Here is a 67912-nt window from a genome sequence, read left to right as displayed (position 1 = left end):
TACTAACCAACCAATCAGACGCTCCAAACGCCTACAAAATCTTTGTAAATAATATATTGTCACATTCTGACGAAGGCTCGAAGCACCGAGTTGAAAGCTTAATAAAAAAATTTTAAACAAATCCAGAGAATCCTCATCTTTATCATATCCAATTTTCAAAATATATATATATATATATATATAGTTTGAAAATTTGTAATCCAGGCATTGAATATATAAAGATAAAGTTTCTCCTTTTGAATGATTTTATTGAGCTAATATTTTCATTCTGATGAAGGCTCGAAGAAACGAGTCGAAAGCTCAATAAAAATCATTCAAAATCCGGAGAAACTTTTATCTTTTATATATATATATATATATATATATATATATATGTGTAGTGGTGTTGAGAAAAATACACAAAAACTACAATTTCATCCCGACAAGCCTGTTTCGTGATTGCTCACTCTTCAGGGGATTTAATGAATAAAATACTTAAATGCTTAAAATATATATACAAGATGATGACGGAAGTTAGTGTATTAATCAAGGTGTATGATTTCAAGTTAGATGACGGAAGTTAGAGTATTAATTACGGTGTATGGTTACAAATTACATAGGAGTGTACTAAAAACCCTCCACCGATCGACGACCTAAAAGATTTCGAGAAAGACATGACAAAAATGATACAATCGATAAAGTTTAAAGACGTGAACAGCACATTCCTTAACAAAATGAAAGACCACACCACTACCATGAAACACGAAACGAAGCTTCTAATCGCTGCCGACAAAACAACAAATTTCTACAAACTAGACAAGCCAACATACTACGACCTCCTTGAACAAAACATCACAAAATCATACAAGAAATCAAACGCCGACACAATAAAAGCCATCCACACCGAAGACAAAAATATCACATCACGACTTGGTATATCTGACAGAGTAGACGCCACCGCCCATAAAAACGCATTCATAACACTCAAAGACCATAAACCAAACTTTACGAATAAACCAACCTGCCGACTTATCAACCCAACAAAATCTGAAGTTGGTAAAATTAGCAAGAAAATATTGGACAGAATTAACAGCAACATCATAAAAACAACCTCATACAACCAATGGAAAAACTCATCATCTGTGATCCAGTGGTTCAAATCTATCAAACACAAAAAAAACGTCACCTTCATATCCTTCGACATCGTAGACTTTACCCATCCATTAATCAAGACCTACTAAACAAAGCACTGGATTTTGCCTCAACCTACGACAACATCACAAACGCCGAAAAACATCATTATACACGCTAAGAATTCATTCCTTATTCACAACAAACAACCCTGGCAAAGAAATATAACTCTACATTCGACGTCACAATGGGTAGCTTCGACGGAGCTGAGACATGCGAACTCGTAGGAAGCTACCTCCTTTCTCAACTACAAAACATCACAACAGACATAGGACTTTATCGAGACGACGGACTTGCCATTTCAAACACCACACCACGAGAAACAGAGAACATTAAAAAGGAAATATGCCGGATATTCAACAACAATGGACTACGCATAACTATTGAAGCAAACAAAAAAATCATCAACTTCCTTGACATCACCTTCAATCTTAACAATTTTTCATATCGCCCTTACACAAAACCCAACTCTTCTCAATACGTCCACAGCGAAAGCAACCATCCACCAACCATAACGAAGAACATACCCGACGCCATCAACAAACGTCTATCTTCACTATCATCCGACAAAGCATCATTTGACCAAATAACTGCACCATACCAAAAAGCACTCGACGAAAACGGATACCAATACACATTAAAATTCGACTCAGACGCTACTACCAAACGGAAAACAGACTTCGACAAAATATACTTTGGTACAACCTTCCATTCAGCAAAAACGTCTACACGAACATTGGCCACAAATTCCTTTCATTAATCGACAAACACTTCCCCATGGACCATAAACTCAGGAAAATATTCAACCGTAACACCATCAAACTCAGCTACAGCTGCATGAACAATATCGAACAAATAATCAACAACCATAACAAACATATATTGAGAACATCAGACAAAACTAACGACAACACCGCGAACAAAAAGACACTTACAAAAACATGCAACTGCCGACAAAAACAAAACTGCCCACTTAACGGAAATTGCCTGCAGTCATCCGTTGTTTACCAAGCTACTTTATCAAATTGTAGTTTTTGTGTATTTTCTTCTCCTTACCAATATTTACGCTCTGCTCTCGGGCATCGAGCACTGTTTTATACGGAAAATTATAAATTATAAACTTCCTATATATATATATATATATATATATTTTATTTCAAAATAAAATCCAGAGAATCCTTATCTTTATCATATATATATATATATATATAATATAGGTTTGAGCGCTCTGGTGACTCTACAATACAATCCATACAATGTGTAACCGTACATCCTGTGTCCCAAGTGCAGGAGTCACCATTTTACTATGGTGATAGCCGGAGGGCACATTGTTATACACTTTGTATATTACGCTCGCTGCGCTTGCGCAGTTTGAGCGCTCTCGGATTGCGTAGAGAGTCTCATAAAGAGACGTTCACCGCATTCGCTTTATGCATTGCTCACCTATATAGGTTTGAGCGCTCTGGTGACTCTACAATACAATCCATACAATGTGTAACCGTACATCCTGTGTCCCAAGTGCAGGAGTCACCATTTTACTATGGTGATAGCCGGGAGGGCACATTGTTATACACTTTGTATATATGTATATATATATACATTATATATATAGGAAGTTTATGTTTGATGATTTTCCGTATAAAACAGTGCTCGATGCCCGAGAGCAGAGCGTAAATATGTGTAGTGGTGTTGAGAAAAATCACAAAACTACAGATTCATCCCGACAAGCCTGTTTCGTGATTGCTCACTCTTCAGGGGATTTAATGAATAAAATACTTATATGCTTAAAATATATATACAACACTTCCTATATATAGGTATATATATATATATTATAGATATACATATAGATTTATATATAGATTTATATATATAGATATATATATAGGAAGTTTATAATTTATGATTTTCCGTATAAAACAGTGCTCGATGCCCAAGAGCAGAGCGTAAATATGTGTAGTGGTGTTGAGAAAAATCACAAAACTACAGATTTATCCCGACAAGCCTGTTTCGTGATTGCTCACTCTTCAGGAGATTTAATGAATAAAATACTTGCTTAAAATATATATACAAGATGATGACGGAAGTTAGTGTATTAATCAAGGTGTATAGTTTCAAGTTAGATGACGGAAGTTGGAGTATTAATTACGGTGTATGGTTACAAATTACATAGGAGTGTTTTGGATCTATGGCGACAAGAGGAAACAAGTTCGTTGCGTTTATTGAGGGATGATTTGGATGGTTGGTAGAGGATGAAGAATTTTTCTTGAGGCAAAGGTTGCATCTTTACTGGTGCTGTTGTATGGTTTGCTGTGTGTGATGATGTTCCATGAGATGTCGTGGTCGATATTGCTGTCTTTAAGGGTCCAAATGTGCTTACTGAGCTCGGTCGAGTTTCGTAGTTTTTTGTGGCGGAAAGAGGCAGTGTGATTTCTACGTCTAGTCTTAAATTCGTTTTCTGTAAGTCCAATGTACGTCTCAGTTGTGTTATTGTCTTTGCGTTTTACAATAGCTTGGTAAACAACGGATGACTGCAGGCAATTTCCGTTAAGTGGGCAGTTTTGTTTTTGTCGGCAGTTGCATGTTTTTGTAAGTGTCTTTTTGTTCGCGGTGTTGTCGTTAGTTTTGTCTGATGTTCTCAGTATATGTTTGTTATGGTTGTTGATTATTTGTTCGATATTGTTCATGCAGCTGTAGCTGAGTTTGATGGTGTTACGGTTGAATATTTTCCTGAGTTTATGGTCTATCGGGAAGTGTTTGTCGATTAATGAAAGGAATTTGTGGCCAATGTTCGTGTAGACGTTTTTGCTGAATGGAGGGTTGTACCAAAGTATATTTTGTCGAAGTCTGTTTTCCCGTTTGGTAGTAGCGTCTGAGTCGAATTTTAGTGTGTATCGGTATCCGTTTTCGTCGAGTGCTTTTGGTATGGTGCAGTTATTTGGTCAAATGATGCTTTGTCGGACGTTTTTTTTTGTGTTTGATAGATTTGAACCACTGGATCACAGATGATGAGTTTTTCCATTGGTTGAATGAGGTTGTTTTTATGATGTTGCTGTTAATTCTGTCCAGTATTTTCTTGCTAATTTTACCAATTTCACATTTTGTTGGGTTGATAAGTAGGCAGGTTGGTTTATTCGTAAAGTTTGGTTTATGGTGTTTGAGTGTTATGAATGCGTTTTTATGGGCAGTGGCTTCTACTCTGTCAGATATACCCTGTCGTGATGTGATATTTTTGTCTTCCATGTGGATGGCTTTTAGGAAATATGCCGCATCTTCAACAACAGTGGACTACGCATAACTATCGAAGCAAACAAAAAAATCATCGACTTCCTTGACATCACCTTCAATCTTAACAATTTTTCATATCGACCTTACACAAAACCCAACACTTCTCTGCAATACGTCCACAGCGAAAGCAACCATCCACCAACCATAACAAAGAACATACCCGCCGCCATCAACAAACGTCAATCATCCCTATCATCCGACAAAGCATCATTTGACCAAATAACTGCACCATACCAAAAAGCACTGGACGAAAACGGATACCGATACACACTAAAATTTGACTCAGACGCTACTACCAAAAGGAAAAACAGACTTCGACAAAATATACTTTGGTACAACCCTCCATTTAGCAAAAACGTCTACACGAACATTGGCCACAAATTCCTTTCATTAATCGACAAACACTTCCCCATAGACGATAAACTCAGGAAAATATTCAACCGTAACACCATGAAACTCAGCTACAGCTGCATGAACAATATCGAACAAATAATCAACAACCATAACAAACATATACTGAGAACATCAGACAAAACTAACGACAACACCACGAACAAAAAGACACATACAAAAACATGCAACTGCCGACAAAAACAAAACTGCCCACTTAACGGAAACTGCCTGCAGTCATCCGTTACTTACCAAGCTACTGTAAAACGCAAAGACAATTACACAACTGAGACGTACATTGGACTTACAGAAAACGAATTTAAGACTAGACATAGAAATCACACTGCCTCTTTCCGCCACAAAAAAATACGAAACTCAACCGAGCTCAGTAAGCACATTTGGACCCTTAAAGACAGCAATATTGACCACGACATCTCATGGAACATCATCACACACAGCAAACCATACAACAGCACCAGTAAAAGATGCAACCTTTGCCTCAAAGAAAAATTCTTCATCCTCTACCAGCCATCCAATTCATCCCTCAATAAACGCAACGAGCTTGTTTCCTCTTGCCGCCATACATCGAAAACACTCCTATGTAATTTGTAACCATACACCTTAATTAATACTCTAACTTCCGTCATCTAACTTGAAACTATACACCTTGATTAATACACTAACTTCTGTCATCTTGCATATATATTTTAAAGTGCTACTGAAATGAAATTTTGTGTATCGATTTTTTTCTATAATCAAATAGTTCTATCTTTCCTGATCACTTTGGTATAATTTTTATGCATATTGAAGCACGGGATCATCAATAAATTTTTGCTCAAAGTTGGGTTACGCGAGCGAATTTTTATAACTGAAATATTATACGGATGTGACGTAATTAAAAGGACGGAAGTCGAAGTATGAGCATTGATTTACTAGTATTTGGTTAGATTTTTAACACATATACACAATAAAATATGAGTTCTTCAAGCAGTGAAAGCGAACGCAGTTCGGATACTGAAAACTCAGATATGGCAAATGAAAATTTACTATTGAATTCCGGCGATGAGGATACAATTGTGGCTAATTCAGTTGTAAATCCTTACGAAAATGAACCTCTTGCGAACGCAGTCGGAGAGAATTTTGTGTCGGTCGAAGAAGACGCAAATGGCTTAGAACCTCGAACATTGGAAGCGAGGTTGTGCATACAAACTTGTGTAATTTAACTTGTATAATTTTGTACTTACAACTCTGCGGTCGCGATTGCTCTTATCACCTTGGATTGAAATGCCTTTTACAGAGTCTATGGTTGGAACAGCATCAGAGCACAATTGTCGTCTCATGTTTAGCGATTTTGCAACTGTTGCGTTCACGGTGAATGCAGAATCTGCGAAATGCATTGAACATAGCACAGAGTACTGCTGAGGAACGAATTTTGGCCTATGTCTCCTAACAAATTTTGTCCATTTACTCAGCCTCTCCTTGTCATTCATGGGGAAACGATGTACTGAGACACCCTCTGTGTGTTGACTGTTTGTACAACTTTTTCCGTTGGGCCAACCAGCAACAGAATATTGTCCTCCTCGACGGTTTTTTGCAGAATTTTGCCTACTCGCCATATTTTAACTTGCGGTGTATCGTTATGTTTGACTAACTTAATAAAAAATTATTCTCCTTATATTATGTGTGTTGTGATAATATTGCATGGGTTTTAAAACCACAGACTACGTCAAGGATGCGACACCCATATGATAAGAATGATAAGTCTAATCCAGAAGTTTATAAAAGTAGTATACATTGGATGATTGGAATTAAGCGCGTTACAGTTAGTTTCTGATAACATTGCGTGTGTGTTAAAACCGCAGACTTCGTCAAGGATGCGGCCCAGTTTATTGAGAAATATAAGTTAATTCAAGAAGTTTATAAAACTCTAATCGATTGTAAATGTTGCTTACCTATGCGTGTTGCTCATTTGTCACTAAATATACGCAATTTTTGCGAAGAGAAGTTATAAAATATGTAAAATTCCAGTTGGAAATATGCTTGTTCGTATATAATTTTTATATACTAAGAGCTTTAAAATTGAACTTCCGTCCTTTAAATGACGTCACGCACTCAAAGTCAAATTCGCATCAAAACTAGCAAATATGCCATGTTTGAACGCAAAGTTCGATGCGTTCCCATCGACTAAATTCAGTGGGCGATAGCTCAAAATGATCAGTAAAATACAGAGAAAACGTTTGTATCGAAAAACGAAATATGAAAATTTCACTTCAGTAGCACTTTAAGCATTTAAGTACTTTATTCATTAAATCCCCTGAAGAGTGAGCAATCACGAAACAGGCTTGTCGGGATGAATCTGCAGTTTTGTGATTTTTCTCAACACCACTACACATATTTACGCTCTGCTCTCGGGCATCGAGCACTGTTTTATACGGAAAATCATCAAACATAAACTTCCGATATATATATGAGACTCTTACGTAATATATGAGACTCTCTCTATATGAGACTCTCTACACCACCCGACAGTGCTCAAACTACGTACGCGCAGTGAGCGTAATATACAAAGTGTATATACAATGTGCCCTCCCAGCTATCACCATGTTAAAAAGGTGACTCCTGCACTTGGGACACAGGACGTACGGTTACACATTGTATGGATTGTATTGTTGAGTCACCACAGTGCTCAAACCTATAAAGGTGAGCTTTGCATATTGCGAACGCGGTGAACGTCTCCATATGAGACTCTACACAATCCGACAGTACTCAAACTACGCATGCGCAGTAGAGTTATTCTTAAATAATACAATGAATTACATCATAAATATTGTTTTAATTGCCTCTTTTGTAGAAATCATCAAATTAATTTACTTTGTTTTGGTTATTCACCAATAACTAAAGCAGAATTCATCAACTATCATGCAAACGTTTGCTGTTAAGAAAAAGAACAATTGAAGAAAAAATTGGAGAAGTAATTAAATTTATCCAAGAAGAAAAAGAAAAAAGGAAAAAGAATAAAAAATAAACAAGAAAGAACTTAAAGAAATAGAAATTTAAAAAAACACTTTATTTTATTGAAAAACTATATAAAAAATTATTTTATCGTCAATTTGATTTGTTTTGGTTATTCACGAGAATGAATGAAAATAAAAATGCTGTTGCATATGAAAAATATAGAAAATTATTTTATAAATATTGTTTTACATGTATAAAAGTCAAAATCATCAAATGAAATTTGTTTTTTCACCAGATTTATTACGAAGAACTTCATCAGAATGTGTTCATTTTCATGCCAACTTTTGTTGTATAGAAAACAAGGAAATACAGAGAGAAATAAAAGAAGAAATCAAATTCATTGAAGGAGATGAGAAACAAATAGAAGAAATAATAAAAAATGAATGAAGATGGTGAAATAAGAACAAGATTACTCGAATTATCTACATTTACTTCAAAAAGAAATATAAGTAATAAGTGAAATGCTAATAAAAGTGGAAAAAGAAAATACTAAAATACACAAGAAATTACTTTACAAAATTATTATATTAGAAGAACCAAAACCATTTGGAAATTCTTTTAATAACAAGTTTTGAAATATAACATTTTAAATTTTAAAAACATGTAATTTATTTTCAATATGAACATAATAGCCCAACATAATACTTTTAAAAAAGCCATCACAATAATAAAATAGAGAAGGATTTATTAATTACGTTTCGTCTTTAACTTAAGACATCTTCAGATTAATGAGTTAATATATATACACGAGGTTTTAAATACAAGCATATAATATGGGGTGTTAAATTACATGTGAGAGGAGTAGGAAGTTTAGATGACGGAATAAGTGAGAATGGCGGTATATTAAAGAAGGTGAAGGGGGATTGAGTTGCCTTGGGTGTTAAGAGAGGGTTTAAGTTTGGATATAAGAAGGCTTTCATGAATCATAAGGTCATAATTGTCGGAGGAGGAAGAGAGAATTGAGAAATCATTAAAATCGGCAAGGTGAGATGTATTTCTTATATGAGAAAGAACTGCAGATGGTGGTGGACATAAGGAAGGCTTCCCTGTTAAGGGAGAGAGGTGGAGAACTGCAGATGGTGGTGGACATAAGGAAGGCTTCCCTGTTAACCTCGTGTATATATATTAACTCATTAATCTGAAGATGTCTTAAGTTAAAGACGAAACGTAATTAATAAATCCTTCTCTATTTTATTATTGTAATTTATTTGTTTTTCTTGATTTCAGACATTTTAAATGAACGACGAGTTTTTTTATCGTAAACATGTTTCGGCATGCTTATGCCATCTTCAGTACATAGAATGAAAGTGATTATGCTATTTACATGATATATAAATATGTGTATGTGACTATCGTTGCGTGTAACAAATTACAGAATTAGTGTTAGATATTATATTACAGGTTAAATACTGTATTAATGTGGTATATTTGTTTGTTGAGGTCTGGTTTGAGCTTTTTAATGTAGAGCGCTTCTTTCAGTTTAAGAGAAAAAGGAGAGTTGGCGGTGTCTAAGATGCGAAAACATGAATGGTTGTCATTTGATTTGCAATGTGGTGAAGTGTGAAGGTGTTTATAAATATGTGAGTTTTTGTCGGAATGTGTGTGTTCTTTGATGCGTGTGGAGAGATGGCGAGTTGTCTCACCAACGTAACGGGAATTACATCCCGCACATGAAAATTCATAAACCACGCAAGATTTGAGTAGAGATGGAATACTGTTTTTAAAACTAAAAAGATTTTTTATTTTGTAAGATGAGAAGACCAATTTGATTTTTAAGTCAACACAGAAGGGTTTTGTTAACTTCCAGCATAATAGCATAATATGATTATGCTCAAGGTGATTATGCATAAGGTGATTATGCTTAAATAGCATAATCACCTTCACTCGAGGTACTGAAGATGGAATAAGTATGCCGAAACATGTTTACGATAAAAAAAACTCGTCGTTCATTTAAAATGTCTGATATCCATCGTGCTTTTAAGAAATTATGGAAATATCATACACGACTTGGCACATAAATACAAAGGGAAGGTTTCCCTGTCCGACTTTCGATCACTTGAGAAGCTATCAACGAAGAAACGCAAAGCCGATCTCGATGTGAATTTCTTGAGGGATTGTCAGTCATTCGAAGTTTTTCCGAAATTTATTTTCTTCCTCTTCCAAATGTTAATGCCCAGGATGTCCATGCGATTCGTAAGCGATTGCTTCGCTCTGCTGTATTAAAACGGTCAAAAGAAAAGAGGAAACTTGAGAATGATATGGACAAGATATCATCGAAACTCAAAGCAATACTAAATACAGTCGACTGGCACATTCTAGAAAAGGCACTAGCTAAGACTATTACGAAAAAGATAAACACACTCTTATGTAACCACAGAAAGAAGTTAAAGAATCTCACACGTAACACAACGCTACCTTTCACGCGCAGAGAAACCGTCACAAATCTGTCTTCACATAAACTAAAACCTGATGAACTCGACCTACTCAAGAACGGACTATACTTCTCCATAAGACCAGGGGCGGATCTAGGCTGGTGCAACTGATGCGAGTGCATCAGTCATAAAATTGAATAGTTAATCTTTCACAACATATTATAACTTACAATCAATACGAGCAAAATGCAAGAAATATATCAGATTGGAACGTTTATAGTTTCTAAATGCTTTAAATACCTTAACACTGACAATATATTGACAATAAATGTACATTGATGATTGAGAAATATTGTTAAAAACCTTCGTCGATTGTTTACATGTGAGTATCATTTTGATTACAGCCGCATAATTAAAAAATGCGTCGCTAAATATGGCGTTTTTATGTGTCGAAATTTTTAGCGAAAATTTGTTTCATCATCCAGCTACACTGAGCTGAATTTCTATTACTACGTCACGGTGGCTAGATAGTGAATCACTCATTGAGTTCTATAATAACTGGAGGGGAAACGTCAACAAAATTAGTATAAATTATTAGCGCGCGGCCGCGTGGTCAAAAACATGGCGGATTTTGGTGGTCAAAGTCAGCGGAGAGACGCGGGCTCATGAAATAAAATTTTTGTCGCCCACCCTGATTTGACCACCACGATTGCGAGTATAGAAAATATCAAAACTATTTATTTTCCCAACATAAACACTTTTTTAAAACTTTATTTATTAAACTGCCAACTTTTGTGGTTTGCGAATGCTGAAATAGCGACAGAAAAGGGAACATTTCTTGACTCCGGTAAGTAGCACAGTATTAGTTTTACTATTTTGTTTTTAACACGATACTTGAAGAGTGTTTCTACAACTAAGTTTTAATTTAAAGTTATTTTGGAACTGGTCTTGTTTGTTCTTCACTTAATCGCTCGCCAGACGTGGCGAAGCTGTCAATTTTTATCGAGTTTTGCATCCATCTTGTATCATGATCAAGGCATCAAGCTAAACTCTCCTGATTTGAATTGAGTTTACCTCCCAAAAATGGGGCATAATTTGTTCATGTTTTTTTTTGAAAGATGAAGGGAAAGTTTACAACAGAGTTGTGTTGAAATTGAATGCAGTGCCATGCAAAATTAATGAGAACTATGGTATATGTTGTATAATAAAAATAACTATTAAACTGTTTGCCTGCTCAATTTGACTGACTGTATGGTGTAGACAATTATAATGAGATTGGAAAGTTGGATTTATGCAAACAATTTTAAAGTACTACTTAGCGTTTCTGTAAATGAAGTATTTATTGTTATAGTAAACAGGTTAATACTTCAAAACCAAGATGAAAGTAGTGTGTTGAACAATGTGCTAAAATTTGTTTCTACCTTGAAATTTTTGTTCAACAGTAGCTTATGATTATATCATTAATATGCATGAAAATTAAACATATTATTGTCTCATCTCATTAAATCCATACTTGGTATGATTCCAGGTGATCCACAAATTCACATCAGATGCATTGGTTACAATGAAGTTGAATGTAGAAGAAGCAAAAATAGATGGCAAAGAAATTCTTTGTGTCTTATGAAGAATTAGTAGAAGTCAATAAAAAGAATTCTCTAAACAAATTGTGAACAAATTTAAATTTGCTCATGGTCAAGCAACCTAGTCAAAGAAGCAAAGTCTGTCTTCAACATGTGACCTTTCCAATTATTTAGTTTCTTTGTACAAAATACTATTTTCGAGAAACTTGATTTGTAAGTCTTTCATTAATATTTTTTTACCAAGAGATAAAAGGAACTAATTCAAAGGCTTGATGTAAAATACAAAGATTTAACAAGTTGTTTATCATTTAATTCCCAAATGTTAGTTTGTACATATAAATAATTAGTATTGGTAGCTGTAAGTTGTTTAAGCAAAACAGAAGAGTAGTAGTGCTCGAAGGGGCTAGCATTTTTGAAAAATTATATCTTGTTCATGACATATATTACACAATTCCAAAAAAACTGTAAGTAATGCACAATAATATCTATAGAACTTGATAAATTTCTTCACCTACACTGTCAAATAACTATTTTGCCTTCATGCAGCAATAGACAGTGTTTTTGGCAGAGAAACCAATGCACTTTAGTTTCCAAGTTTGTAATTTCAATGGAAAATTAATGTAGTTCTGTTCAGTAATAGATCCAAGATTCTGCCAAGCTGTTTACAAAATAGAAATTACCAAGCAACAGTGTCATGGTGTTTTGAATTTTTTTCTTTTTTGTAGCTCTTCTAGTTCAACATACTTTCTTTATGAGTTTTCAGTGGATTTATCAGGTAATGACAATACACTTATGATACGTATCCATGGTAAACTTTCAGTTGACTTATGTCGTAGGACTGAAGCAAACATTTTCTCGCTTCCTTAGGAGCATTTTTACACAGATTTATCCATTTGAAGCAAGAAAAATAGGTGCACCAAACTGTTTACAAACAGTCAAACACACAAAAGCATGAAATAATGTATAAGTTTGACGAGATTGACAGGTCTAGTAAAGAATGCCGATTGATTTTTACTTTTAAAAGGCTAAAATGTCATAAAATAACTTAAATGTTACATCCAAAATATGCGTTTCTCTACCGTCGATCTTCTTTACTTTGATGTGTGTGTGTACTGTGTTTTTCACGCAATGCTGAAGCATTATTTTCACATGATATGCTGTCGGTATCGTAATTGTTTTTTTCTCACTTGTTTTCGTTCATACAAACAGTATTAGAAATCAGGAGGGAGTGAATATTGAAAAAAAATTTTAAAGTGGAAGTTTTGACCACCAAAATCCGCCATTACCGCCATGTTTTTGACCACGGGGTCCAGGCCCCTTTGCCCCTTCAGGTTTTATAGAGCTCAATGGAATCACTGCGTCACGGTGGGGAAAAAGTGCACCAGTGAACTCCATATATATATCTGGAATGATAACGACAATACATTTTATAGATATAAAATTGAAGCCAAAGTCCTAGTCTCTTGCGCGGTTTGTACGTCAGTTCCAGTCCTTCAAAGTCGAATGTTGACGCGGTTTGTACGTCAGTTTCATTCCCCTGAGTGCCAAACATAGACGGCCAATATAAAACCAATATAAATTTGAATACAAATTGCGAAAGCATAAACATATAAACAACATCACGACAAACAACACACGAGGCCAAATCTTCGCTAAAGGTTGTTTTTTACAGCTGAAACTTTACTACAGTGAGTTCGTTGTAACTTACAACTTATAACGACGAAAAGCCAACTGAAAATTACACTGTATGCTAAAAAGACAATACAATAGAAAATATGACGAGAAAATGTTCAAGCATAAATTTTTCTTTCGTCGGAAGGTAAATTTTCAAACGGTGTCAGACAGTGTTTGTCTTTTTTTGTCATTTCAGTGGATTTAAAGATCTGTTTTTCCGAAGAAAAAAGAAACTTGAATATCTAGTTTCATAAAAAATATTGAGTCCATAACTCGCATTTTTACTTTTTACAGAGCGATTGTATTTTTCGTCGATCTTGATAGTGCTTGAAATACTAAATGATTGTCATCTCGATATCAATAATTGAATATCCTTAAAGACATGTTTAAATAGATCGTCCAGGTTGAGTTTTGTTGTTGTTGACTGACGTTTCGACAACCTTAGCGGTCAAAAAAATGACTCTGAAGATGACTACCGCTAAGGTTGTCGAAACGTCAGTCAACAACAACAAAAACAGTCCTTCTCAGGACTATACCAACCTGGACGATCTACATTTACAAACATGTAACGATACTCCCGGATTCAAACTATTTACCTTAATGGCTTTGATATGTTTTAAAGGAAAACCGCAGCGTAAGAGCAGATCGACTAAGTTCACCTCACCTTGCTTCTCGATTTATCACTTTCATTCACTTTCCGTGAACCTTTTCATTCCAAAAATTTCGTTATTTTTACGCTCTGATCATGATCCGAACTCTACCATTACCAAGGGACAAATGATTAAAAAAAATTAAAATGAACACGCGAGAGACTAGAGCCTGACGTGTAATGACGAATGATGACGACAAATATTTTTTTGGCTTCAATTTTTGGCTTCGGTTATCATTCCAGTTATTCAAATGTCGAGTTCACTGAAGTGCACCAGTTGGTGCAACAGTCCCGAGTCTCTTTGGCCGAGTGAACCACCTAAATGTCACGAATTTCATTGTTTTTTAGCCTACGTCACGGTGGGAAATCGCTGCTGACTGTTGCACTTAAGCCCACGAACACCAATATTTCATTCTGACTGGTGCACTTGAGCCAGCGTTATAAATCTTCAAACCTTCAAAATTATAATTACATGACTATGGCATTTGGCTTATTTATATCTTGAAGTCATCATGGCTGAAAGTAGGCATATATACGATTTTTGCTCATTGATTCAAGAGAGTAAAACCAGCGAGATTTCTTCTGTAAGAAAGGATTATGAAGCAAAAGTCTCTGCTCCAATTCCGACTAAAACAGACCTGTTTCGAAAAGGAAAGCTGGCGAGAGATCTTAACGCAGAGTTGATTATCCCTAACCATATGGGAGATAATTGGCGGGCTTTAAAGTGGTTCTATGACGAAAACTTAACGTTAAAAAATCATCGATTTTAGCATTCAATAGTTTAAACACATATCAATTATTGCTTTCGTAAAATGTAAGCAAAAATAATAATATAACGAGGGAGTTATGAACATTTGAAATGTCTAATTTTCATGTCCGCCATTAAAAACGGCCATTTTGAATATATGTAATCAGAGCCCTCTATATTATAAGAGTTGGGACAAACGGTCTGGGGCGAGCGCGGAGCCGCCATTTTGGTTCCTACTTGCAAAGTGAAACTATAATAATACTATTGGAAATTGGGTTTATATGCAAAAGAAGAAAGCAATTTAAGCTTATTCCATGGTAGTATCAAATATATTAGGAATAATAGCAAGCTCTTTTTTTTAACGATTTGCGGCAGACCTGATTTAATTTCATTGGTTTGAGCTTCGTTTGCGGTTTACTAGTTCGTGCTTCAAATTGATCGTGACCCATTGTAAGAAGTATTTTTCGTACGTGAACGTGTTTTCTCGGCTTATGTTCCGACTCTGTAACAAGTTTTCAAGATCTTTAAGCTTGGTGGCAAGCGGCAATGTTATCCTGGCATCAGTGTTATCAAATACTTGGACAAGACTTTGTTCGAAACTTTGAATCATAGTAATCATGCAGATTTGGTCCGGAGAGATTTGTGTTCAAGATTTGTAACAATTTAATGGTAGTGAGTGATTTATGCCCCCCCAATTTAATCCAAGCATGATATTTTTTATTCTGAAAGATCACAAAATTTTCTTGCTCAGCAGAAAATGACAGACTTTTTTACTTTTTAGTTATTGAAATATGCAATGATTTGACCAAGATGAATTTGACCTTAAACGTTTTATTCCTGTATATGAAGTTATTTCGCCTTTATCACTTTATAAAGTATTAAAGTTTATTTCTAATAAAGTTTATTAGGGATTCTGCTGAAAATTTTGGTGAAGCATTTCTTTAAACCGTTTGTTCAAATTCGCTGGCAATACAAGGCATAGAATTTGAACCGTTTAAAGAACCGTTGAACTGTTTATTTTCATATTATGGGCATAGAATTTGAACCGTTTGTTCAAATTCTATGCCTTGTATTGCCAGTGAAATATATATATCAAAAGCTAGCAGCACCTAAATATATATCAGAAAGCCGGCAATATTTTAATATATATGAGAAAGGCAGCAACAGTTGTAATATACATTAAAAGCCCAAATAGCTGAAATTATGGAGATATGCCTCTGTGATCTTATAAACCAAAACCTACAATTAAAATATCATCAACAAGTCTAGAAGAGAAGTAATGTTCTACTTTGAGCTACAGAAGTAGGGTACATTTGTACAATTCAATAACAAAAATATATTGTACTCAGCTGTTTCATTGAATATCCTAATTATAATTACTTCATTTTTAAATGATGAACTAAAAATACAAAATACAACATGGAAAATCATAAGAGTTTCTGTGATTTGGTGTAGTTGTTTTAGTATGGAAGTGGCTGAGAATTGAGAGGTTTGTAGATTGACCAATTTCAGAACATAATGAGAAATCATCTTCGATTAAAAAACAAGCTTTGGAGTAAGAAAACTATTGAAACTGCATCAGCACGAACTTTGCAATGTTATTTGGCCCAAAAATGTTTCTCTACTTGAGTCAGTTCATTGAACCTTATATCAAAAGCAGTTCAGCACAACAATCACCATACGCAATCAAATTTCGTAAGTTCGACGTAAACGCATTTCTTTCATTTTTTTCGTAATCCTCGATTTATGCGATATGTAATGACATTTAGTAGCCTTCAACAATCAGTTATTACACACTTATCCATAAAAAAACGCAATATTATCTCAAAATACTGTATTACTAGCAGCAATTGTTATATAAACACAAGCTAAAATTTCAAAACTAGGAACCAAAATGGCGGAAATTGATCAGGTGATCAATATTGCCCAATCAACGTAAGCTAAACGGATAACAATAGATGTCCCAACTCTTATACTATAGAGGGCTCTGTATGTAATCACCAAAGTCAGTGACGTCATGGTCTTAACACGGCAAGACGCGCACATTGGAAAGTATACAAAGTAATACATAAATAGAGCAAAAAAATGTCAAATTCATTGAGATCTAGCTCGCTCTCAGAGTCTTCGATCGAGAAAAACGCATCGATTTCTTCATCGGAATTTGTGACGGCAAATTCGAACGAATCTAATTCAGAAATTTTGCCATTCGTCGATAATATTGAACCGCTTGCTTCGCCCGATGAAATTGCTGAGTACGAAGCTGCAGTCGCAAAAGAACGGCGGGTTGAAGGCATGCTGCAAGATCGTTTTGATGCCCGTGTTGATGTTACTTCATGGTAAGATGTCATTCTTAGAGTGTTACTTTGATCTGAATCGTCTGCCGTTAGCTATGATAACTTTATGGAAACATACAATTTGGCCAATATTAAAGGGGTGAATGTGGCCATTGTTCGTTGGATCTTGTTGTCAACCCTCAAGAGTGCCGATGCTGCATGGAAATAGAGCAAACCGTGGTAAAATGTATCAGTTCGAAATCGATGAAAGGAAATGCATTTTGGATCACCCTGGCTTTAACGAAGTTTGCCTGAACGAATTTGTTCTTGAAGCAGCTTCGTTAGGTTTAAAGACCAAAGGTCATCGCATGATACAGACACTTCATTTTGTATTTCCTTTAAAACCTTAGTATAAATGTATATTATATATTGAAAGTTTGTCTGGATGTATTATTGGTTCTCTCAAATTGTGAAAATTTATCATCTGCAATATGTGTAAGTATATAATAATTGCAACTTGTGCTAACCTGACGCCGCTCTCTTGACGTTGTTGGTGTTTGTGATTTCTTCCAAATAGTAGGTACGGCACAAGGTTTGAGCCGTCTAGTCATACCACCCAAATGGAATAAACGCTCAAAACAATCATCCGAGAAGTGATTCGAACAAATCATAAATCGAATTTCGCGCGAACTCGGATTAAAATTTGCGCGCTTCGTCTGAACAAATTTAACCCAAATTCTTCTCAAAGACTCGTCGTTTGGGCTTTTATGTAATAAAATGCCTGTAATTCTATCAGACTTATTACTGCAATCTTGCACGACACAGCGTGTTGAAGGCATGTTAAAAAAATTGAGTTATACAGCCTTTTAAATCTCTATTTGTACATAGTGTTATATTGTAAACAGCCGCAAGTTAAGACTATGACGTCACAAGCACCTTCCTACTTGAAAATTCAAATATGGCGCATTTTAATGGCGGCTCTTAAAGTTCAAGTTTTATTGCTACGTAACTCGAGCAGCATTAAATACATTGCGCTAAAATTTCGCCAGAAGACATTTTTTTACATACACTATTAATCTATGAAAAAAAACGAGAGGCAAAATTTTCGTCATAGTACCACTTTAAAGTAAGTAGCTTGAAGTGCTTACTGCTTACTATGCTTGACATTGTAATGCATAGCTATAGGTCTATACTTGTATTTATGTAATGCTTATGGCTTACTCTCTTTAATGTTAGGAATATGATGGGAAGGGGCACATGGGGTGTTTATTCCCTGTTGAATTTATTTAAATTTCAAAGCATCCTGACCTGCATTAACCTATTAAATCGAAATTTACTGTATTCTATTTTACAATGTCAATTTTCAAACTCCATGTCCAATATTGTTGGCTCAATGAAATTTAGCCAGTAGTATAATGCAATGCTTTGGATTTATGCCATAACTAGTGTGCACATAATTATGCATGTTGTTGTGCCAAGTTTATAAAGTGTCATGTAACATAAGATCACAAAACATTTTATTCACAACTATATGTTTGAATTTGGGTAATCCTGCATATTTATACTGGAGATTTCTTCGGATTGAAGTCACTGGTAGAAGTCGCTACGTCCTTCCTGGAGAAATCTCCACTCTAATTCTGCTCACAGATTGTGATTTCAAAGTTACTTAATATACATAAAAAAATAAGAGCTAATTATTTAATATTACATTACTTCAGGATATTTCATAGATATTTAAATATTCCATGTAATATGTTGTAATATGTGCTCAATGTGACAGACAGAGAGGGCACATTTTTCATACATTTTGCTTGTTTATAAATACTAACTTTCTGAGCTATGCAATGTGTTGAATGTAAGAGCTATGCTGGACCAACCATGTTATTCATTAGAGTTTTTCATTTTCAAATTGCATGCCTAATATTGTCAATTCCCTGAAATTTAGCAAAGAAAACTGTAATTACATATTATTTCAGCCACAACAATTCCTTATTATTTCTTCCACACCTAGCTTGATAATGACTTTCATATGAAGTTGAAATATTGCTTTGAATCTTCTCTGTTGCTGTTATAACTGAGTTTACAAGATGATGTTTTTTTGAGTGTATGCTCTCATTTACAATCATGCACAGTGTGCCAAATTTCTAAATTTACCATAAAACATTATGATCACAAAAGGGTGGGTACACAGCAAAGCATTTCATTTACATAGATTTGATGTTACTGTATTGTCTTTACATGATTATTATTATCTCAAAATTACCCACTATACAAAAAGATATTAGAGCAACAGTTGTATATTGTAATTCTTTAACATATTTCATTGTATATTACATCACCATATTTTATTTTTGCATATGTGCATATGTGTATCCTGATCCTTATGTTTAGGAGTCATCACCCTTTGCACTTTGATTAAAGCTAGGAGGGCACATAGTATTAGCTATTAGGTACGTACTTATACTCCCCTTGAAAGCTGGTCTCATGAATTTGGTTGGGAAAGTATAGCACTGGCATTACCATGCTTAGATTCAATTATCTAAAAAAATATTTATGGATTGTTAAAGGCAACCCAAGGCTTGATGAATGTTCCCCTAAAGGCTTTTCTTTATCAACATAGAGTCAATAGTGATTTTATTCAATAGACTTTCTAATTTTTATTGCTTGTGTAGAACTAGAGGTGATGGTAACTGCGTGAACATTTCTTTGTTATATCTACGTATCTTTCTCTGCTGTTGGAGGAGTGATATTATCAACGAAAGAAGAAGAATAACATTTATTATTACTTGTTGCCTGCCTTTGGTACGATGATTACATCTTGAACATTTCTTTGTTATATCTACGTGTCTTTTTCTGCTGTTGTTGGACGAGTGGTATCAAGTGTGATTAATGGTCAAAAACTTGTGCTTCATTTGTGAGATATAAAAGGTTTCTTTGCGTTTCACGACAAAAAATGTGCCAAGCTTCTACCTTTTCAAAATCACTCATGGATTGGAATGATACCTTCCTGATTGTAAGTTTTGGCGAAGGTATGAAACTTGATAAATCTGATAATAGTAACGAAAATGTTTAAAGGTTATTGAAATTTTAGATTTTATATCATTGAAATTTGCGAAAAGTTTACAAACTAAGTAAAGCCAAGTTTTTTTTAAATTCTGTTGTCAAAACGCAGGAAATCGCATTTCCGACGGTCTAAAATATAAAATTTTCCGGGGGGCATGCTCCCAGACCCCCCCTACAGAGCTAGCGCCTTTGGCGCTAGGAGTGGTGCATCAGTCACGAAAATTGCTGGATCCGCCCCTGCATAAGACCTCCAAGACTCAACGATGCTGAAATCCTCGCAACATTTGAACGGATCCATTACACTATACAAAACAAGCTCCAAAACCAAGAAGATTACATCCACGTAAAGAATGAACTCATCCACATTGCTCAAAGCTACATTTCCTCATATACTCCGTCACCATCAGATCTCAAGAAACATCGCATACTAAAGGACATTAGGAATAATAAGAACATTATATTGTTAAAACCAGACAAAGGCAACGGAGTAGTCATCATGGACAGAGAAGTATACAATAGCTCATGTTTAAAAATTATTAGCGATAAATCCAAGTTTAAATTACTAAACAAAGACCTCACACTCTCTCGAGAAGCTAAACTACAGCGCTTTCTTAGGAAACTCAAAAAACAGGGCTCTATTGACAACAACACCTATTCCAAGATCTTTCCTTCAGGCTCACAACCAGCAAGGTTCTATGGCCTCCCTAAACTCCATAAACACGTAGACCACAGCACACCACCTCCACTAAGACCAATAGTCTCTTCCATAAACTCTTACAACTACAAACTATCGAAATACCTATACTTAGCCCTTTAGTTCCCAACGATTACACAACTAAAGACTCTTTCACTTTCGTCGACGAACTAAACAAACAAGACATGAACAGCAAATATATCGTCTCCTTTGATGTTAAGACCCTCTTTATTAACATTCCACTAACTGAAACAATAGACATCGCACTCGACTTATTACTTACACAACAACCTAACTTTCACGTCAACAGATACGACTTAAAACTTTTGTTCAACATCGCTACATCACAAACCCACTTTCTCTTTAACGACCACTTTTATGACCAGACCGACGGGGTGGCAATGGGTTCCCCACTGGCACCAGTACTTGCCAATCTCTTCAGGGGCTATCATGAAAAGAATTGGTTAACTAACTACGACGGACCAAACGTACTTTTTTACAGACGTTACGTAGATGATATTTTTTGTATATTTAACAACGAAAACGACGCTTCATTCTTCCTTAATTATTTAAACCCACAACACACAAACATTACCTTTACAGTAGAAAAAGAACAGGGCAATAAACTGCCTTTCTTAGACATACTTATCACTAAAGACACAAATTCAGACAAATGCATAACTTCCGTCTTTCACAAGAAAACATAAACCAGACTCTTAATGAACTTTTTTTGTTTTACACCACGTAATTATAAAACAGGACTTATAAAAACTCTCCTTGAACGCATTCACAGAATCAACAATACAACAAACGGCTGCGAAATTGACAAATATTAAAAATGCGCGTTATTATCGATAAAAAACATTTGATTCAAGGAAAAATAACGAGGTTCAACATGCAAACATAACTATTCAAGCATTTACAGAGTATTGGCAAACATAAATACTCTACCATTGGCAGAACATTGATAATTGGGAGAGGGGGGAAGTCATATATTCATATGTTATAATTCCTAAAACTAATTAATTTCAATGTAAAGTAGAACGGGCACAAATGAATAATAGCACACCCCAATTTTCAATACTCCGCCGCCCTTGAGTACTCCCCTCAATAATTGAGCTAGCTACGCCAACAAAAAACATGCGTACACCGTAACAGAAAAAATGGTCTAATTGTCCAGTGTAATGGTTTAAATGTCCACTTAATGCTTACTTTAAACTGGCAAGAGCCTTAATAAATTTTTGCAAGCTAATTCTATTGGTAGCAGTGTGCTGCAACCCAACAAAAACGGAATCAATAAAAAGAAATACATCCTTATGATCTTGTGGATAAGCTATAGAAAATACATAGTATGTTGCATAGAGCGTAAAAAGGACTGTTTCTAAAGAAAATGAAGTTGCGTCAACGAGTTGTCGTCCTTCGACGTCCAACAGTAGCCGGTCAGGCTTCAGTATGTTTTCACCAATAACCAAAACTCGTGGACAGGTGGTGCGGTTATTTTAATCGGCAAATCATCATCTTCCTAAAACATACACAAAAAAGAAAATGCTTCAGTGTTTGAAAGTTGCCTCGATGAATGCACTGTATGGAAAACGTTCCTAGTAAATTAAAGAAAAACATTGACACAAGCGTTGCATGCAATTCACTAAGAAGTCTTTATCATTGCTTACCAACACCATTTCCATCAGGCTGTTTTCAGACGTTTTCTTGGTTAGCAAATGGACTAACAGCATCATTTAACTTGCTGTTTCAAAGTCTGCTTAAAAGTTAACAAAACTTAGCATTTATAAAATATTATATTTTCCTTAAATATTGTGATAATAGATTAACCACGCGGAAAACATATAGGGATGACAGAGTCATCGCTACACGTTGTAATTTATAACACTCTGTAACTAATGGCGAGAGACTTTCCAGGTGGGAAACTGATACGTATTAAAGAAACAATTGCCCAACATAAAATTCGAAAAAAAGGCTTTATTTCTAATTTTAGGTTGAGGAATTGTTTTGTTATATTTAGTATATACGTTTTTTAACTTCCTAAATGTATGTATCACCTGTCTTTACTCCACACAAAACCAAAACACTGATATCCGCTTCATTTCATATAAAACAGTCATTCAACTAGATAGAGAAAGTTTGGAAATCAAAGCGATATTTGACATTATAATATATGCAAGATGCACTTCACTTACTTTTTGATTTTGCAATATAGAAACTGTTGCTTCTTCTACGCCGGAATTAACGAGTTTCTCCCTCAAATTTTTGTCCATCCTGCTCAAAAACAACACAGCAAGCAGTTTCATTTACAGAAAACAATGCTATAAATGTCTTTCCAAGCTACCTAAGGTTTTCAATCAAACAAAGCAAAAAAAAATAATTACAGTCGTATTTTTGAAAAACCAATGAGCAAAACCATCATTGAAATTCCTGAGAAGACAATAAATTGTGTTGATGGATTTAATATAACAAAAAAGGTGCTACAGCAAAAGATAAGAGATTCATGTAAGAGATAAGAGATAAAGATAAGAGATAAGCTGTAAGAGTAAAAGATAAGAGATAAGCTGCTACAGCAAAAGATAAGAGATTAATGTTGTTGATGAAACTAATTCAGTCGGGTACGTTGTCCTCGGACGAATTAAAAACGTCATTTCATTCGATGCGTGACGAATTATCTGTTTATGAGGGCATGATTTAGAGGGGAAATCGTATATTGATACCAGAATCATTCGTAAGACGTGTTTTGAAATTAGCTTATGGGAGTGTCATGTTAGTATCATCGGGAAAAAACAATATCTTAGAGAAAAATATTTTTGGTTGGGTATGGATAAAGATATTGAAAAGTTAATTCAACATTGTGAAGCATGTGCCATTCCTCGTTCGTTGAATTTCATTACACCATTGTAGCCAGTTTCATTTCCTAAGAAATCATGCATAAAAGGCGGGGTAGACATTGTAGGCCCAATTGAGGATAAATATTTAGTGACTTTCATCAATTATTACTCCTCTTTTCCCGAGGTAATATTAACAAGGGACATTGGTGCGAAAAACATAGTAATAATCCGTTTAGACATGTTTGTTTGCAAGACATGGATATCCAGAAGAAATAGTCTCTGATAATGGGCCGCAATTTATAGCAAATGAGTTTATAGCAATTTATGAATCAATATGATATAAAAAATGTGCGTAGTTCTCCATATTACCCAAGAAGTAATGGAAAAATTGAAAGGTCCCATAGATATTTAAAGAAAAATTTCAATGTTTCGAATTATGTTCTGATTTGATTTGTATGTCACCGGAATCGGAAATTCAAAAACTAAAAGCCATTTTTGCTGGGACATCAAAGTTTGTCCCACGTCAGTTGAAAGCGAAATTGCCCTAAAAATTGCCAGTGCACAAGTAATTTTTTGAAACATTCAATACAGCATAAATAATTTTTAAACTCAAACATTGTATAACCTAAAGACAAAATAAAAAGGTATAATTTCTTGAGTTTTTTAGATATTTTAAAGGGTATTCTTTCTCAAATACTAAACTTTTTTTAAGAAGGGCCATTTATTGATAACCGATCTGCTTCCTTGTCAATTTTCCAGTAAAATGCTTCGTCCTTAAAAGCAACACCTGTTACTACATGTGGTAGAGGAAATTAGAACAGTTTATGGCTGTACAAACAATTTGTCAGTCATAAGTTGCTTATTTTCTTCCTCAATATACTGTTTTATAGCACGCGAAAAATGTTTGAAGAAGTTGACTTATTTGCTCCCATCGAAAATCTTTTGCTGTTTTCAAACCATCGAGTAACTCAGTAACACTATCCAAGGAAACAGATCAGTTATCAATAAACAGACTATGAATTTTAATTAGCACGAATATATGTACTTAGCATTAATTTTTGAACTTAGCATAAATATATTTGCACATAGCATGAATGTTTGCACTTCGCATGAATATTTGCAGTATAGCAGTTTTGTCCGCTTCGGCGCCCCATACGTGCCCCATAAGCGACGATGCTGGTATCAAAAAACAGTGCTTATTAGCTAGTCAAATCGATATAGAATGTAATCCAAGCTGTCCACATCGTAATTTCCTCTTTCTCAACGCCTTTGAATATCAGCTACGTAACCATAGGCTCATGCTAAAGAAACTTTCTCCCCTCCTAATTTCAATCAACACTTAACTATAGTATTCATGCGACGATAAAAAATTTCAGAAGTATTTAATATTCAAAACGCGAAATCTTTTTAAAATTTTAACAATGAAACATGCTGAAAACGTGTGTCATATACGGTTACCGAAGAAGTGCAAGAAAAGGAAGCAAGGATTGGGACGAGTCAAATCTCTTAAAACTGCGTATGGGCGAGATGTTCTCGCCACGATAGCAGTTACTGGATGACACCGTGTTTCGACTTTATTCCAAAGCCATCATCAGAGAGATAGTACATAATATAAATCGTAACCCAATCCTTGTGGCCTTGGTACCTCAACAGGTAGAGCGGCGGACTAGTATCCCGAAGGTGCTAGTTCAAATCTCGTCCAAGTCCAATGTTTTTCATGTGCATGTAAAATAAACCGTGTTAGGATTTATGTTAAGTATAATCTCTCTGATGATGTCTACGCTTCATATTATGAGCTTTGATTTCTATTAAACTCACTAGATATACAAGGGGGCCTGGGACCTGTTGTCAAAAACATGGATGCCAAAAGAAAATTTTGGACGAAAAACTTCCACTTGAAAAGTTATTTTTATTTTTTACTCTCTCCTGATTTCTATGCAGCTCAATTCATAATACTATTACAATGAGCGAAAACAATCACCGAAACCTAAATCATGAAGATATGCCATAGCGTTTTACATAATGCACTCATTAATACAAAGACAATCTACGGCAACAATGGACGGCTTTTTTCTGTGTTGCTAGTGTTGCCCAAAGCCAAAAGCACTCGACCGAATCTGTCTCATGCCAGTGAGCCAAACGTAAACAAACTTGTTTACTTTTTTGCTCACTTGTTACTTGTTTACTTGTTTGCCAACATGTTTTTCATGTGCATGTAAAATAAACTGTGTTAGGATTTATATTATGTATGAAACGTAGCGATTTTTGTTTCAAGATGGCGGATTTCTCCTTAATGTGCAACTTTTAGATTTGACATACCCTCGGGAAAGGATAAATATAATATAAACTACCTATGCTGTAAAATTCAGATGGTCCCTACATGGACGAATGCCGATGTTATTTCTAGACGATTTATTGCGATTCGGCCCATGGCCTCGCGCCTCAACTTGCACGAAAAATTTAAATAAAACGAGACTTACCTGTAAGTTTAAGTTTAAGTATGGTTTTATGAATCACTGGTCGGAGTGCGGAGTCACACGCCTGCTCATATCAGAATTGAAACGCGGAAGAGATGGCCACCAATAATGTACCTGGGTGGGCCAAATAACCTTGTAATGGGTCGGGCATGTGGTTGCGCACTTCCACCAATGACTCATAAAACCACACTTAAAGTTACAGGTAAGTCTCAATTAATTTAAATTTTATTTCGTCACCAGTGACGTCATGACGAAGTCCACATGAGATTTAAAGGCTATGATTTAGTAAGCACATGGACAGCGAAATATCTAACACATTATATCAGCCTGTACGAGCACGGTATAAAACAAAATGCTATTAAAGCCCAACAGTTATAAGGTTTATGCAACTACAGTGTCACAATTATTTATGCGAACTGGGGCCGGTTGTATAAAGCTCTTAACTCCTTTTTAACGGCACTTTTGCATTTAAAAAGTAGTTAAATTTAACCACACGGTTAAGTCGGTTGTAAAAAAAAGTAGTTAGCGCTAACTGCAGTTAAAAGGTAGTTAAAGTTAACTATGCTATGGAGCATAAGTGAACTTTTCAAAACACAGTTTTTATTGAAAACTAATGACTAACAATGAATATCTCGTTGGTAACCAGATCAGTTGAATTTTAATCGACCTGGAATAACCGACTGATAAGCGGGGTGGCTTGACTTGTTCGACGGATAAAGGAGTCTATGAACGTCAAAAACGCTTATTTTATTGGTCAATGGCCAGATCAGTGGTCAATGGCGGCTTAGCTTCTCAAAGACAATTATGGGCGAGATGTTGTTGATCAACAAGGTTTTACCTCGAGTTTTTAATCACATATGTATCTTCCATGGCAAAGACTTAAGAATAAGAGCTTTATGGACGGTGTACCGTGTACTATATTGGTCAGTGCTGTAAAAATTTCAAGTTTTGCCGACGAAAAACAGCCAACTACTTATCCGCGTAACGAATCCCTTTTTACACAAGAGCAATTGCATTTTGCATTGTCTTTTTTTGCGTCCGGTAGCTCTTTCAATTCATAAAAGAGACTCTCGGTGGAGATAGAGCCATTTCTTTAAGATTAGTGCACATAACTCGCTGAAATTGTCTTACAAACACCTACAATTCGTTCAATGACAAAAAAATAATGCTTTTCGAGCAATGAATCCTATAGCCTTAAATGTATCAAATATTTATATTGCGGATTTTTCCCTATGCATTTTGCTTGATTGAAAATCCTATGCATCATATAAACTCATTGATCTATAGAAAATAAGTTAGATTATGTTAAAACAAAGAGGTACTACCGTACAAATGTTGTGCTAAGTATACCAATGATAAAACATATAGATACATGAGCTTTACAACAGTTTTTATTCATGACTAATCTTTTGTCTATCAGCTGCATGAGGTACAATGATGTTAGTTTTTTAAATACATAAAAGTTTCATCAACATGCATGCCCAGGGGCAGATCGAGGGTATGTCAAATCAGTCACTTGACTGATGTTTATAGTTCAAAAATTGTTCATCAAATTTAATGATTACAATTTTTTTTGATCATTAAATTTTCGCTCTGTAATCGTTTGGATTTCATCGTCAAAATTCTGTTTTATGTATGAAAACTTATACAAATACCACCTTAGTAAACAGATCAGTGGATAAAAACATATCTAGAATTATATTAACTGGCTGACTAATAAGCGGGGTGGCTCGACTGGTTCGACCGATAACGGAGTTCAAGAACACTTATTTAAGCCATTCCATTGGTCAATAGCCAGATCAATGGACGATCTGGAATAATCTCGACCGATAAGCGGGTTAGCCGGACCGATAGGGGAGTCCAATTGCTATCGTGTAATTGGTTCGTTTAAATTTTTGTCTTACTGTGATTGGTTTCACCGATTTCGACTGATAGCCAACTGAACTAACATAGTCAAGCTCACTGACTGAATTGAATGTTTGATCGTTTCATAGTAATTTTCTAAAGCATGATAGAAACTAAACTACAATCAGATGAAATTTATGGAAATCTTTTACAAATTCATATATTGACTTGAATGCTGCTGAGAAGCAGTACTTACAAATATAAACTGTGGACACAGTGTTATGTTGCTGTTAATAATTTAAAACTGCTTAAGGGACAAACCAAAACCAAGATGATTATATAGATTAAACAATGCAGCCAGCTTTTGCACTCTGAAAGAGCCTGCAAATACATACCTGGCTGGCTAAACTACCTTGATGTTTCATTTCGACTATACCATTTAAGAAAATCAACTACAGAAATGGAAACTAAAGATAAAGTGCGAAAGAAACTAAATAAACTTGTCTTCTTAAGCATCAGTAGTACTTTGCACATGAAAAATAAAGTTACAGCAAAAATAGAATGTCAACAATCTCTCAACACAAAGAAAGAATAAAGTAAATGGTTTGAACCGGGGAGTATCGTTACATGTTTGTAAATGTAGATCGTCAAGGTTGGTATACTCCTGAGGACTGTTTTTGTTGTTGTTGACTGACGTTTCGACAACCTTAGAGGTAGTCATCTTCAGAGTCAAATGAGGAGTGGACGTCAGGTTAGCCATATTTGTTATCTGGTTCTTACGTCATTGTATTGCGTGCACAGGAAATGTGTGGGTGTCAATCGTGTATTGTCATTGTGAATTAGTGTGAAGTGAAATGTTTTTAGTTGTGAAGTGTGATTTAGGTGTGATGTTTTTAGTTGTAATGTGTGGGTGTCAATTGTGTATTATTATTGTGACTTAGTGTGAAGTTTATATTTTTAGTTGATCGTTTGTTTGTATTGTGAACAAGTCGTTTGTAAGGTGCCGGTAATTGCTGTGATCTGTTCTGGGGTTTGTTCCAAGTTGGTATACCAACTTTCTAATGTAAGCCGTTGTCTATAGTCAGTACTGTAAGTAATGCATTTTGCCGAGTCCCAGTCAATGTTGTGCTTTGTGATTCGGTGATGTTCGGCAATGTCATTAGTTTTGTCTTGTTTCATAGTAGCTCGTTTGTGTTCAGTAAGTCTTATGTTTAAGTTCCTGCCAGTTTCCCCGATATAGGAGGCGTGGCGGTCGGAGAAGTTTATTTTGTAAACTGCACCTTGTCGTTCGTTGGGTTGTTCTTTGTCCTTTATGTTTGTTAGTACTTTTCGTAACGTTGGGATTGGTTTATGTGCGACACGTATGTTGTATGGTCGTAAGATACGCGAGATAGTCTCAGACGTACCTTTGATGTAAGGTATCGTTGCTGTTGTCGTTGAGTTGTTCTTTTCGTTGGGTTCGTTGAGTTTTTAAGTGTTGCGTTGGATGAAGTCAAAGTAAAAGTTGTTTTGGTTGTGTAGAGCATCCGGTGAATCACATATGATTTGTGCACGTTAGAACATTAACAAGACGTGCAAAATGCATTACTTACAGTACTGACTATAGACAACGGCTTACATTAGAAAGTTGGTATACCAACATGGAACAAACCCCCCTGAACAGATCACAGCAATTACCGGCACCTTACAAACGACTTATTCACAATACCAATGATCAACTAAAAACATTACACTTCACACTTATTCACAATGACAATACACAATTGACACCCACACATTTCCTGTACACACAATACAATGACGTAAGACCCAGATAACAAATAAAGCTAACCTGATGTATACTCCTCATTTCACTCTGAAGATTACTACCGCTAAGGTTGTCGAAACGTCAGTCAACAACAACAAAAACAGTCCTTCTCAGGACTATACCAACCTGAACGATCTACATTTACAAACATGTAACTAAGAATGATAAAAAATGTAACTCACCTCATTTCTAAAGAATTGAAACGTATACTAGATCATAACTGCCTCAGAAATTGGAAAGCGAACAGTGAACTATCTTGCATTGGCAATGAGACAAAATATATTCTCGCATGTACAACTTTTAAATTAACACTGAAGTCGATATTTTACAGCTATCGGAATTATTTTGATGTCAAATCGACTCGCATGACCTGTTTTATCCACGACTAATACTCGAGGTTAGTAAGGAGTCGCAAAAGGTCTTAAGTATTCGAAAATCCATGTTTGTAAACGTTATCAGCCATACATTTCTATAGTAATTTGTATCTCACCGTGGTACCCGGAAGTGAATTTTGCATATATAATTAGGCTTCACTTTGCTACCTGAAGAAGCTATACCCAGGCTATTATCACATCAGTGGTGGCGGCCCGACAAATCGTTGTTTGTTAACGTACCTTTACTTAACTTCCGACTAAGTACGTTTTGTGCAACGCAGTAAAATCGAGCAGTTATGTGACTACAGTTAAGGAGTTAACTACGGTAGTTAGCGTTAACTATAGTTAACTACGTTTTTATACAACCTGCCCCTGGTTTCCAAAAGTTTTCCACCAAAATTTTCAGTAATAATAAGTTTGTTATACTTAGCAAATGTGGATTCCGACTGTCATGCAGCAGCTTTCATGATAACGTCAATAGGTAGTCCCTTGGCCTTGGCACAAGGATACAGCAGGATACAGCAGCCACTCTCGTGCTATGTGCCTTGAAAATCGCATTGTCAATTCCAGCCAATTCCAGAACCGACTTGATCCATCTCGAAATTGTATCGCGTGAAACGGGCTTGAATGGTTTGTGAAGACTGCGAAATAGCTGAGAGCATCCTCTACTTTGATAAAATACTCGAAAAAGCTTTTCAGTAAATATAAAGAGTAAAATCTTAAAAATAATCTTAGCGTTCTTTAGAAATGCGTATTGTCCATAAAATACAAAATAAACTTCCAACACAGCATGGTTGTCGCTTTTCTTCTTGAATGACGCAGGTAGAGAACAGTCAAACACAAAGAAACGCTAAAAACCCTCCCTGATAACCAACAAACAATTCTGCACATTGCTTACTACCGTTTTTGAATACATAAAGTGAATGCAAATTATATATATCATCAATAATAGTCGTCTCTAGGTTCTTCTTTGATTTTTCTCACCACATTCAAATCATATCCATCATAGCGACCGTCTTCAGTCTTAATTTTCTTTACTTCATCTTCTCTGTTTTCACCATTACGCTCTACATCTTCATTACGCTCACGCTTGTATCGTCGATCACGTTCACGTGAGTAATCTTCATCACGATCATCTATTCCGCCGTCTTCACGATAGCCATCACGTTCCCAACCACGTTCCTCCTCACGTGAACGCTCTTCACCACGTTCACGACCACTATCAACACGCTCACGCATTTCACCATCCCGACTTTTTTCATCATCACGATTACGCCGTCTCTCCCGATCCCTGCAATGTTCACCATTAGTTTTTCCACAATTTAACTAAATTATTATTTATTATACAGGGTGTGTAAACATTGCTCATATTTGAAATCTGCTGTCATTAACAATTTGCATGATTCAACAATAAATTATCCCCAAAAACCTGTAACGCAACTGAAAACTACGACACATACGAATTGCAGCTATTGTATGTTGCAATTTTCAAGTATGATATTTATTTCAATTCTTTAACGCCTCATTGTGGATAAATTATTCCAGAATCATGCAAATTCTAGACGTCGGCTGATTTCAAAGAGTTTTTTGAGACACTTAGTATAAATATATTCACAATTGTAAATATACATATTCTGATGATTCTAATCTAAAATTTATGCTATTAAGGCACACTTACACACTAAAACCAATACAAAAAATTAACTAGGGTTCCAAGGATAGTGCAAAGTTTCAAAACAGCAAATTTTATTCAACTTGCCAAATAGACAGCGTTAATGTTAGCAGTCTATATAGTTATATTGAATTATTTTAACAGGCACTGCCTCGAGTTTGAAAGCAGTCGCTTAAATGAATATTCATCTCATATGCGCACTTTTATTGCACATACATAAAAATCGACATTAGGCTCAGATATGCATTCGTACATCACGTTCTTTTATTGCTGCAAAACAGTAAACGATAATATTTCCTGATGTAAAAAATCGAAAAATTTTGGATTTCTTATTTTTATTTCCACAACACACAAAACTCGGTGTTTATAGCCATTTCGTTGCATTGTAGCTAAGCCTTCACAGTTTGCACACAAATAGTGCAAGCGCATTTAGATATTTTTTTTAAAAAACAAAGCTGCTGGGGGATAAAACAGAAGGAGAGATATCATTATAAAGCGTAGAATTTATGAAATTGAAAAATTACTTTGTTAGTTTGATTTGAAACAATCAAATAAATCTCTGAAGAATAATAAAGTACAAAATGGGGTGGTTGCTAGACACTCCCGGAAAGTTTACACTATGACAGACTCGTGTGAATTTTTGACTCTCAACACAATACTGCAAAGTTTCCATGGAAACCATGTTTCAAAAGTAAAATTTTGTTTTTGACCTGACATTTTCATAGAAAGCGGTAAACACTTAGGTATTTTGCAAATTTACAGGATTAGATTTCAATACCCATGCTGTCAGAGGCGTAACTAGAACGTTAATTGGGGCGGTTTGCATATTCCGTAGTGCTCTACTGATTTCTTTTGAAAGTGATTTGAATTTCAAAAGAAATCAGTAGGGCACCACTGAATATATGAAAATACACACCCCCAATTAACGTTCTAGTTACGCCTCTGCATGCTGTTCTGCATTCAATCAAACTGTGCGCTATATTCACCAGGAAATAACGCCTTAAAAGTAACATTCTCCAGCTTCAATTGTGATCTTGTGTTCAACGTACTTATTTACAAGTATAAGCACAAGTCAAAAATAAGACAGGTGGGTTTTCAACAACTCTGTCTTCTCACTTACGACTTGTAATATTATTTACGAACAACTGTAATTTATTCATAATTTCATTGTTTCCTGTTTATTCATTCTTTGTTCTGAGATTGTCTGGTAAAAAATGTGTGTCAACTATGATGCATTGCACGCTTCTTGTTTATATCGCTACCAAAATCCACTACCAGCCGACAATTTTACGTACTACAAAATAAAGCATACTGCGAATAAAAGTTCAGGTTTAACTCATCATTTGAGAATGAAACAAGACAATTTTTTATTTGAATAGTTATATTTTGAATTTGTTAGAAATTCATCATCAGACTATATTTACAAGCCAACTGACGCTCTACTTATATGAATGTTACATCCTTCAAACGGAAGTGTGGATTGGATGGGACGGTTAGGTGATTGTGAGGCTGTGAAATCAAATAGTGACAATTCTTTGCTGGCTTTAAGCCATTATTGAGTTCTGGTTGGTGTGATTTAATAGAGTGATAGAGTGCTTCCATTAGTAAAAGTCAGTTTTTGTTTAAGTTTGTGAACGAGTTCGGTAATTTTTGAATTACGTCTCTCTGAAAGTGTTTTGTGATCAAGTGTGTTCTTGTTTTGCGATGTAATGTCATGTGCTTTTAGGTAAAAAGTGCTGTGCAATAGTGCTTGTTTCATGTTGCGTTGCATGTTCATGAAGTCGAGTTTTAAGGCATCTCTCAGTTTTACCAATGTAGGATTTAAAATAGTAGCGAGAGACTTGCCGAGCAGAAATCGAATTCGTATAATAAAAATTAATGCCCAACATAAAGTTGTAATTACAGCCATAGAAATAGACCAAAAGTTGTAAAATTCTTAAATGTCTCATTAAACCAGGTCAATTTAGTATTATTTTTGACACCAAATACGTGGCTTTTTACACTTATAACAAAGAAAAAATCTGCCCCCTCTCTCGTTTCGATTTCGTACATCAAATTACTTGCCAAGGTTGTAACAAATTCTACATTACAATAATATATATTAATGCCCAACATAAAGTTTTAATTAGAGCCATAGAAATAGACCAAAAGTTGTGAAGTACGCGAAGGAAAACCGTTTTTGGTGAGTGACTTTCTGGTAAATTCGAGTTGTGTGTGAAAATTTTCGTCAGTAGAACAAAGTTTGAAGATGCGGTGAAGTAAGCAGGAGACTGGTGAAAGTTTGTAAGAAAGTGGGGTGAAGCTGTGAAAGTTAGTGCATAGGCCTGTGAAAGTAGGTTTGCGGTAGACGGAAGTGGTGAATTTTCCATTTGTGCAAGAGATGTCAATGTCAAGAAATGATAGTTTGCTATTTTGTTCGACTTCAGATGTGAATGTGATGTTCGGATGTTGTCGGTTCAGATAGTCAAGAGAGGGACGTGAGCAGAGGAATGAAAAAGTAAAAAACAGTCGTCAACGTAGCGTCGGTAAAGTAATGGTTTAAAAGAAGAAGGACATTTATTCAGCGAGGATTGTTCGTGAAAGGATATAAACATATCAGCAGAGAGGGCCCAACGGACTGCCCATAGCCACTGGTACATTTGGCCGTTAAAGATAGTGACAATTCTTAACAGTTAGAGAGAGGAGAGAGGAGTTTTAAAATTTCTGTTACGGTGAGTCCGTCAAAGCATTGATGATTTTTAAAAATGTTATTGGATATTATGCGAATGGTTTCGTCGACAGGTATGTTAGTAAACAGGAATACGACATCAAAACTAGCAAGGACAAAATTAACGGAATTAATATTGGAATTGTGGATTTCTTCAATAAAAAGGAGAAAGAGTCTTTGATGATGAGGTTGCTTATAGTGAAGGATTTTAGGAGTGGGATGAAAAACTTTGCTACTTTATACGAATGATTGATGGAGGAAAGAATGGGGATTTATGTATTTTAGGAAGACCATACACTATACCGATTTGTGAACCTGTAGGGTATAGTTCTTTGTGAGTTTCTTGGCCGATAGATTTAGCATCTTTCAACTTTTTTAATAAACACTTCACTTGATTGTCTCGTTTTAAAGTGACTTTTACTGGATCTCCATCAAGAGGGTGAAACTTGGTAGTGTCAGATAAGAGTGTGTCCATTTTCTTTATGTAGTCGTCTTCCTTAAGTATTACGATGCCATTTCCTTAGTCAGATTTAGTGATAGGATACTTCTGTCGTTTTTAAATGATTTAGGGTGTTCAAGTCTTCTTGTGAGTATAGGAAAGGTTGTGGGCTGTAACTTCGGAAACCTGAGTGGGCAATGTCTTTCAATTTACATTTGATTGAGTCTGGAATGTTTGGATGGTTCTTAGACGGGTTCTCGTTTAAGATGGTTGTAGAGTTTTTTAAAGGGGGTTAGAAAAGTGCAATGGAGAAGTTTAAGCCTTTTGAAAGGATTTCTTTCTCTTTGTCAGTAATGAGGCGGTTTGAAAAGTTGAACACCACTTTATCAGGGTCGATTAAAATGTTGTTGTCATGTTTGGATGTGAGACGGAAAAGTTTGCGATCTTGGATAAGTTGATGTTGTGTTAGTTTTCTTGAATTCCTTCATATAGCTTCCATATATATCAATTAAATTTACTTTCCGCCCTTCCCAACGTATCTCTTATTTCTTCCCCTTTAAGCACAAAATCAAGTCTCAAGTCTCTGTGACGTAACTTAAGGAACAAGTCAAGCTCTTGCTATCAACAATTAGATGGCGGAGTTGAATTCTGATTCGGAAGCTCTCATAGTTCGCAATGTGATTCGGAGTATGATTATATTCCCGGTTATGTCATCGAAGATGAAACAAGGAACATTAACGACCAGGAATATAACACAATAGATGAAAATCACGGAGAGTCCGAGTCCTATCTTTACGCTGATGAACCAATGGCCAAACAAGCATGGTATGAAGACTACGTTGAAAGTCACATGAACATAAAAAGCAGCTTGAAATGCTACAAAAAAGACTTGATCAAACAGTTGAGTTCTTGGTGAGTAATAAAATTTCAATTCAACTTATGAAGTGTATTTCAATTCAGGTTTCAAGTTATGAAATATATACATAAGCGTGCAATTTTCTATTCAAGATTCCCTCGCTTATTTTATTTACTTTTGGGCAAAAAATTGTTAAAAGATGCTCGATTACAATTTTTTAATGTGATTTTCTTTATTGATCAGGTGCAAGTGTGGTTTTTGTCAAATTACACTTCTTCAGAATCCTCTAGAGTCCTGGTGCTGCCAAGAACTTAAGTCTGTAGCTGAAAGCTTAATACACCAGTCGGTTCTGGCAGATCTGTCAACTATTCCATGTTGCGTCACTAAGAAAATGGCTGCTAAGAAATACAAAACCAGAGAACAAAGACGATACAGAGAAACAGGATCTGAAAACATGTATGATAGCATATTATGTTCTTTCGCAGTATTTATGTATATTTTAGTGTTATGACACATTAGTAACAATTTGGCTTTATATTCAGGTTTTTATGATGTGTTGCATACAGAGATCTCACATCTATGATTTCTGGATGCTTAGGAGAAGAAAGAAGACCATTACCAGCATGTGCATACCATGTAATAAGATCAAAATTTAATGATAAAAAGTTGGAATTTAGAGGGTACGAAGAAAATGAAATAAATGAGTGATGTGAAAATTAATTTTTCCTATTTTATGGGCAATCGGTTTGTGACTTTTCATTGGCTTCTTGCATGTCAAACATTTCGGCTGACTTTTTTCTTTTGAAACTGCCACTTTTGAGTGACAGCTGAATGGCACACTGGTAGCTGCTGGCATGAAACAAAAACATTTTTATTATTTAAAATGATTTTCAAACCATGTTTAGCTACAACATGTTATATAATCATTATTAATTACCTGGAATTGAGGGTGGGACATCATTGGCCACAATGCATTTTCGACGGACCTGTTTTAGTAACACCTCAGCTCTGGGTTGCTTTTGCAGCATGACATTCATTGGTGGCAGAAACATTACTTTCAAAAGATTTTGCGAATTTGATAATGCGTCTTTGTCTTTTATTGATAGAATCACACTATCAAGTAATTCATCCACATACTCTAAAAAGAAATTATTGTGATATTATGAAATGATGCAAAGCAACACATTTAGCAACTTACCAAATTTGGGCTTAACTCTGACATCCCTCACAGTGCCTTCACCATTTTTAAACTGTGAATACACCTCATTTATTTGGGAAGTGCCATCATTCTTCATCTCTACATCACGCCTTAAGTTGTTGTTGAAGTGGATGGATGCCAAAATGTGTCTAAAACAATAAAGACTTGTGGAAGTTGCAAAACAACTAACATTGTCATATTGGAAATTTTCGCTCACCTGCAATACATTCTAACATAGGAATAATGAATCATTTTTGGAGCAAAATGATTCAGGACAGAATGGAATCCTTCCAAACAACTTGTTTGAGCAACTGGTGAAGCCTGGTGAATTGACTTCATCAGCTGTGGGTTTAACAATTTAGCACAAAGCTTTTCATGAGCAACTGAACCTTAAACATTACAACAAAGATTGATGATAAACTGTAAGGGAAGTTATCTTTAAATAATGCCTTCACAAACCTTCTAACAAATATTCCCTTGGTTTATTATCAGGGCCATGAAAACAACTTGACAACAGTGGATTATCCAAATTGGTGTGCTTGTCTACTATGTGAATCAGGAAAGATTTGAACTTTGCCCAAATTACTTTGCCATCACCATCATAAGTAAAACAAACAAACAGCCGAATACTTAGTCGGTGTCCATTGAGCGCGTTTTCTTGCAACAAAATTCACTCAGATTTTACGCCTTCGCTTCGCTTCAGGACGCTCATCACCGTAAAATGGTATACGGTGAAGAGAAATTCCTTCTGCAGAATTTGCTCGGTTTGAACACCCGAAAACTGCACATCTATCAGCCATTTTGATGCAGAGCCGTAGTAGATAAAGTAGAAATTATAGCAAAAATCACACTTCACAAAACTTCCTGTCCTTATGTTACGTCACATACTTCTCGATTCAAGCTCTCCTCAAGCAAATTGAACGCGCAGCAATTTTTCTCCATTATTGCCCATTTTGAGAAAAGAAATGCCTTTATCTCATAAACGAAGCCATCAATCAGAAAATTGTAAAATAACTTTTACAATGATTTTTTTACCTCAATCAGAAAATTCGAAAAAAAATTGTGAGATAAGCACTTTAACTTCCTTATCATGTAATCCATTTGACACCGCCTCTTTTAGTAGTAATTTAACACCTTTTGTAAATATAATATCTTGTCTTAACATCCTATTAATTATTACTTGTCTGAAAATGTCTTGAGTAAAGACGAAACGTCACAATAAATTCAATTTTACAACTTTTGGTCTATTTCTATGGCTTTAATTAAAACTTTATGTTTGGTATTACTTTTTATTATACGAATGTAGAATTTGTTACAGCCTGGGCAATTAATTTGATATACGAGATCGAAACGAGTAAGGGAGCAGATGTTTTTTTTGTTATAAGTGAAAAAAAGCGACGTTCTCGTTGTCAAAAATAATAAATTGACCTGGTTTAATAAGACATTTACGAATTTTTTTTAAGACAATTATAAATAATTTTCTGCCATCAACTGATATTTTAATGTCTAGAAAATGAACTGTGCCCTCCGTATCAACAGAGAATATGAGGTTTTTATAAAATTTGTTAAAATAGTTTTAATAAAGCCGGGATGTTGGAAAGTAACAGAGTGTCATCTACATATCTTCTACTTTATTGTGCCGGAATCAATTAAATCGGAAATGATAGATTTTCAAATTCATTTAAGGCCGAAACACACTGTGCAGTCGCTTTAGTCGCGCGACTAAAATTACAAAATTGCGCGGTCATTAAGCTAGTAATTTTAGTCGCGAGTCTAGTGGCTTTGGAAGTTTAGCATGTTGAACTTTTGACCTTGGTCCTCTCAGTCGCTTGCATGTGATTGGTTGTTTCCTAGCTCAAAATGTCAATTTATGAAGTTTACGAGAACAAAGATGGCTGGTTACGAAGAAGCGCTCATAAATTCTTTTCGCAACTTTTCCTGTATTATTTGATCTTGCAGACAAAATTTTAAAAATGAGCCGATAGAGTGAATGCGTGGCATCAAATTCTAGACGATCTGAGAGCTGTTGGGTTTACAGGAACAGGCAAGGAGCAATTCATTTATTTTTGATATTTTTTCAGTGATGCCGTGATAAGAAATGTTGTCTGTTGAAATTTGGATTGTTTGACATATTGAGCATATTGTTTTATCAATTTTATCAGTTGAGGAGCTCAAGGCCAAAATGAAAAGCCTTAGAGATGTATACGTCAGATACAAAAAGAAAAACGATGCTGCCATAAAATTAGGAGCTCCAGCCTCATCCACACCATCATGGGAGTTTTGGGGTTTGATGACATGGTTGGACGATTACAGAAAGCGCCACAGTAAGGCATACATATTAACATTTATGTCTCCTTTTATTATTGTGTTACTGTATAGGGCTGAATGTGTTAAGTAGCATAATGATCGTGGGTAGTAGCATAATAAAGAGGAAATGCCTCATCTGCAACCACAGTATAGGGAAGGCTTTCATTTGTTCCTGGTAAAGGCTCATCAGCAGGTAGATGCATGTCACATATCAAATAAACTTACAAGGTGAATACTACTTTGAACACTGAATACTTTGAAGAGATATGATACCATTTAAAAAAGCTGATCCAAATTGTGAGTTAGCAAAGACTCCCCCATCACTCCATCTCCCAGCTTCACCAATATCCACAAAGATAAATTTGTACTGGGAATCGCACATAGCCAATAACACCAAGGAAAAGTGTTTTTTATAATTGAAATACAAAGATGCAGAGTTTCTCGGAGCCTGAACAGCGATATGTTTTCCATCTAATGATCTAATGCAGTTTGGAAAATTCCATGTACAAGCAAATATGAAAACATACAACAAACAATGATGCAGTGGCACCACAAGTCTACAATGAAGTAACTCATGTTTTAACTTTACCCTTCAGATATTTTCCTCAAGTCACTTGGTTGCGAAGGAGCCTTCATTTATGTGGGGACCAGAACTCTCCAAAGTGCATCACACGTATCGTAAACAACCTCACAAACTGTGCTAGCCCCACGACGATAAGCAAATGCTATAGACTGTGGACTATCACCTGTAGCCAATCTTCTTAATGTGATTGCTAGTCTTTCAGCAGGTCCAACTGATTGCCTCATTTGAGTATCTTGCCTTCGAAGAGAGGACCAACCATAGTCAGCAGCTCATCAAATATTTGAGGGCTCATGCGAAAATACAGATTAAACTGCTCCTCATCGGTTCTTAGTTCTTGAACCAAGTGTAAAAAATCTCCTTGTGCTCTCCTTTGCCTGTTTAGTTGACGAGCCCACCACCTTTTCATTTTATTTTTTCCCGTTTTTCAACCTCTTCCAGCTCGTACAAACAGATTGCTAGTAACTTAGCCTGATGACTAGACGCCATGTTATGTTGACAGTCGCAATGTGGTCGCAATGCTCGCTTTTGCATGTGTGTTTTTGACATTCAAGCGACTAACGCGCACGCATCAATTCGCTTTAGTCGCGCGACCAAAGCGACTGCAGTGTGTTTCAGTGTGTTGTAGAATTATGTTAGGGAGTATGGGGCCAAGGGAGGAGCACATTGAAACCCCCATCGGTTTGCTTATAAATTTCATTGTCGAAAGAAAAAGCGCTTTTAATGCAACAGTCCATAATAAGTTTTTTAAGAGTTCTTTTCTCAAGTTTAGTTAAAATTTGATTACCTCAAAAATTTCTTTCCAAAATTATTTTTATTGTTCTGTTCAAAGGCACGTTGGTAAATAAAGATTCGACGTCAAACGAAACGAATTGATAGCCTTCAATAATTTTTTAGGAATAATGTGGATAGAGTTTACGGCATCAAAGGAATCAGTAAGAGTAAATTCATTAGAAGCGAGAGGATTGAGTAGTGTTGAGAGAATTTTTCCTGGGTTATAGTGGTGTGTTTGTACCACCCAATCCACACTTCCGTTGGAGTAATGTAACATTCATATCAGTAGAGCGTCAGTTGGCTTGTAAATATAGTCTTGATGATGAACGTGTAACAAATTCGAAGTATAACTATTCAAATAAAAAATTGTCTTGTTTCCTTCTCAAATATTGAGGTAAAAATGAACTTTTTGTTCGGAGTAAGCTTTATTTTTTTATTATATCGTTACTTTGCGTGCGTTTTTGTTTATAACGTGTTTTTGGTTTATATGCGCGTTTTTGTTTACATCGTTACTTTGCGAACAGCAACTGAATTCAATTACGAAAGAATGTTATATGCAGTGCGGTGTTTGAAATTAAATGAAGATATGATCTTCGCACTTTGCTGGACAACTTAACGGGATTGATCCCGTTGAGTCACCTGAATTTTTCAGGTTCATGAGACAATTGCTTAAATTGTCCAGCAAAGTGCGAAGATCATATCTTCATTTAATAGAATTCAATTACGTTACTAAGTCGTTTAATTATCTGAAGTTAGCAAAAAAGTATTAAAAACTCTATTTTATACCAATTACTACAGTTGGTCTAGTTGCATCGACTACACTAACAAAATCCGCTTTACTTTTTGCTTTACTTACCTGTCTCTATCCCGATCCCGACCCTCTCGGTCCCGACCTTCACGGTCTCGACCTTCACGGTCCCGACCTTCACGGTCCCGACCTTCACGGTCCCGACCTTCACGGTCCCGACCCTCACGGTCCCGACCCTCACGGTCTCGACCCTCACGGTCTCGACCCTCACGGTCTCGACCCTCGCGGTCCCGAATCTCACGGTCCCGACCCTCGCGATCCCGACCATCACGATCCCTTTCTCGGCGACGATCATGTCTATCGCGATCTCTATCACGGCCACGGTCTCGTTCACGATCACGCCTTGAACGATCACGATATTCACCACCACGATCACGTTCATCTCGCTCGCGATCCCTAAAAAACAGTAAAATCCATTTTCAGGTCAATTTTAGGCGGTGTTCATCCAACATACAGGCATGAGTAGGCAGGGTCTTTCATTTCCAGAAGATTGCTTCGGAGTGAATAGTGAAGTCTTGAGACATATGAAATGCTTATTATCATTAAAATGAACTTCGCTTTATACCAACCCGAGCATTCGTGCAAATGTTTTTACACACTAATAAAAATGCTACAAACTGTGATTGCTCAGACAAAACCTGGAAATTGACAATAATATAACTTGAATTTAAAATATTCGGGACTGCTGGTTTTTAGTTTTTCTGAAGGTTCCGTACAAGTTGCACATGTTGAAATGCAAATGTCAACATACTTGTCTACTTAAAGTTTTAATGAAATGAAACTCGTGGTTTTATATTTTATAATAATTGCATAGTACAAACATTGAAAAGCGTCAAGTGAAAATTTTAACGGTTAAAAAAAATTCTTTCCTTTAGAAAACCTTATTAACTGACCAGTAACTTTAAAAACGAGCCTGTAGTAAAGACTGCAAAATCCATAGAGCAACGGAATTTTGGAGCAATCTAATTGCGCCAGAATAAAAGTTCCATATACGCTCTGACAGGTGAACCCCTTGTAAACCAAGCACACAATCAATGCTACTTCGCGCGTGTAAAATGGTAGCTATTAGACAGCGGATAAATTCCGTTCTAGATCGCAATTTTAAAATGCCCAAGAGGAATTTGAAGAAAAAGTGTTGCTTTATATGAATCTTTGCTTTTTATATTTATTTACTCAAAAACGTAGCTCATTAAAGGATCAAACAAAGTGCAAATTTCTCACCCCTTTTGTTTACATTTTTGAGTTTTGCGAGTTCCGATTGGCTAATTTTAAAACGTAAACTAACCTATGATTGGCTCAGAACGAAACTCCCCCTTGTTCGTATATTGTAAAGGTTTGGTAATATTCTTCAAAAATCGATGCAATTTGCAATTAAGGTACAAACTCTAAATGACAGTTATTACATCTGTCGCCCCGCATTAAACAAAAGAAAGTTTTAAGTACTCTCTGCGACACAATTGGAATATTAATTTAAACAAACAGAACATCCGTAACATCGGCGAATTTTTAGACTGACGGATCCGACTGTCGAAAGCTCGCTTTGTATGTGTCACACGATCCGTTTTTTTGTGATCCGACTAATCGGATAGTGTGAACGGGCCTTAATGCGGGGAAAGATCACTTGATCACGTTACATCATGGTTAACTATGGGATTAATCTTTTGCTGAACAATGATTTTCAAACCACAATCAAAATAGCACTAAAACAAGTAACTGAAGCATCACGACTATGGCAACTCATTTACAGCTAACGAACATTCATCATACCTGTCAAAATTTTCGACGCGGCCAGAATGCTTTATGTTTGCTTCAGGAGCACCATTTCGTGTGCCACCTAGCCCTCCACCTTGATAGAAAGTCAGAAAGACATAACTTATGGCACAAAAAATATGAAATTGGAATATACCAAGTGGGTAGCAGCAGTCCTCACTTTCTAGCCCATGAAAAAGAACTCACGAACTTACATGAGCCCAGGGCTAACAGGTAGAAGTTTAGGATACTAAAAATACACGTTCCTACTTATGGCTTGAAATCCTTCCTAAAATTTAGAATTGACATTGATTGATTATTTTCTAAAACTTAGATTGATACCCCAATTATTTTAAATTTTTTTCGCAGTGACAGTCTCCTTCCACTCGTTGATAAATAAAGTAATTTTTTTCAAAAATCACCAACTTATTTACCTAAACGTCGAGGTTTCCAGTTCTTCACTGTTCTTCCTCTTTCTACATCAACTACTATACGCCTGCCATCAATCTTCTTACCGTCAGCATGTTTATAAGCGGCTACAATGGTACGAAACAACTAAGGACTAACTCAAACAAACACCAAAAAAACCAAACAACTGCCTTGAACATAGCTTATAAGGTAGGCAGGTGGATACACCGAGACCAGAAATCGACAACGCTTGAAGATAAACCGACTAATCAACCTAACCCCATATTTGCTTAGTGTAGCGAAAAATATTGGTAGCAAACATCGAGAAACAGCTTTGTATGATTTATTTCAGTCGAGGTTCGCAATCACGTAGGCTGGACGGTAAAAATAGGTACGCAATGCGTACATCTGGGTAGCCTATCATGTGCATGGCTAGTAAATGAAGTAGATTTAATGATATAGTTCAAATAAGATTGCATATTTAATATTATTTACGTAAAACTTATTCACGATTTGGAAATGTTTTATAGTTACACGACCCATAAATTTATTTAACTCTTTCTGCTTTTTTCGAGGCTGTAGCTTAGCTTGAATGTCACGTGACCGGGATCACGAGACTCGCATGAAGAAAGTGACGTCATTTAGATTTCTCGCGACTTTGAAAGGTGTTCTTCCACCGAAAACATTTTTTCTAATGCTGTCTTTCAAAACAGTTTTCAGAAGAGTCTGAGATGTCGTTCATACAACCGATAAATCAACAGGTTTATTACATGAATTAGACTTCATATATAGACACTAGTATTGTACTATCCGTACTACTTGATATTATTTTATATAAAGACATTAGACACTTGTATATTTAGCCAACGGGCCGTGCTATTTTCCTTTTTCCTTATCACATCTTGAAAAGTTTATAAATCCAACGAATAAACGCAAATAATGTTTGAAAGTAAACGCTTTGCACATTGCAGGAGATGGCAGGTATGTTCTATTTCCTGTTTATAGTTAGACACTTATCATATTTCACTCGATTTAAAATTGAAAATTTCCGCTAATAATATCTATATTTCGTACAAAATTCAAAAGCGAAATAAATTCCTTTGCTTTCTGCGTTTGATTTAATTAACCAACAGAGTACTGTATGTCTGTATGAGTAAACCAAGCCATGTATAAGAAATGGAAATAATATCGAACTGGACTAAATACCAGACACTACATAATACTAACGACTAATTATATAGGTTGCTTGTAACGCCCGCTGGAACGAAATATAATTGTGATATACGTTATCGCCTGTGAGCCGCGCATGCGCAGGGGCTAACCACAAAAATGTGCGGAAAAAGCTACTTTGCTGGACACATTCAACAACTAGTAATTTCCTTACACGTCAAAAAAAACTGCAGCCATTTTTTGATATATTTATATTTCCAAATACCATAAAGGCCAGTCGATGGGTAAAATTTCATTCTTTACAAATTCATTACCAATAGTGTTGTTCTGCAGATATTTTGAATTTAAACTTGACGACGTACAATTTATTTTGACGAACGCTGGATCGTTGTTGACATGCTTGACTTTTATGGTATAAAATATAATTTGTTTGGGATGAAAACCGAAGCTTATAAAATTTGTATAAAACGGCGCCGTTACTTGATTTATATCATAACCTGTAAGTCATTTCACACTATTTCGAATCACAGGTAAACGGAGAATATATAAGAGCCGCCTATCGAAAACACCGTCGTAATTATTCCGATATAGGTAAAATAAAAATTGCTTCCGAAGACAAGGGGAATACCTCAACTTTAAAATGGCAAATACTCCATACTTACAAAACACATATACTTACGCAAACATGATTCAGAGTTCTTATTAACTTGTCCAAACTTTTCATTAATTCATTCAAAACAATTATTCACTTCGAATTGAGTCAAATTGGGGACGACTTTTCCAAGGGGATATTTCAATACTTGGAGGAAGTTTTGAAGTCAAAGAGAAAGCTAGCATCGCCAATGTACTTTCGAATGTATAATTTTTCATAATCTTATACTGTAGTACACAAGCTTAGCTTTCAAAATTTAATCGAAATTGATCACATCACTTTCTATTTCGCAACACAGTGTTATAGTACGAGAGACTTAACATTACTTAGATTTGGACTTAAGTCAAGTGAAGCTACACTTTGTGCATTTTAAACATATTGTACGCAGTGCCAAAAATAGGGCATTGTAGGTTTGTAAAACCGCAGTTTTGGTGAGTGGAATTGAAATTTGTCAGTTAGCATTGCAAGAGCTATTAAAACGTATTTTTCGTGATCAGAAATTTGAATTTGTGCAAAACTATTTGCCTCTTTTTGAGTAAACAATATTTTCTTTGTTTTAAAAGCATTCGAATGTAATACGAACCTATACCCACCAAAATACCCACCAGTTAAAATGAAACATTTTAAATGATCAAGTAGTGTTAGCCATGGCATAGGAGCGAGCAATCGTCTGTTGCCATTCACTTGGCAATATCGACAGTATTTGAACTGCAATGATTTAATAATAGCAGCATATTACTTTGATTGCATTGGAATTGAAACTGTTGGAAACACCACCGGAAAAAAATGGTGTTAGATATCGATGGCATTGCAGTGAGAAAATTATTAAAAACGTGATAAAAAAATCGGATTTTGTTCTAACAACAACATTGTACTAACCAGGCTGTGTTCAACGACTTACCATTACAGACAACTTACCACAACACGGTCATTGACAAAAATAAACGATCTCGAAACTTTGCGCTCATTAAAGAACTAAAATTGTAAATTACAAAACAAATGGTAGAACTTGTAATGGTAGAACTTACTATGCATGTCCCTTTCATGTTCAAACTCGACAAAACAATAACCACGAGGTTTTCCTGTGGTAGAATTGGTCACCATTTGAATCTACAAGCGGAGAAGATACAGACAATCATAAAAATCACTCAAAGTTCTTATCCTTGAAGACAACTTATTGCTTTCAATAAGCCAAAAGTACTTCCTTATAAAACGTCATGTCCTAAAAACATGTTGACCTTAACTTGCAATGTAACAATAATTGTCGCAATACTCATCTTCGAATTGCCGAGCAAATAACACCGAAAAGTACAAAGAGCAAAATATGAAAATAGGTACTCAATGCGTACATGTGGGTAGCCTTGCTTTATACAGCTCAGACGCTATGTATTTCATGTACATGCATAAAAAACATACAACACTCATACAAAAATGTCTTTAGTAAAGCTGGATTTCAGTTCGTAAAAAAATAGTTGAGTCAGACAACAAGCCAAATAAAAGAGTAATAATAATAATTTTGTAGATAATGTCAGGAAATGAAAATACTATTCTTATTTTTGACACTTTGCTCGGTGCAAAAATTTGCTGTGCTCACTGTCTCAGTCATTGCATGAACTTTTCCTGTGTCCGTATACTTCCGTTTTAATTGCATGGTTGTGCTAACGTGATTACAATGTGTGATAGTGAGCTTACGACTACAACAAAATAATAGCGACGGCCTCAAAAACTCAGTTAATTCACAGATTTTAACAATTAATTCCTTAGGCTATTTAGATACTTTACAAAATTTTAAACATATTGTCAACATATTTTATAAATCGAAAATTTGATCTTCGTGCATTTTTTAGAGCTCAAAGTCGATGATGATTTGCCTGACCTTAACATCAAAAAAAGTTGGGCGAATGCCTAGATCTGACGTCATATCGGGAACCCGTTTTAAGAAAACACTGTATTTTACACATAATTTCCTAAAAAGCATAGCTATATTGTTGCATTTGCCACGTGTATGACATCTTGTGTCGTGGATGTTCAAATACATCCAATTTTAAACAAAATGCATCAGATGAGTTCCCGATGTGATGTCAAAAATAACATTAGTTGCCAGTTTTTTTTATTCTGGCGGTCAAATGAAAATGGTCAATTTTTCAGCTTGGAGTGCGAAAATATCCAGCAAAATCATATTTTCGAACTATAAAATATATTACAAAATTTTTAAAGTACTCTGAACTATTTCAAATGGCAGAAATGCAAAAACACGATATAGGCACTTTAAGTACACTGACCGATTTTACAGGACCATAAACCTCCATCTCTCTCCGCAGTTTATTTTCAGATGTATCGTAATTCTAAAAAAGATAAAACCTTTCAGATACATTCATAAACATACCAGGTCTCAAAACAACGAAAGTGCTTTTACGCAATTATGTAAACATGTTTGTAGACGAGACCGACAAGTTCAAGTTGGCGAAGTCCTTAAAACGATTGTTGGTGTCTGTATAGGCTAACATTCCGACAAACTGTGAGTAGTCATTTCCTGAGTTAAGCAAGGAGTAACTTTTACAAGTAATCAACGTTTGGCTACGAACAAGAATGCCGTTAAATTTATCGGAATACCAACAGTCTACAAAGATGCTTGTAACAATACTCCCAGGTTCGAACATTCACTTTATGCACAACTTGCACCATAGAAGGTGAAAAGATAATTTTTTGAGAAAACAAACTCTCCTGTTGATGTTTCAAGCTGTAAAGTTGTTACTATGCATCGCACGACTGGAGTACTTGGAAAGACGTAAAAATAAGGTAGGTCAAAATGACCGGTAACGTAAACAAACCAGTCAACAAGCTTTTTGGGGTGGTCATTGCGTTAGACCAACCGTTATAGTGAGCTCTCGATAATAACCTTAACTATACATATATGTAATGGTGGGTGTAAATAACTAAAAAAAACCTGGTTACATACGGTATGCATATAACGAATAATTAAAACAATTAACAATGTACTCATCTAATTAAGGGGCTGTTCATATGAGCCCGGCTACACGGGATTCATTGAGGCGTTAATTGATTTTGAGGCATTGAAAGGGGCCAAAACTTCAAGCTTAAAGATTACAGCTGTTTGCTAAGTGCCACAAGCCATTCATGTGGAAATTCTCAAATTAGGCCAAAGTGGTTGTTTCAATTTTAAATGTTTTGCATACTTATTAAATCAAAATATAGTGAAGTTGCTCTAGAAGATTTATCTAATGATATGTAAGAATAGAATTGTTTCCATTTGCCAAAATCAATTAACGCCTCACTGAATCCCAGTTAGCTGGGCTCGTATGAAAAGCTCCGAAGCAATGCTCAACTCCTATTCCTAAAAAATATTGCTTACCAGTCTGCCAACAAATAAAGTTTTAAATGCATCGGTGACTGCATTTGGATCAGTGTGAGGATCCCCTAAAATAATTAAAATAAATATACAGCACGTAAATTTCACAGTTTTTATGATGTTGAGTTTTGTCCCCTCTTAGTGGAGTACAAACCACTAAAACACTAGTGACTTTGTCCACCTTTCATGGAGTGTTAAGAGTCAGTTGTCCACCTTTCATGGAGTGTTAAGAGTCAGTTGTCCACCTTTCATGGAGTGTTAAGAGTCAGTGGCAAATGATTTTGTTGCATTGCCTGACAAATTTTGGTATTAATACAGCTTATTCCTGTTTTAGTTGACTTAAAAAGGCAATATAGTTAGGCTTTTTTTTAAATTATATTGGTACAAAAATACAGGTATGTTCACAACGCACTTCATTTTGTCAATGTTGAAGGTGCAGTGCTAAGTTCTAGTGCAAAGTAAACATCACATAAGATTTATTTAATCACTACTCTTCACCAACAGCCTGCACCATAAAATAAAACAATTTAGAACATTTATAACAATTTAGGATCAACTTACATTCTTCTGCAGCTCTCTCCAAATCCGCTTTGTTTTTCTCAATTCTTTCACATTTCTATTTTCAAAAAATACAACATGTAAGCTACAGCTCTAGTTAAATATTTTACCATCAGCCACCACCATCATGTATTGTATACTATATATATATATATTATGTTATAAAATAACAACTGTTTATTCTGACAACTGATCCTCTCACAAGTTTATTGAACTTCTTTAAAAAGTTGTACAATGAGAACAGTGGTGGATCCAGCCTTTTATATTACCCCTTCATACCATTTTGATACTGACATGAATATATTAATACATAATTAATACTTAAAATTTACCACCCTGAAACCAAAAACATACCTTTCTTTCTATTTTTTCAACTCTAGTTTCTGCACGAGTTGGAGCAGGTGTGTCTTCAGGATCCTATGAAAAATAAGTAGAGTCAATTTTACTGATAGCACCTGCAAACTTTTTGAAGTGATTCAGTTTTTTATAGATAACACATTGGCAATGTACGTTATACACAATCACATGTCAGTTGCTGAGAAATATGAAAATCAATGTCTCTTAGTTGGGGATTAATAATGCTCAAAACTTTTGCACATTCATTCAACACTTGAAAATTAGAAAAAACTACAAGGTTTAACTAAATATATCTATCTCTTCAAGCTATGCACTAGAATTGCTGAGCTTGGGCAGTTTTCAATGCAAGAAATGTGTGTGCATGTAACCTTGAAATTTCAAAAATGTTATTGACTTTATTCTAAATAAAGTAAAAGTTCTACTTGAATTCTCCGAAATTATGAAAAAAACAAAATTCCCAAAAATCATTAGAAAAATGAGCAGATATGTATAATTAAAAGCATTAATATGTCAGCATTTCTTTGTATAAAAAAATCTTATTAAAATCATGCAAAAGCGAGCAAATCGAATTAAACACAATAGAAAAAGAAAGTTCATCAATTGATTAAATTAGACCTTTCCATTCAATTACTTTACAAATGAAATCAAAATTCACATTCTGTGTACTCAAACAGATAGGAAATAAGAATAACTTGTTAAGTTCAACTTAATGTAGCTGTCTACTTATATCATCTGGATTTATGACTGATTTAAATACAATGAGGTACAATAAACAATAGCTATTATATATTATATGACTTCAAAAAAATCAGAAAACCCAATCATATGAGATATGTACTTGCTGTCAACTTGGTGATATAAAATTTTTGGAATAAGAAAAATATATTGCATCACATTTAATTTTTAGTACATCAAATTCTTGAGAAGCTTCACATGCAACTTTATTGAAAAATTATGTTGATAAACCTAAATATTTTTTTATTTCAATCACGTGTTTTTCACAAGACACAACAAGGCCGGGAAAATTTTAATACGTATATTTCCCTTGAACTGTGATCAAAGTTTTTCAAAAATCTTTGTATATCAGGTCGATTGCCAAAACTACTGAATTGTTTGTTTCGGTATAGAATACGCGATAACTATCCAATATTTTATAGTCAAATAAGCCTGTTTCCATTCTATGTACTATACTTCAACACATGTGAACAAAATCGAGATATCTGATTTTTCATTCCTCTAGTGTTCAAAACGCAACAACACCCACTTTTCAAAAACATTAGAAAACTTTATAAAGTTATTATAGTTTATAGGAAAACCCGCAGAGGTGTTAAAATGTATTGCAACATAAATCATCGACGTATTTAATACCTCGAAGTCAGCAACGATACTCGCAATTCCACTGTACGGCCAAGGCTTTTTCTGATGACCTAGTTTATCCAGAGGCGGAAGATATGGTATGGGAGGTCTAGCAGCAAATAATGCCAAAAGATTTGACGGTAAAAACGCGGTCATTTCGACTATAAAATTAAAATATTTGCAAACTCTACCAGCTTCGACGAAATAAGAACACAATAACGAGTGTAGAAGTCAAGAAGCGAGGATTTCTATTGAGTTGGCCGCGTGGGGTCATGGGTACTGTGGGGACACCATTGAGCTCTATAAAACCTGGAGGGGCAAAGGGGCCTGGACCGCGTGGTCAAAAGGTTAGCACTATTTTCCACCCAGCAAACCGCCCTTTACTTTACACAATCGGAAATAAATTAAAGATGGCGGCTAATGGGAAAGAACCAAAAGCTAAAAGGAAACCATGCATGCACTGGTGCTAGGTCGTTTTGAGATGGCGAGTAATTTTATCTTTTTATAATACAGTTCTTACTATCAACATATGAAAATATTTAGAGATAAATGTTGCAGTATAAATTTTCATGCAACCACCTTAAGTTATAAACTTATAATCCAGGCTGGAAAATGTCGTTTTTCGACGATTGTGTAAAATATTATATAAAATATTATATTGTGTAAAATATTAGATTGCGTAAAATATTATATTGTGTAAAATATTATATTTCAAAGTAAAGGGCGGTTTGCTGGGTGGAAAATAGTGCTAACCTGGTCAAAAACATGGCGGCAATGGCGGATTTTGGTGGTCAAAACTTCCACTTTAAAATTTTTTTTCAATATTCACTCCCTCCTGATTTCTAATACTGTTTGTATGAACGAAAACGAAAACAAGTGAGAAAAAAACCAATTACGATACCGACAGCATATCATGTGAAAATAATGTATGGCGCGCCGAACATATCTTTATTCGATTTATTTAATGCATCTGAATCTTCAATTAAAAATATTCTATATTGGATTTAAAATATTCCATATGGATTTAAAATATTCCATATGGATTGAAAAATATTCCATATGATTTAAAAATATTCCATATGATTTAAAAATATTCCATATGATTTAAAAATATTCCATATGGATTTAAAATATTCTATATGATTTTAAAATGTCCTAATTAAATTCATAATGCTGCGCGCGCTCATCATTGAGTTCTATAAGACCTGGAGGGGAAACGTCAACCAAATTACTATAAATTATTAGCGCGCGGCCGCGTGGTCAAAAACATGGCGGATTTTGGTTGTCAAAGTCAGCGGAAAGACGCGGGCTCATAAAATGAAATTTTTTTCGCCCACCCGGATTTGACAACCACAATTGCGGTTTTATAAAATATCAATGCCAAGCACAAAAACTTTAGAAATTTTATCTTTAAAACATGCTGCAAACTTGTTTGGTATACGGATGCTGAAGTAATGCCAGAAAAGGAAACATTTCATGACACCGGTAAGCAACGTAAGATTGTTTACTATTTAAAGTGTTCAGTGTTTTGTTTTAAGTCAATACTTGAAGTGTGATGGCATATATTTTGTGAATGTTTTTACTCCTAAGTTATAATTTAAGTTATGTTTATCCAGTCTTATTTGTTCTTTACTTAATCGCTTGCCAGACGAGGCAAAGCAACTAGTTCTTATCGAGATATGCATATCTTAAAACTCCTTGTTTCAACTGAGTTGATTTTTTCATGATATTTTTCTGAAAATATGAAGCAAATATTAAAGGGGAACTCCACCCAAAAATAATGTTGGTCTTAAAAGTTCCATTTTTATGCAAAGGTTACTATATTTTTGAAATTTTTACATCAGCTATTTTATTTTTGACAAAATCGCGTCTTCAAGTGCGCTATTTGAGCTGTTTTGAGGCTTAGCAGCGTGGGCACAGAAAGCGTCAGCGGAAATTATTTTGACGTCATATCGTCAAACCGATTTGGAGTTGAGTTTACAACAAAGTAAAATAATAACGCACAGCCTAGCACAAAAACAAAACAATCGCTTATAATGGCTTTTTGGAAGAACCTCGGCCTAATTCATCAATCGATAGTGAAATGGAAGACAATCCAACAAAGAATATTCGGCCATATCAGTTTGAGTCCGAATGGCCGGCTGATGAACACGAAGAAGCTCACCAGTTTGAGGATAACGAAGAACAGGAATTTTTGTATATTGACGATGAATCTCGGCGTGACAATCTTGAATGGTGGGTAGTAAAATGTTATATTATTCTAGACCATTGTTTCTATCTCAAAAGTACGTTTTCAGTTTTTGAAGTTGACCACGTCCACACGCACATAATACTTTAGATTTTAAAGTTTTTATTGTAAGATAAATTTTTGTTGAAGTTTTGACATTTACTTTTCAAGATCCTTTCTTTTAACATATTCAGGTGTCAATGTGGTAACTGCCAAATAATGGATAATAACGAGGAATGTTTATGCTGCAAAGAGATTTCCAATATTTGTGACAAAAATTTAGAGGCAGTAGAAACGAATGAGACCACCGAAGTCCCTTTGTGCATTACACAACATCCTGGTTTTGAGCCTGTTTGTCTTAACAGGTGGGTTTTACAAACAGCTTGGTACCTGTACAAGCAGCAATATGAGGCAGCATATGATGGGCCCGAAGACAAACTGTACCGCCATATTGCATATAGACAGTTGGCAAGATGGTGCTGGGGTGTCTTGGGTAGAGAAGTGAGAGTCATCTTGCCATCATGTGCAGTTACTCGCATTAGAGAAACATTTCCTCCACCTGGCCTTGCAGAGGAATTTCAATTTGAAGGCTTCCACTATGCTGATGAATGAAGTATTTTATTATGATATAGGTATACCCATTACAATTACTTTGTATGTCAATATTAAAGTGGCAAAACCAGCTCATTTATAGGTCATGCTATGCACATTTATTATTATTAATTTATTACAAAAAAAAACAGATTTACAAAGAAATGATTATAAATGTGGCTTGGCTATTACACTGGTTATAATATAACTATAATTAATTACATGAATAGTTTGTGTAATGCAGTGGTAAAACTAGCTATAGCAAAAGGTTTTGCTATGTTAATATTTAAGAATGAACATTTTTTAAGTAGTACAAAGGTTGTCTTCACTGATTCAACGTCATATTATATGGGTAAGGCAAAACCTATTGCCATAGCTAACATCACCACTGACATTTTATGCAAATCTAGACTGATGTTCCTTTACAAGTACTTCTTTCCTGGGTGGACATGATTTAGAAATGTTCTTTGGAAGATTCTCGCCATGATGTACAAGTTCAATCTCCTCAGTTTTGCATGCATTCACTACCTCCGCAAGTAGTTTATCAATGTAAAGGTACTCTTTCTTTTCTTTCATTGCTTTTACAACCCATTGCTTCTGTGTTTTAGCAAAAATCATTTTGTAACGGTCTTGCCCTTTGTTTGTCCCTGACTTAATAACTGCTTTATCACGTTTAATATTGTTGTTGTGATCTAATGCTGCTAACTGAGTGCGGGCTACCATCCCAGGAAATGAAAAATGCTCTCGCTTTGGGCAATATTTCAGTAAAAGGGAATGGTAAACCTCCAACTCTCCTGTGTGACAAAACTCAGATAGCTTCCGCAGGTCTTTTAGAAGCCTCTTGTCACATATCACCTTCTCTGCAGCGATATATGCTTGTGAAGTAGGAGATAACCACTTCTTCTGCTTTGTTTCTTTTTCTGTTAATTGTTGGTGGCAACATTGATGAAAATATGTGTTCCCCTTCCAGAAATGCTTGTTGGAAATGTGGTTAAGGACAGACTTCCATTTTCCACCAATTCTTCTGCATTCTTGTTACAACTTGCAGAGCACCACCAAAGATGATTAGAAATGGACTTAATCCAATGGGTCAAGTCATCATTTCCTTAATGTTAGCCTTCTTTGTTAGTTTTTTTGTGACAGATTTAGACAAATGCCACACATCATATTGGTGATCAATATGAGGGTGTTTGTTTTTCATAGCACTGGCAATCGAAACATGTCTATCTGTTGTTATTCGCTTAACAGGAACTAGCTTTTCAACTTCAGACAGACATCTTTCAAATGCTTCTTTCTCCATAGCATTAGAAGAACTGACTTCAGTACTTTGCACAACATTAAAAGTTACTATCTTACCAGAGTCAGCCATCATTGTATAAGTACCATACTTGGCATTATGCCCTGGGCTATCACATCGACCATCACCATTCACATTAAGACTACCAGACTTCTTAGCTTCGGCAATAACAGCTGATTTCTCCTCTTTCCAACCTTTGTCAACAACAGGAAAAGATACTGCTTTTGAAAGCTGTAAAACTGGTTTTCCAATAAATTCGAGATTCATGAAAGATGCAAATTGGCTGATTCTTTCATAAGTGTTTCCACTAAATAAAGTTGATGCAGCCAAAAGCAAATTTCCAGCTGGGACATTCCTTATGAGTGGTTGAGATGTCCATGTTGTGTGATGACCATTTATACAAAAAAGATTAAATGATAGCAAACTACCTACAGTGTTTTCTTCACATTCAATTACTGTCTCTCCACAAGAAAGACACTTTGAAAGAAGACTAATCAGACAGGACTTGAAAACTATATATTTCTTTTCCTCTTGGGGTTCAATTTGGATTGCTTCATCATCTGTTGTAGAGTCTTCTGACACCTGAGTGAACCAGTCGTCGTGAACATTATCACAAGACTCTTCTGTTATCTGTGATGATGCTTCTTCAAAATCAGAAGAATAGAACTGTTCATAAATTGAGGTGTTGCTTTCAAAGCAAGATTCCTCAACTTGAACCTCTGCATCCACAGTATTCAGCATCGACAGTGTAGTTTGGACTTCCATGGCATGTAAACTCCTCACAACAAATGAACACTGTGTTGATGCATCTTTGGTTTCTGGCTTGCAATAATTAGTTGGCAATGCTTCAGGACTGTCAGACGCACCCAAATCACAACTGTTATTTTTTTCAGGCTCAACCACTGAGAAAACATTTGTACTTGTGGAGGAACATTGTTCTAAAATATTTGAAAGCTGAAAATAGAAAAAATAGAAATATTTAGAATATACTTTAGGCTATAACTTTTTCTTGATTAAAATGCTTTTACAAGAAATGCTTTTACTAACTTCCTCCTTGTCTTGATCAGCCTGACGTTTCTGTGTACGATGCTCGCTAGACAGACGCTTTTTACTGGGTTGAGGGCCAAATGAAAAGATCGATGGTACTGCATCCCGCTTCAGTCGCCTTTTTAAAGGTTGCCATGGTGTAAGTTTCTGTCTCAGGTCCGATTCAAAACAATCGGGAGCAAAGTGCTCGCTGCAAACGTAACAGTATTGGAGAGGATGTAGATTTTCTCTCCGTATTCTAGCAATCCATGCCTTTTGACGGGAGGGGTCTTTCGGAATAAGGTGGAAACTAACACCTGAAGATTTTGACTTCGACGAGTAATTTGTACAACCCGGAACACAACAGTTGACCATTGTTGCAGAATTCGTTTAGTTCGTCCAAATTGATCTGCACTCTGATTCTTAGTTATAGAATTTTGATTAAGAAAGAAGTACGACTTTTCTTATCCAATAACAACTCTACTGCGTAGTCTCTAATTTTACTTCTATTTATACCAATGGTTTCGTGCGTAGGAAATAAATTTTCGTCCCAAATGTGACTTAAAAAGGGAAATTATGTACAATAATTAGGAAACTATAAGTTCTTACTTTACGTCAAGGAAACTACACCTTAATTCTATGCACGAAAGGCTATTTTTACAATGGTTTTAAGTAGGATTATTTTCTAACCGTAATGAGTTACACAACCATGTTTATTATTATTCAATGTTTATTAAGGGCAATAGATTGGTTTCACAACAGTGGAAACTGTTGTTAAGGTTGAATTCGGAGGACAAGCAAACGGCATTACGCACAGTTTCCACACAAAGAAACCTTCGTATTTTTTAAAAAAATAATATTAATCGACATTCAAGTTCTATATGTAGTGCGGAAACTGTGCGATAATGGCCTTTATGGATGTGAAACCGTTCTATTAAAACAGAATACAAATAACCAGCTCAATACTTGCATGTAAGCTATAAAAGTTGCTTGTGTATAATAAATAAATTCTGACGTTTCGAAAAGAAACATTTTGTGATTAGGAGAAGCATTTTGACGCAAGTTTATTATGACTGTGCAATGACTTTACATAAAGCTTTGAGGAGCAATTGACGATATGACGTCAATACAAGCCGCTGACATATTTCTGCTCCCACGCACCGGATGCCCTAGCTGCAGCATTTCAACTCATTTTTTGTGAAAATATTGAATCAAACAAACAAAAAAATTGCCGCATATTTATTTTCACGGGACAGACAAAGTTTTAAGACCAACATTATTTTTGGGTGGAGTTCCCCTTTAAGGACAGAGCTGTATTGAAATCAAATGCAGTCCAGGATTAATTGATGAGCTCTTTGGTACATGTCGTACAATAAAAAATACCTGTATTAAACAGCTAGCCTGGACAATTTGACAGATTATGGACAATCATGATGATGGTGTGTAAAGGTTTGCTTTATGCTAAAAGTTTTATAAATGCCATCTCGTGTTTCTGTAAATGAATTGTTTGTTACACAGTGTAGTAAACAGGTTAGTACATCAAAATAAAGATAAAAACTACTTTGTTCAATGATGTGCCAAATTTTGCTCCTACCTTGAAATATTTGCTCAAGAAAAGCTAATCATGACATGCATGAAACATTAAATACAGCACTGCATCATCTGACAAAATCCATACGTTTTTCAATTCCAGGTGATTAAAAATTCAAATAAGATGCATTGGTTGCAATGAAGTTGAATGTGGAAGAAGCAAAAATTGATGACAAAGAACTTTTTATTTCTTTTGAACAATTACGATATCATTTAAAAGAATAAGAGTAGCAATCTAGTAAAAGAAGCGACATCTGTCTTCAACATGAGACTTTTCCAATTATGTATAGTTACTTTGTACAAAATACTATTTTAGATAAACTTGATTTTTAAGTCATCCACTGATATTTTTACCAAAAGACAAAAAGAAAAATTTAAAGGCATAATGTAAAATTCAAAAATTTGTCAAGTTGTTTGAACCTAAAAAAAATTAGTATAGGTAACAGTAATTTGTAAGGACACAAAAGAAAAGTAGTGCAAGAAGGTTAGCATTTTTGAGAAATAATAAGTTCTTGACATACATTACACAAAGCCATAATATTATAAATAATGTCTGTATAATATCAATTATACAACATGCTAAATATCTTCACCTACATTATAATTATTTAAACAGGTTTGCCTTCATGCAGCAGTAAGAAAAGTGTTATGTCAGAGAATCCAATGCACTTTGATTTAAGAAATAGTATTTTCAATGGGAAATTAATGTAGTTCTGTTCAGTAGTATATCCATGGTTGTCAATAACAATCCAGTTTCTAATATCTTGGCTCAAAACAGAACCAGCAACATGATTATAGAATTTCGGAATTTCGTTCTTTTGCTCTCCTCGTTCAAGATATTTTCCTCATAAGTTCTCAGTAGATTTATCAGAATATCATAATACTTTATAAGACACCCAGAATCAATCCTACCAAAAAAACTCAAAAAAATTACATACCTACTTATAATATATTTCCAGTCGACTTAAGTCGTAGGGGTAAGCTAACTTTTCTAACTCCTTTTTGGACATTTTAACGGAGATTTACCCATCTATTCAAGAAAGACAGTTGCACCAAGCTGTTCACAAACAGTCAAAAACACAAGTATTGCGCATGGGATTATGCATTAAAGCTTAACAACACATTGACAGTGTAAAGATTGCCGTTTGATATTTATTTCTAATATAGCTAAAGCATTACTTGAAAACATATACGCTATTTTACAGTAGATTTACTTCATTTAAATGTGTGTGTCTATTTCACAAAAACCTGAAGCATTATTTTCAATATTTTATGCTTACGGTATCGTGGTTGTTTTCGCTGGTTGTCATTACTATGAGCAGTAATAGAGATCCGTTTCGGGAGGGAGCGAATGTTAAAAAATTTTCTCAAAGTGGAAGTTTTGACAACCAAAATCCGCCATTACCGCCATGTTTTTGACCACGAGGCCCAGGCCCCTTTTCCCCTCCAGTTATAATAGAGCTCAATGGCGCTCATTAAGATAAAACAAAATGGCGACAAGTGGTAGTGTAAATCATCCGAGAGAGCGCAATGAGCGAGGATTGCATATTTTCTTTCACGAACTTAAATCTATATTTAGTCAAGTCTACCATCTTGACGAAAGTTTAGAAAGTGCAGACGAGGAGATCTTGGAGGCTTTAACTAGGCGACTGGTAGAGGCATCAGCAACGTTACGCATGTTGACTGATCACATCTCAGAAATAACGAGAACACACGAGGGGGAATTTAACTCACTAAAGACTCGTCTAGTCTTACTTATGCAAAATGTTGATGAAATATGCGGAATTCTATGTCGCCAACGGCCAAGTACAACGTATTTGGGTTTTTCATGCCGAAAAAAAAAGTTAGGTAATGGTCCTGGTCGTCCTAAAATTGAAGTCAGTAAAGAACAACTGGAATTTTTAAGATCTTTACACTTTAATTGGCGTACCATTGCCAAGATTTTAGGTGTTAGTATAACTACAATAACAAGAAAGCGAGAAGAGTTTGGTCTAAATGTAGACTATGACTTACAATGGTCTCAAATATCCAGTGAAGATTTGGATAGTGTCGTTAAAGATATACAAAAACTAACTCCAAATATTGGTGAGCGTAGGCTGGTGGGAGCCTTGCGAGGTAGACACATACGTGTCCAACGAAGAAAAGTACGAGACAGTTTAAGGCGAGTAGATCCAATTGGTATTACATTAAGATGGAGACCAGTTATCTATCGACGAACATACTCAGTTCCTTGCCCAAACGCCTTATGGCACATAGACGGCAATCATAAGTTAATAAGATATCGGTTTGTTGTGCACTGCTGCATTGATGGTTACTCGCGATTACTTGTTTATGTGCACTGTGCAGATAACAATAGAAGCAACGCAGTCCTAGAAAAATTTAAGGAAGGAGTGAGAAAGTATGGACTGCCGTCAAGAGTTCGTAGTGACCATGGCATGGAGAATTTCGGAGTTGCTACTTATATGCTGGAACAAAGAGGTTTAAATCGGGGTAGTATCATTACTGGTAGCTCTGTTCATAACTGCAGAGTTGAAAGAATACACAGAGATGTGTATGCTGGAGTGTTGTGCTTTTACGCATCTATTTTCAATGATTTGGAGAATTCAGGACTCTTAGATCCTTTAAACGAAGTGCACATGTTTGCACTTCATTTCATATTTAAAAGAAGAATAAACAAATCACTTGAAGAGTTTGTTGAGCAATGGCAACACCACCCACTCTCATCAGAGCACAATCGTTCGCCAATTCAGTTATTTACTCAAGGTGTACTGAAAAGTTTAAATTCAGGTTACACTGGTGTTGATAGCTTTTCAAATGAAGCAGAGATGCAAGCTTATGGTGTTGACAATGAAGGTCAACTTGATGTTGATTGTGCAGATTACCAAGTGACAGTTCCTGTGATTGATACTGGTTTGAACAATGATGGCATTTCCTTTGTAAAAGAAAACATTAATGCTGAATCAGGAGACGGTGTTATGGCATATTTACAAACGGTAAATCTTATTGAAGAAATACTAGGTAACAGGCAGTACATTGGCAACAATTTTCAAACAAATATTGGTTGATATATGAATATAGCAAACTAAGTTGTAAAACAAAATTACGCTCAAAATAAACAATTGAACAATAACTCCATATGTGCATGTAGTTGTATCATTGTATGTATACATACAAGTTAGTCCTTAACATTAAATAATATGTCTAAAGAATTAATAAACATTCTCGTCTATACCAGGTCCATTTCTATATCCACCTGGTTCAAGATGTTAGTAAATTCCTGCCTAAAATCGCAAAAGTCTTCATACGTTGAAGGTAGCTCAATTACACAGCCACATGCATGAAAAATAGGCCTTCTCCCTGCTCCAGCGAGTGATGTAAATGTGACTTTAATACCTTCAACAATGACAACATCAGAACCAGTACAAAGTCTGAGAAATTTACGTAACAAAGAATCATCTAATCCTTTAACATATCTCTTCAAATGCGACATACTTTCTGATTCTGCTGAACTTTCTGGATTTGCAATAAACATTCTACAAATCCTTGCTGATGTAGGTTTCAACTTTGAGAAATGCATTTCCAAAGTATCAACTGTTGGAAAAAACATCTTAATCTTTGAAAGGATAGTTTCCCAACAATCTGCAACATATTTTGGCTTCTGAACAAGCTCTTTATGAGCCAATTCAATCAAAATATCAGATAGATTCTCCTCTTTGACAACCTTTCCGCAGTCGAAGGCTTACAGCTTCTTTAAAATCATCATCATCCAAGGATAATCCTTGCGAAAGTGCTTTCTCAATAACTTCAGCATCTGCCCTTGAGATGTACCTTTTAAAGGATTCCAAATACATCTCTCTACAAATAGCATTTTCGCCAAAAAGAAGAGACACAATGAATACTTGAGATATTTGGACAGGAAAATAATTCGCTTGAAGATATCCTTTGAGAAAAATGCGAGCAACAGCTTCCCAAAGGCTTCTGTTCATATCATGTCGTATGCACGGAACTCTTTCATCTTCTCCTAACATCAAGCTAATGTATGCGTCCTGCCAGAAAAGGAAAGAGCATCACGAAAACTCCATCACCATCACCTTTCTCTTCATTACCATGATCATTGACCATCTTTACAACTACAAACTTATTCAAGATGCCCTCATCAAGAAATATCAACATAAGCTCCTTTCTAAGATTGGATCTGTGAAGTGTGATGGTTGTCGATTCTTGTATAGCATCTGTCGATTCTTGTGCTGCATATGACACAGGAAGGTTGGATGTAGAAATGACTTCAGGAGTAGCAAGTACTTGTGGTGCTGTATCAGACTGAATATCAACAGATGCAACAAACTCACCATCACTCACCAAAAATCTGAAATTGGGGAAAACATATAGTCAAAAAATAGAATATAGTAGTACCTAGGCATACCTAAATATGTATACTACCTTCAAATGGATGCAAGATGCGCTCTCTCGGATGATTTACACTACCACTTGTCGCCATTTTGTTTTATCTTAATGAGCGCGCGCAGCATTATGAATTTAATTAGGACATTTTAAAATCATATAGAATATTTTAAATCCATATGGAATATTTTTAAATCATATGGAATATTTTTAAATCATATGGAATATTTTAAAATCATATGGAATATTTTTCAATCCATATGGAATATTTTAAATCCATATGGAATATTTTAAATCCAATATAGAATATTTTTAATTGAAGATTCAGATATATTAAATAAATCGAATAAAGATATGTTCGGCGCGCCATAATAATGCTTCAGCATTGCGTGAAAAACACAGTACAGACACACATCAAAATAAAGAAGATCGACGGTAGAGAAACGCATATTTTGGATGTAACATTTAAGTTATTTTATGACATTTTAGCCTTTTAAAAGTGAAAATCAAACTGCATTCTTTACTAGACCTGTCAATCTCGTCAAACTTATACATTATTTAATGCTTTTGTGTGTTTGACTGTTTGTAAACAGTTTGGTGCACCTATTTTTCTTGCTTCAAATGGATAAATCTGTGTAAAAATGCTCCTAAGGAAGCGAGAAAATGTTTGCTTCAGTCCTACGACATAAGTCAACTGAAAGTTTACCATGGATACGTATCATAAGTGTATTGTCATTACCTGATAAATCTACTGAAAACTCATAAAGAAAGTATGTTGAACTAGAAGAGCTACAAAAAAGAAAAAAATTCAAAACACCATGACACTGTTGCTTGGTAATTTCTATTTTGTAAACAGCTTGGCAGAATCTTGGATCTATTACTGAACAGAACTACATCAATTTTCCATTGAAATTACAAACTTGGAAACTAAAGTGCATTGGTTTCTCTGACAAAAACACTGTCTATTGCTGCATGAAGGCAAAATAGTTATTTGACAGTGTAGGTGAAGAAATTTATCAAGTTCTATAGATATTATTGTGCATTACTTACAGTTGTTTTGGAATTGTGTAATATATGTCATGAACAAGATATAATTTTTTAAAAATGCTAACCCCTTCGAGTACAACTACTCTTCTGTTTTGCTTAAACAACTTACAGCTACCAATACTAATTATTTATATGTACAAACTAACATTTGGGAATTAAATGATAAACAACTTGTTAAATCTTTGTATTTTACATCAAGCCTTTGAATTAGTTCCTTTTATCTCTTGGGAAAAAAATATTAATGAAAGACTTACAAATCAAGTTTCTCAAAAATAGCATTTTGTACAAAGAAACTAAATAATTGGAAAGGTCACATGTTGAAGACAGACTTTGCTTCTTTGACTAGGTTGCTTCACCATGAGCAAATTTGTTTACAATTTGTTTAAAGAATTGTTTTTATTGATTTGTACTAATTCTTCATAAGACACAAAGAATTTCTTTGACATCTATTTTTGCTTCCTCTACATTCAACTTCATTGTAACCAATGCATCCGATGTGAATTTGTGGATCACGTGGAATCATACCAAACCATGCATACACATATATATTTACAATGCATGAATTAAGTAACGAAAGTCAAGCAATAGAAATTAAATAGTTTGATATTTACGAAAGCGGAGTTGGAAGAGCTGCCATATTTTAAAAGGATGAATTGAAACAAGAGACCAGACTGGTGGAATGAGTGTATTGTAATTTAAGAGAAGAGTTGTAATTCTTTGCTAGCCTTAAGTCCCGTGTTAACAAACCGTTTCTTAATATATGTGTATGCATGGTTTGGATTATCATTCTGTCTGTGGATGACTTTGAAATAAATCGAAAATTTACAGTTCACTTCACGTCTTGTTTTGATTCACATTTTTACATCTCAAGATGTCTTGTTTCTTCAGAATTTGTTTTTTACTTAACTCTTAAAGAGTACTCTATAGTCATATCTATGTCAATGTGGTAATGTATGTTAGTGCAATCAGACTAAGTTACACAACATATTTGCAATAAGAATTTTCTTTTAATAAAGTTTTGAGAAAAAAAACAATATATAATCATTTTGTATTTCTGATAAAGATATCTAAATGACAAAAAAATATTTAAAATTTATTTTCTTGTAAGGTTTATCGTACAGTTGCTGCAATTGTTCAGCACGTTTTTGACTGGTAGGTTTGCTTCCCTGCACTGCTTGGCAACATGGTCCAATCTTTTGCATATGTGGCAACGTTGTCCTGTTAAATATTCATAAGGAAGTTGTAGTTCAGGGGCGGATCCAGGATTTTTAATTCCTTAGTCGGAAGGGCGTGGTCGAACAAAATTTTAATAAATGGGCGTGGTCGCATTAGCTAAAAATTCTGCTAACGCAACATTGTTAATATGATGAATTATAAGGACTGTTTCACCCTATATCAGAGCTCATCAGCATGCCTAGGAAATGGCACCCTCACCACGTGAAAATGCAATTCCGACATGGACAGCCTCAACGTAATGAGAAGCCTTAAACAAAAAGAGAGCAGTCTGGTTTTAAGGCGCCAGATACTCGCCTTTCACACCTTTGCAACAAAGCAACAGGAGTTTGATTAGAAAAAGCGACAACGTGGGACATTTCAAAGATGTAAAATTGCTCAGCTTTCTACATCATCCCTGTCATTCTAATCCTTTAACCTCGCCCCAAGAATATGGACACACATAATCTGAATCTAATGGTTATTTTGCCGAGCTAAACAGAAAAGTAACACAAACCACCGCTAAAGAAAACGTCGAAACGCTGACCTAAACATTCAATTTCCATAAATTTTGACGATACTCCAAGCTCAAACTGATTTCTTTTACAAAAAGGTATTGTTTAGGAAAAGATATGCTATTGACTGGTGACACAGTTAACTTATTAATTCCTTTGAGAGCATGACTCCAAATGTCAGTAACCCTGTTAATGATGAAGTTAAATATTTGGTCTTTCATAATGTCAATTGTTCCTTCACAAGTATCACAATTAGACAAAGTTGTTGTTATTCCCAGATCAAAACACATATGCATTAATTAAGACCTTACAAAAGGTGAATATTTCTTGTATGTTAGGTAACTTCATCAAAACGCGCATCATATATATTTTAAGATGTAGATCGCCCGGGTTAGTATAGTCCTTAGAAGGACTGTTGGTGTTGATGTTGACTGACGTTTCGACAACCTTAGTGGTGGTCATTTTAAAAGTCTAGTGACAGAAGATGTTGTATATTTGTACCATTTTCACAGAGATACAAAAGCAATTGTGCAGTGTATGACACACATAAATTGACGTTTTCAATGTTCTTTTAAAAAGTGCTACGAGAAAGAGATGAAATACAACATCCAATATTCCTAATTCAAACTTGAATAGACATATTAAAATGATGCAACACATCATACAAATAATTTCAAAATGGTTTCACGCAGGCTCAGAGGATTACCCATAGTGAAATTATTTAATATACGAAATTAAGGCTAAGTGACACGTTTGTCACTAAGATTTATGAGATATCATGACTATACAAAAAATTAGAAGCTCTTTCTTTCCTTCTCGTCAAAACTACAATGACCAAGCCTAAAGAGTCAAATTTTTACAATTTCAGTTTCCATACGCAAATTTATTGATCACCTCATCAACAGTAGGCTCTATTTCCTGATGTATTCGCATTAGTGCAAGTCCATTTAAGCGTTCTTCAACCATCGTACTTCTGTTGTAAGTTTTAAGCATGCGAAGTGCTGAAATAGAGCGTTCGCGCTCACAAGAAGTAACTGGAAGAGTGGCTAGTAACCGTAGACATGCCTTAATATTCTCAAAACCTTCAAACCCTAAAGCTTTAAGTGTGGAAGCTGCACTGTCCGGTAATGATCCCTCATATGTTGTCCAAAACTTTTCCCATAATTCCAATTCAGCATCTAATCCTAAGGGATTAGGAAGATCATCTTTGTAAAATCTGAAAACAAACGAAAATTCTTTCCAATTCTTTTGTTTGGTGGAAGACTGTTAATTAGCGAAATCATTTTGATGGAACAACGCTAAAGCCGTTATAAACGTTGATTTGACTAAAATCAAATCTTGCCTGAAGATCAGAGTTTAAGTGGTCTAGAAAAGGAATAGTGAGAGCCTTTTGTAATAATCTGAAGCGCTAGAAGATGGGTGATTCTCATTGTGAACTTGTCTGCCAGCTGTTCTGGGCATTTTTCATCGACATCTACGTTTTAGCTAAAGAAACTGCTTCACTATACCATTTACCATGATATAAATCAACATCATTCCTCAATAAAATTCCCAAGTTTTTTAATGACTCAATTAAATGCATTCCATCCATAACATCACAGGTTTTAGCTTGTAATAACTGAGTAACAGGAAGTGTTAAATCTAAAATATTTCTACTAATGACAAGGCTAACAATAAATCTGAAGGTGGAAATCAATGCTAGGAAAGAAGAAGCTTTAGAAGATGTTTCTGGATTACACACATGACCAGCATTATGGCTCATTTCAGTTAAAGTATGAAAAATTGGAAGGAATAATTCTTGAAATATATCTAGACCATCTATTCGCTCAATCCATCGAGTTCGACAAACATCCTTTAACTTTGATTTACCTGAATGTGGGCAATAGTCTTCAACTGCTTTTGAAAGTAACATTTGCCGTCCATCAGAGAGATTGAAAAAGTAAGAAAGTTCTTTAATTTGACTAAAACATTTCTGACAAAGGGACAGAACATGAATTACATATTGCAAGATTTAACCTATGGCTGTAACAGTGGGTGTAGATTGCTTTAGAATTCAAACGAAGAATGCGTGCAGAAAGACCATTGATATGCCCTGCAACAGCCCCAGCTCCATCATATCCCTGACCTCTGCAATCCTCAATGCTTAATTTTAGTTCTGTTAATGCACTGTGAATTAATTTCTCAAGACTTTCCCCTGATAAACCCCATTTGCAGTGCAAAAACCTCACAAAATCTTCTCTAACATTCCTATTGCTATCTACAAAACGAATCACAAGAGAAAGCTGCTCTTTGTTTGAAGAATCTGCTGCTTCATCAGCAATTATACTAAAAAATTTATTTATTTTTATTTCACTAGTTATTTTTTCAGTGATAACCTGTCCACAAGCAGCAATTAGATCATTTTGAGTAGTCTTTGAAATATAAGAAGCATTCTTTGCACAGTTTTTCAAATGATCAGCTAAAACTGTGTCACCAGCCCGAACACGAAAATTTAACAATTCAACATAGTTACCAACACCACCTTTTGAGTAAGAACCAACCTCCGGATGATATGAAGAATCATCACGGTGCCCTCTTAATGCTAACCCAAGTCTACCACAAAGTTTAATAGTATCAATTATTGATACAAGTTTTTCCCTATTTTGCCTGATGACTTGCTGTTTGTGCTCATCAATCAACACCTCAATCTGCAGTCCTTCTCCTGATGCCTGACCAACTAATGACAAATATTTATTACGTGTGCTTTCGTGCAAACCTGCTCTGGTGAGAGCCTTAGAACTCAAACCAATATG

General features: G+C 35.3%; 5 protein-coding genes and 2 long non-coding RNA genes across 7 annotated transcripts; 3 read left to right on the top strand and 4 right to left on the bottom strand.

The window, feature by feature from the left end:
* Nucleotides 1-14764: 14764 nt before the first annotated feature.
* On the top strand, nucleotides 14765-20312 carry LOC124457388. The gene is made up of 2 exons (XR_006952556.1): nucleotides 14765-14862; nucleotides 19832-20312. It is a non-coding gene; the product is annotated as an uncharacterized LOC124457388 (long non-coding RNA).
* LOC124457387 lies at nucleotides 16933-17690 on the top strand. The gene is made up of 2 exons (XM_047007649.1): nucleotides 16933-17222; nucleotides 17318-17690. The coding sequence occupies exons 1-2, from the start codon at nucleotides 16972-16974 to the stop codon at nucleotides 17472-17474; spliced, it is 408 nt and encodes a 135-aa protein (XP_046863605.1). The 5' UTR covers nucleotides 16933-16971; the 3' UTR covers nucleotides 17475-17690.
* Nucleotides 20313-21764: 1452 nt separating the features above from the next.
* Nucleotides 21765-22687, bottom strand: LOC124457389. The gene is made up of 2 exons (XR_006952557.1): nucleotides 22587-22687; nucleotides 21765-22438 (listed from the first exon to the last, which is right to left on the bottom strand). It is a non-coding gene; the product is annotated as an uncharacterized LOC124457389 (long non-coding RNA).
* Nucleotides 22688-30902: 8215 nt separating this feature from the next.
* Nucleotides 30903-51485, bottom strand: LOC124457385 (U1 small nuclear ribonucleoprotein 70 kDa-like). The gene is made up of 10 exons (XM_047007647.1): nucleotides 51227-51485; nucleotides 49856-49918; nucleotides 49505-49559; nucleotides 48947-49011; nucleotides 47856-47918; nucleotides 46602-46683; nucleotides 43778-43879; nucleotides 43362-43440; nucleotides 41643-41990; nucleotides 30903-31544 (listed from the first exon to the last, which is right to left on the bottom strand). Exons 1-10 carry the CDS (start codon nucleotides 51368-51370, stop codon nucleotides 31196-31198), a joined length of 1350 nt encoding a protein of 449 aa, XP_046863603.1. The 5' UTR covers nucleotides 51371-51485; the 3' UTR covers nucleotides 30903-31195.
* Nucleotides 36003-38169, bottom strand: LOC124457386. The gene is made up of 4 exons (XM_047007648.1): nucleotides 37343-38169; nucleotides 37126-37274; nucleotides 36865-37065; nucleotides 36003-36776 (listed from the first exon to the last, which is right to left on the bottom strand). Exons 1-4 carry the CDS (start codon nucleotides 37462-37464, stop codon nucleotides 36601-36603), a joined length of 648 nt encoding a protein of 215 aa, XP_046863604.1. The 5' UTR covers nucleotides 37465-38169; the 3' UTR covers nucleotides 36003-36600.
* A 1812-nt stretch (nucleotides 51486-53297) lies between the features above and the next one.
* LOC124456934 (P2X purinoceptor 7-like) lies at nucleotides 53298-54107 on the top strand. Its single transcript, XM_047007236.1, has 2 exons — nucleotides 53298-53449; nucleotides 53636-54107. The coding sequence occupies exons 1-2, from the start codon at nucleotides 53298-53300 to the stop codon at nucleotides 54051-54053; spliced, it is 570 nt and encodes a 189-aa protein (XP_046863192.1). The 3' UTR covers nucleotides 54054-54107.
* A 492-nt stretch (nucleotides 54108-54599) lies between these two features.
* On the bottom strand, nucleotides 54600-56804 carry LOC124456932 (the record flags this gene model as incomplete). The annotated part of the gene is given in 4 exon segments (XM_047007235.1): nucleotides 54600-55048; nucleotides 55051-55137; nucleotides 55389-56283; nucleotides 56377-56804. Coding segments are annotated over 4 exon segments (1785 nt in total), but the record flags the coding sequence as incomplete, so codon positions are not given.
* Between the last annotated feature and the right edge of the window lie 11108 nt (nucleotides 56805-67912).

This window comes from Xenia sp. Carnegie-2017, unplaced genomic scaffold (genome assembly GCF_021976095.1).
Source record: "Xenia sp. Carnegie-2017 unplaced genomic scaffold, XeniaSp_v1 HiC_scaffold_6, whole genome shotgun sequence".
Classification (NCBI taxonomy): domain Eukaryota; kingdom Metazoa; phylum Cnidaria; class Anthozoa; order Malacalcyonacea; family Xeniidae; genus Xenia; species Xenia sp. Carnegie-2017.
The sequence above is the reverse complement of the archived record's forward strand: the minus strand, read 5'-3'. Positions and strand labels throughout refer to the sequence as shown.

Bases quoted from the DNA above. Each gene is read 5' to 3' on its own strand.
- LOC124457386 (XM_047007648.1), bottom strand. From the start codon at position 37,464: ATGAAGTCAATTCACCAGGCTTCACCAGTTGCTCAAACAAGTTGTTTG. The intron at 37,275-37,342 runs GTGAGCGAAAAT...TTATTGTTTTAG, and splicing joins TATGTTAGAATGTATTGCAG to ACACATTTTGGCATCCATCC. The intron at 37,066-37,125 runs GTAAGTTGCTAA...ATTTCTTTTTAG, and splicing joins CAGAGTTAAGCCCAAATTTG to AGTATGTGGATGAATTACTT.
- LOC124457387 (XM_047007649.1), top strand. From the start codon at position 16,972: ATGTCAAATTCATTGAGATCTAGCTCGCTCTCAGAGTCTTCGATCGAG. The intron at 17,223-17,317 runs GTAAGATGTCAT...CCAATATTAAAG, and splicing joins CGTGTTGATGTTACTTCATG to GGGTGAATGTGGCCATTGTT.
- LOC124456934 (XM_047007236.1), top strand. From the start codon at position 53,298: ATGGAAGACAATCCAACAAAGAATATTCGGCCATATCAGTTTGAGTCC. The intron at 53,450-53,635 runs GTGGGTAGTAAA...TAACATATTCAG, and splicing joins CGGCGTGACAATCTTGAATG to GTGTCAATGTGGTAACTGCC.
- LOC124457385 (XM_047007647.1), bottom strand. From the start codon at position 51,370: ATGACCGCGTTTTTACCGTCAAATCTTTTGGCATTATTTGCTGCTAGA. The intron at 43,880-46,601 runs GTAAGTTCTACC...GTACCATTGTAG, and splicing joins ACATGAAAGGGACATGCATA to CCGCTTATAAACATGCTGAC. The intron at 31,545-41,642 runs GTAAGTAAAGCA...TGAACATTGCAG, and splicing joins CGGGATCGGGATAGAGACAG to GGATCGGGAGAGACGGCGTA.